Raw genomic sequence first — 62564 nt, forward strand, 5'->3', positions numbered from 1 at the left:
AGATCAGAGCACAGTTAAGGTAACACTCAGGTCATCAGGATGCAGAAAGAAGAAAGCAGCAGAAAGAAGATAGTATATGAAGCTTTCATTTTAAAGCTCAAGCAAAAATGCTAGTGTAGCTATGAGACTTCAGAGTGTCTTGTGCCTGGTGATACAATACACCCTCAAAACTAAACAAAAAAGGGGGGGAAATAAACAGAAAAACATAGCAGCAGTGATGATCAAAGATGAGAGGAGAACAATTAAGAGAAAGAAAAGCTGGAAGACATTTCCCATGAGAGTTGTATTTTTAGGGAAAGAAAGAGGAGGAGAAGAATGATTTTCTTTATAACTAGATCAAACTCTGAGGTTTGAGTAAAGAAATGACCTTGAGCCACAGAAGAGAATAATAAAAGACAATTTCCAGTAAGTATGCTAGCTCAAATTAATGATTTACTTTTTATTTTTAAACTCAATTCAGTAGAGATTTACATGCATTAGGTTACAGTGATTAACATTTGAAATTTGACCTTGAAATCATCTTTACATTGTAAATTCTTAATGATCAAAACAATGTTCTCAGTGATTAAAACATATTAGTAATTAATTATTAAAGGAGAATAATTGCAAATACACATTCCTAAAATCTCAAAGCTTTTAAACCATTTGTACAAATGACTGGACATTTTTTACATTTACCAAAAAAACCTCCATCTGATTCTCATTTTCACAGTCAATCCAACTACAACAAAAATGGAATCTCCTTGCTATTGTCTTACAAGTTAGAAATGTGCAAAACTACCTCTGATCCCATCAAAGCCAAAGAAAAAAGAAAAAAGAAAAAAAAATCCGTAACATTAAGAAATAATCCCAAGAACTTTCTTAGGTAAGGTTAATAAAAGGTCAGCACTTTCGATGATCATTTGTCCTTTAAAAAAATCACTCTGTGAAGTTTCCTGGTGGCTCAGTGGGTTAAGGATCTGGCATTGACACTGCTGTGGCTCAGGTTGCTGCTATGGGGTGGGTTGCATCCCTGGCCCAGGAAATTCCACATGCCACAAGCAAGGATAAAAATAAATAAATATATTTTTTAAAATCGCTTTGCAAAACAGTTCAATAATATATAGTCGGACACAATCTTAATGTTACACATAACAACAGCATTGGTGCTCAAACTGGTAATAGGACAAGTGGCACTACCCAGCAAACTAGGTTCTCCGGAACAATTCTTCTTGAGTAATAAAGATTCAAGAAGTAATTATATCTCATTACATGGAGAAAAAAAAAAATTCCACCAGGTATTGGTCCCGTGTATTTTAAGCAATCTTTCCCAATGTCACAGCTTTTCTTAACTTGGACGTTCTCTCCTGGAATGGATTCCCCTCAAAAGAAGGAACCCCAAATGGTTAGGAGTCAGCACTGACTGTGGCTCCCACTGGCCAAGGACTAGAAGAAGGGCTTTTCAGATGCCCTCACCTCCCAAGGACTAGAAGAAGGGCTTTTCAGATGCCCTCACCTCCCAAGGACTGTTCACATCTGGCCAGCTCTCTAGGGGCAGGTACAAAAGCACACCCTAGACTTCCCTCAACCAGCTGCTTGTCCATGGGGTCCCATCAGAAGCAACAGTTTTTAACGGGGCGGGAGGGGGGCACGGAGAAAAGGCAATTTGCTGGGGCATTTTATCCATGTAATGTCCTGAGTTGTCAAACATTACTTTTAGTAATTTACTCTGTGTTGATCATTAATGTGTTTTTCCAATACAAAGGAGTAATATTCAAAATGTTACCTGTATCAATTTTTTACTGCTGAACAGCAAATTACCACAAACTCAGTGGCTTAAGGTAAGACAAATGTATTATTTCACAGTTTCTATAGTCCAAGATCCAGCACATTTTAACGGGTTTCTTTGCTCAGGGTTTCTTCTGTGGACTAAATGTGTGTGTCCTCACCCCCCATATTCATATGCTGAAGCCCTCATTATCAATATGACAGGACCTTTGGGAGGTGGGACTTTTGCAAGGAAATCAGGATTAGACAAGGTTATGAGAGTGGGCCCCCATGATAGGATCAGTGCCTCCTAAGAAAAGGAAGCGACCAGATCACTTTCTCTGTCCTGTGAGCATACAGCAAGAAAGCAGCCGCATGGAAACCAGGAGGAGGGTCCCACCAGACACAGAATCCACCGGCACACTAATTTGGGAGTTCCAAAATCTTGAACAGCAAGAAATAAATGTTTGTTGTTTAAGCCACCCAGTCTACGGTATTTTTGTTTTAGCAGTTTGAGCAAAGACAGTTTCACAAGGCTGAAATCAACTCGACTGCCAGCTGGATTCTCATTTAGAGGTTCAGACCCACTTCTAAGAAGCCTCAAGCTGTTGGCAGAATTCATTGCCTGAAGTCCTCCTTTTCTTCCTGGCTGTTAACTGGGGACCACTCTCAGCTACTCCAGGCTACACTCAAGCCCTTGCCACATGGCCTCCTACATAGGTTCCCTGACACTTCAAATCTAAGACTTAAGAAAGGACTCAGTCCCTTTGAAGGACTTCACTGATTAAGTCAGGCCCACTCAAGATACTCTCTTGATGAATTCAGTTAACTGATATGGAACCTTAACTATATATTGCAAAATCTGTTCACTTTTACCATGCATATAACTTATTCATCGTATTCACAGTCCTGTCCACTCTTAAGAAGAAAGGAGGATTCTACAGAGTGTGGACACCAGGAAGCAGGACTCTGGGGTCATCTCACAATTCTATTGGTTTGGTTTCTCCAGAGAATCCTGACTAATATACAGGGTCACTGTGTGAGTTACAACTAGGGCTCCACTCTATGTCTCTTCAAACCTAGTCTGTAACTTCGTATTACCCACTTTCATGCAAGGGGCAAAAATGAAAAATACTTGAGGGTTTTTCAATGTTCATGACAGCATAAAAAGCCGAGGCAGATCTATATTCCACATAACCTTGAGGCTGTACTTGGTTTGTTTTACACAGAATCCAATGACTGTCTAGGTCCTCTGATGATACCTTTCCACAGGTACAATTTGTGTTCTTTTAGCCTGATAACATAGAAAGCGTAAGAAAATAAATAAATCAGGGAATGCCCCTGTTACAGAGGATACAATACTATCAGATAGATATTTTCAGCTGCAAATAACTGAATACCTAAACAAAGTGGGCTTAAACAATAATAAAGACTGTGTTACTGAGAGAGAGAGAATACAGATTCTTTCCTTCTTTATACCCTGCCATCCTCAGGGTACTGATTTGGGATGACTCCCCTCATACTCCCAAAGAGGCTGCATAGATCCAGGCATCATGCAGAGATGACAGCATATAGAACCACAAAAGAACTATTCCTTCTCACTTGCCTCTTCTAACACTATAGAATGGGGTCTGAAGAGGTCTACATTCTACTGCAAAATACAGTGAAAGACACCAATACTTCACAAACTCTTCCAAAGAAAAGAAGAGGAAACACTTCCAAAATCACTCCATGAGGCTACCATTACCATGATACAAAAATCTGACAAAGATATTACAAGAAAAGAAAACTACAGAGCAAAAGAATGGCTATACTTAATAAGTCTACAAATAACAAATGCTGGAGAGGATGTGGAGAAAAGGGAACCTTCCTACACTGCTGGTGGGAATGTAAATGGTTACAACCACTATGGAAAACAGCATGGAGTTTCCTCAGAAAACTGAATATAGGACTACCATATGATACAGCAATCCCTCTCCTGGGCATCTATCCAGACAAAACTAAAATCCAAAAAGATACGTGCACCCATATGTTCACAGCAGCACTATTCACAATAGCCAAGACATGGAAACAACCTAAATGTCCATCAAGAGCTGACTGAATTAAGAAGATGTGGTACATATACACAATGGAATACAACTCAGCCATAAAAAGAAGGAAATAACACAACTTGCAGCAACTAAAGATTTTTATACTAAGTGAAGTAAGTCAGAGAGAGAAAGACAGATATACCATATGATATCACTTATATATGTGGAATCTAAAATGTGGCACAAAAGAACCATTCTACAGATCAGAAGCAGACTCACAGACTTGGAGAACAGACTTGCGGTTGCCGGCCGTGGGCGGGGGGGCGGGGGGCAAGGAGCAGGATAGACTGGGAGTTTGCAGTTAATAGATGCAAACTACTAACATTTAGAATGGATAAGCAATGAGGTCCTATTATACAGCACAGGGAGCTATAGCCAATCTCTTGGTATAGAACATGATGAAAGATAATATGAGAAAAATAATGTATATATGTATGACTGGGTCACTTTGTTGCACAGCAGAAATTGACACAACTTTGTAAATCAACTGTACTTTAAAAAATCGTTAAAATGAAATCCCAAAAAAAAAAACTACAGACCAGTAATCCCACATGAATACAGATACAAAAATTCTCAACAAAATATTAGCAGCAGGAATTCCTGCCATCACACAGTTAAGAACGGCAGGGTTAAGAATCTGACTGCAGTGGCTTGGGTTGCTGCAGAGATGTGGGTTCAACTTTAGACCTGGCACAATGGGTTAAAGGATCCTGCATTGCTGCAGCTACAGCATAGTTCAGCAGCTGTGGCTCACGTTCAGTCCCTGGCCCGGGATCTTCCATGTGCCATGGGTGTGGGCATAAAATTTTAAAAAATATATTAACAACATATAAAAAGGATTATTCTCCACGACTAAGTGGGATTTATCCCAGGAATGCAAGGTTAGTTGATATGAAAATCAATCAACATAATATATCTTATTAAGAAGAAAAAAAGGGGGTGGAATCACATGATTAGACATGGAAAAGATATCTGGAAAATTCCAATATACCTTTCATGATAAAAAAAAAAAAACACTTAATGAATCAGAAATGAAAGGGAAATTTCTCAACCCGGTAAAAGGCATCTGCAAAAACCCATAGCTAACATCATGCTTAATGTTGAAAGACTGAGAACGTATCCCACTAATAGCAAGAACAAGACAAGCATGTCCCCTCTCACCACTTCTATTCAACATTGTACTGGAGATTCTAGTCAAAACGAATAGACAAGAAGGAAGGAAGGAAGGAAGGAAGGAGGAAGGAAGGAAGAAAGAAAGAAAGGAGGGAGGGAGGAAAGAAGGAAGGAAGGAAGGAAGAAAGAGGCATCCAGATTAGAAAGAAATAAGTAAAACTTTCTCTATTTGCAAAGAATATTTTCTCATATAAAGAAAATCTTAAGAAATCCACAAAATCAACTAATAGAGTTAATAAATGAGTTCACCAAAGCTGTAGGATACAAGATCAGTATACAGAAATCAATTGTATTTCTATACAGGGCAATGTACAATCCAAAAATAAAAATAAGAAAACAATTCCATTTATAATAACATCAAAAACAAACAAAAAAGGTAGGAATAAATTTAACAAAATAAGTGCAAGACATGGAGTTCTCACTGTGGCTTGGCAGGTTAAGAACCTGACTAGTATCCATGAGGATGCAGGTTTAATCCTTGGCCTTGTTCAGTGGGTTAAGTATCTGGCAGACTACAAGCTGAGGCTTAGGTCACACAGGCGGCTCGGATCCAGCATTGCTGCGTCTATAGCATAGGCCTGAGTTGCAGCTCTGATTCAACCTCTAGTCCTGGAACTTCCACATGCATAAGTACAGCTCTAAAAACAAAAAGAAAAAAAAAATTGTAAAAAAAAAAAAAAAGAAGTGCAAGACATATACAATCAAAACTACAAAGCATCATTGAAAGAAAGTTTAAAAGATCTAAACAAATGGTAATATATTCAAGTTTATGGATTGGAAGACTTATTATAGTCAAGATAACCATGATAGTTTTATGTGTCAGCTTGGCCAGGCTACAGTCCCCAGATATTCAATCAAACACTAAGCAGGTGTTTCTGTGAAGGTCTTTTGTAGATATGATTATTATGTACAGTTAGTTGACTTTAGGAGTTCCCATTGTGGCTCAGCAGGTTATGAACCCAACTAGTATCCATGAAGATGCGTGTTCAATCCCTGGCCTCAATCAGTAAGTTAAAGATCCGGCATTGCCGTGAGCTGTGGTTATAGGTTGCAGACTCAGCTCAGAGCCTACACTGCTATGGCTGTGATGTAGGCCAGCAGTTGCATCTCCAATTCAGCCCCTAGCCTGGGAACTTCCAAATGCCGTGGGTGCAGCCCTAAAATGACCAAATAAAAAAAAGTTGACTTTAAGTAAAGGAGATTATTTTAAATAATTTGGATGGGCCCAACTCAATCATTTGAAAGTCCTAAGAATAGAACTGAGGTTTCTAAGTAGAAGGTATTCCACCTGTGGACTGCAATTTCTGTTCATGTCCCAGAGTTCTAGCCTGCCCTTTAGACACCCTGCCCTAGAGGTTTCAGACTTGCCTAGCCAGTCCCTACAATTTCATGAGCCAAACAAGTGCTATGTGAGGGGTGTGTGTGTGCCCTACCAGTTCTTTTTTCAGTGATAGAACCCTAACAGATATTATGGTTGTATTCCTCAAATGATCTACAGATTCAATATTTCCCTTTCAAAATCCTTGCTGAGTTTTTTTGCAGGAATTGAAATTGATCCAAAAAATTACATGGAAATTCAATAGACTCAGAAATCTTGAAAAATAAATACAAATTTTGAGGACTCACATTTTCCAATTTCAAAATATACTACAAAGCTATAGTAATCAAGATAGTGTGGTGTTGGCATAAGAGTAGATATATAGGTCAGTGGAAAAGAATTAAGTCCATGATAGTTTTATATGTCATGAGTGTAAGTAGACACTTACACTCATGAGCAAGTGACTCCCAACAGGATACCATGACAATTCAATGGGGAAAGAATAGTCTTTCCAATAAATAGTGCTGAGACAATTAGATATTCATACACAAAAGAATGAAGTGGGACTTTTGCTTCATACTATATACAAAAATTAGTCCAAAACAAATCAAAGACCTAAATGTACAAACTAAAACTATAAAACTCTTGGAAGAAAACAGAGGTGTAAATCTTTGTGAGCTTCAATTACACAATGGTTTCTTGGATATGACACCAAAAGCACAAGCAATTAAAGGAAAAAAAATCAGAATTCATCAAAATCAAAAACTTTTGTGTTTCAAAGGACACTCTCAGGAAAGTAAAAAGATAACACAGAGAATGGGAGAAGATATTTGCAAAGGGTCTAGTATAGAGAATATATAAAGAACTCTAACAACTAAATCATAAAAAGGCAAATCATCCAATTTAAAAATGGGCAAAGGGGAGTTCTCTTGTGGCACAGTGAGTTAAGGATCAGGTATCGTCACAGCAGCAGCTTGCTGCTGTGGCACAGGTCCCATCCCTGGCCTCTGAAATTCCATGTCTCATGGGCATGGCCAAAAAAGAATTTTGAGAAAAACATGAGCAAATGACTTGAATAGATATTTCTCCAAAGAAGATACCCAAGGGTCCATAAAAAGCTTGAAAATATGCTCTGCATCATTCGTCAACAAGGAATGCAAACCAAAAGCACAATTAGACACTATTTCATATTCACCCAGATAGCCATAATCAAAAAGATAGACAAAACAAAGTGTCAGTGAGTATGCAGAGAAGTTAGAACCTTCACACACTGATGTTGGGAATGTAAAAGAACACAGTTCCTCAAAATTCCACTCCTACATACACCCCAAAGAGAACGGAAAACCCACGTTCACATAAAACTTCGAAGAAATGTTCGTGGCAGCAATATTCGTAATAGCCCCCAAATTAAAGTAACCCACATGTCCAGCTGATGAAGGAAAAAACAAAATATGGCATATCCCTATAATGGAACGTTCTTCCACATAAAAAGTTAATGAAATACCAATACATGTTAAAACATGGGTGAACTTGGAAAACACTATTCTAAATGAAAAAAGCCAGTCACAAAAGGCTTGTATGATTCCACTTATATGACATGTCCAGAATAGGCAAATCTATAGAAACAGAGACTAGATTAGCGGTTACCAAGAGCTGAAGGGAAGGGAAGTGGAGAGTAAGAGCTAATGGACAAGGTGTTTCTTTGGAGGGTGATGAAATTGTTCTGGGATTATATAGTAGTGATAGTTACACTGCTTTGTGAATATGGCTAAATGTGATTGAATTGGGTACTCTTAAAGGGTGAGTTTTATATCTGAATTATATCTCAACTTTCGAAAGCACAGTGAGAATTTGGAGTTCCCAAGAGTGTTGCCCAAAGGATGTGGAAGGGGGAGGAAAAGGAGGAGTCAAGAGGGTGACAGGATAGGAAGCACAGGCTTCTGTGGGGGTGAGGGTGCCATGAGACTGGAAAGTCTATTTTGCAGGAGAATTAATGGAAAGGAACCAGGAATCAAAGACAGAAGTCTAGGAGGAATCAGAAGTGGCCTCAAGGAAGGAAGGAGGAGAGAAGAGGTTTAAGAGGAAATGGGAGCTCTGTGGGAAGGAAAAAGGAAGAGAAAAGCACTCCATGGATGGGACAGGAAACTGGGGAGGGATTTGGTGTCCCAAGAGACACAGAATGGACATAAAGACAAGTCTGAGAAAGAATCTTCTTAGGACCCACCAGGAAGTAGATTCTGGGACCCATTTAAGATTCTTCCAAAAATGCTAGTAAAGATGGAAACTCCTGTTTGGGGCTGTGCTTCCTTAAACAGCAGACCTCAGGCCAGAGAAGTGAAAACACAGCTCCTTGGGGATATACTATACCTAAATGATTGCCAGTGCAAATCGATGGAATTTTACTGCAAAAGTCATTTAGAAACAGATTATTTACTCAACTGCTCTTCTGGAAGGTGATAAAATCCATCTCACTTCCTAGATGTGTCAAATTGGCAAAATTATGCAGCATGAAATACAGATGACATGACTCCCTGACAGGCCTGTATGGAAATTCAATCCCCTACTTCTTGATCCTAAATGCATTTTGTTTCAATCCACTGTATCTTTTAAATTGCTCAGTAAAATGATAGACAGAATTCCCCTAAGTCTTCAAGCCCTGCACATTCAACATTGTAAAAAGATGTAAGATACTGGCTTTTTAAGTTTTACTGAAGTATGTAGTTGATTTACAAGGCTGTGATCATTTCTGCTGTACAACAAAGTGACCCCGTCATACGTATACACATATCCATTCTCTCTCAGATTCTTTTCCCACGTAGCTTATCACAGAATACTGGGTAGAATTCTCTGAGTTATACAACAGGTCCTCACTGGCCAATCATTCCATATACTGCAGTGTGTATATGCCAACCCCCACCTGTGCCCTTTGGTAACCATAAGTTTTTCAAAGTCTGTGAGTCTGTTTCTGCTCTACAAATAAGTTCATTTGTATCCTTTTTTTAATATTCCACATATAGGTGATAGCATATGGAGTCTGTCTTTCACTGTCTGACTAACTTCACTTAGTATGATAGTTTCTAGGTTCATCCATGTTGCTGCAAATGGCACTATTTCATTCTTTTCATGGCTGAGTAATATTCCACTGTATATAGGTACCACATATTCTTTATCCATCCCTCTATTGATGGGGATTTAGCTTACTTCCATGTCTTGGCTATTGTAAATAGGGCTGCAATGAACAGTGGGGTGAATATATCTTTTCAAGTTACTATTTCACTGGAGAGATGCCTAGGAGTGGGATTGGTGGGTCACATGGTAGTTCTCTTTTTAGTTTTTTGAGGAACGTCCATACTGTTTTCCATGGTGGTTGCATGAATATACATTCTCATCCACAGTGTAGGAGGGGATCAGAACTACACCTCCAGCACTTATTATTTTTAGACTTTTGGATGATGGCCCTTCTGGCTGGATAAGGTGGTACCTCATAGTAGATTTGATTTGCATTTCTCTAATAATAAGTGATGTTGAGCATCTTTTCATGTTTTTTTGGCCATCTGTATGTCTTCTTTGGAGAACTATCTATTTACATCTTCCACCTATTTTTTTATTAGGTTGCTTTTTTTTGATATTGAGCTACAGGAGGTGTTTGTAAATTTGGAGATTAATCCCTTGCTTCATTTGCAAATATATTCTCCCATTCTGTGGGTTGTCTCTTTGTTTTGTTTATGGTTTCCTCTGCTGTACAAAAACTTTCAAGTTTAATTGTCTCATTTGTTTATTTTTGTTTCTATTGTCATTACTCTAGAGGGTGGATCTGAGAGAATATTGCTGCAGTTTATGTCAGAGAGTGTTAGCCCTATTTTTTCCTGTAAGAGTTTTATAGTATCTTGTCTTACATTTAGGTCTTCAATCCATTTTGAGCTTATTTTTGGTGTTAGGGATTATTTTAATTTCATTCTTTTGCATATTGCTGTTGAGTTTTTCCCAGCACCACTTATCGAAGAGACTGTATTTTATCCATTGTACATTCTTGCTTCCTTTTTCATAGATTAATTGACCATAGGTGCTTGGGTTTATTTCTGGGCTTTCCATCCTGTTGTATTGATCTATAGTTCTGTTTTTGTTCTAGTACCATGCTGTTTTGATGAGTGTAGCTTTGTAGTAGGGTCTGAAGTCAGGGATCCTGATTCCTCCAGCTCCACTTTTCTTTCTCAAGATTTTTTTGGCTACTTGGGGTCTTAAAATATGAGATTTGTACTCTTTTAATTAGAGGATGTAAAATACTCACAATGCTATCCTGTAGTCATGGAATCAATCATGAGAATTCACAATTTTGTGTGGGGGGACTTCTCATAGTTGGCAAATGACTTCATTATTGTGTACTGCTGGTTATTTGCTTCTTCCATTACATTGCAATTGTTGGAAACATCCATTAGTCAGTATTTGGGGTGGGTGGGTGGGCAGGAGGGGCACCTATGGCATGCAGAAGTTCCCAGGCCATGGATCAAACTTATACCACAGCAGTGACCTGAGCCACAGCACTCACAATGCAGGAGCCTTAACCTGCTGAGCCACCAGGGAACTCCTACATCTTAATTTTTTAATTGGGGTCAGCCAACTTTCTATTTATTCAAGGTAAGTACTTTCAGCTTTGCAGGTCTTTGTTATAGCTATTCCACTTAGCCTTTGTAAGAACAAAGCAGCCATGGGCAATATATAAATGGACAGGTATAGCTGTGTTCTCATGAAACATTTACCAAAAAGTGAGCCTCAGGCCAAATTCGGCCCATGGGCCCTAAACCCTTGAGTTACAAAGAGTCATGTTCAGAATCAAAAGTCATGATTTATGCTTTACAATTGATATAGCTGTTGCTATGAATTGATTTTATTTCTTATTTCTCCTACTTCAGCAAACATTTACCTTCTCTTCTCTTTTTACTTTGCCAAATTACATGGCAATGTTATGCCACAGATTTAAAGGTGCCACATTTTAACAGGAAGGGAACATGGTGATATGGAGACAGATACACATCACTCCAAGTCTCCCCAGCTCCATATTATGGCCTTTCTCCATCTCTGCATGCTGCAGACACACAGCTGAGTCCCCATGGAAACGAGTTGATTGGGCAAGAGTAGAACAACTCTTGGGTAGAAGATGTGAGTTGATTATAAAGACTCTCTGATTCTCTCCCACAGCCCTTAACTTTCTTCATTCCTCCCCTTCTGGAGTAAGATTTTTCATGTTAAGATTTAAGGAAGCATGTTTTGAAACCTAAAACTGTGCTGGAGTTCCCACTGCGGCTCAGAGTTAAGAACCCGACATAGTATGGGTGAGGATGCAGGTTGGATCCCTGCCCTCCATCAGTGGGTTAAGGTTCCAGCATGGCTACAACCTGCGGCATAGTTTATAGATGTAGCAAGAATCCAGCGTTGTTGTGACTGTGGCATAGCCTGCAGTTGCAGCTCCAAATCCACTGCTAGCCCCAGAACCTCCATGTACCACAGGTGAGACCATAAAAAGGAAAAAAGAAAGAAAGAGAAAGAGGAAAGAAGGAAAGAAGGAGGGAGGGAGGGAGGGAGGAAGGGGGGAAGGAAGGGAGAAAGGAAAGTAAAAAAGAAAGAAAGGAAGGAAGGAAGGAAGGAAGGAAGGAAGGAAGGAAGGAAGGAAGGAAGGAAGGAAGAGGGAGAGAGAAAGGAGGGAGGAAGGAAAGAAATTAGATGCGCTTTTGAGTGGGAGCAATCCCTGTGGGCGTAAAGCGGAGGGCTGGCTAACTCGGGTTTGGCAGCAGGTGGCAGGCCCCTCCCTCTCTGCAATGCCCTTGGGCGTTTGCTCACCACGCCTCCCCGGAGAGGCTGCTTGCTTCCTCCGCGTCTTCTTATTTATATTCATTGTAACACGGTCTCTATTTCTCCACAATCACTCCAAAAGGCTCACCTCAAAGGATCAGTACAGCAGATTGGGGCTTGAATTGCGCCAGGCACCCCCCGCCCCCCGTTCCAACCCGGGCAGCTGTAGACACCCCCAAGAACTCCTGATGCGCTTCCGACTTTTGGTCTAAGAGGCCCCCTCTGCTTTGTCCTGCTCTCTCATCTCCCCAGAAAATGGAGCTACGACTCCCATTTCCACCGCCGTGTATCACTGCGGTGCTCTTACGGGAGAAGCCTCTAACTTTTCAACAGGAAAATGACCTTGCAAGTTAAGATCAACCTTGAAGTTGTCCCAGGCAGCCCGAGATGTGCAAAAAGGATTTGTAATTAATAAAAACTTAACGGCTTTGATATAAAATGATTCTTTCAATAATTTAGAGCAGATGTAATGTGACCCCTGAAATAATGTCTTTTTTTTTTTAATCAAGAAACAGTGAGGGAGTTCCTATTGTGGCCTCAGCAGTAAGCAACCCTACTAGTATCCATGAGCACGTGGGCTCAATTCCTGGCCTCCCTCAGTGGGTTAAGGATCCAGCGTTGCCATGAGCTGTGGTGTAGGTCACAGATGAGGCTTGGATCCTGCGTTGCTGTGGCTATGACTTAGCCTGGGAAATTCCATATGCTTCGAGTGCAGCCCTAAAAAGAAAAAGAAAGGAAGGTAGGAAGGAAGAGAGAAGCACTTTCTCAATTAAAAAAAAAAAAAAAAAAAGGATGGGTTAAAATAAAGGATAAAGAGACAGGAATTCCAGTTGCAGCTCAGCGGGTTAAGAATACAGCTAGTATCCATGAGGTTGTGGGTTCCATCCCTGGCCTCACTCAGTGGGTTAAAGGATCCCACGTTGCCGTGAGCTGTGGTGTAGGTCACAGTTGCAGCTTGGATCTGGCATTGCTGTGGCTGTGGTGCAGGCCAGCAGCTGCAGCTCCAATTCAACCCCTAGCCCGGGAACTTCCATATGCCATATGTGTAGCCCTAAAAAAAAGACTATATAAATAAAGGAGAGATAGTTAACCTTGTGTCCCAACACTCACAACCAAAAGCCCACCATACAGCTGGTGGGTGTGGGAACTACAAGTTACAAGTAGCGGGGTTTTCTGGGGGTGGGGGGGTTGTTTTGGTTTGTTTTCTTTTTCTTTTCTTTCTTTTTTTTTTTTTTTCAGGGCCGCACCTGTGGCATATGGAGGTTCCCAGGCTAGGGGTCAAATTGGAACTGCAGCTGGCAGCCTATACCACAGCCACAGCCGCAGCCACACAGGATCCGAACGTCTGTGACCTAGACCACAGCTCAGGGCAATGCTGGATCCTTAACCCACTGAGTGAGGCCAGGGATCGAACCCAAACTCCAATGGATACCCGTCGAGATTGTTACAACTGAGCCAACACGGGAACTCCTGTTTTTGTTTGTTTCGATTGTTGGTTTTTTGGGCTACACCCATGGCACGAGGAAGTTTCTGGGCCAGGGATTGAATCCACACCACAGCAGCGACCTGCGAGCCCCTGCAGTAAAAACACTGGATCTCTAACTTTCTGTGCCACAAGGGAACTCTGTGAGGCGTGGTTTTATAGTTTGTTTTTCTCTCTTAAACTTCACTCTGGAATATATTTTCTTTTTTTTTTTTTTTGTCTTTTTGTCTTTTGTCTGTTGTTGTTGTTGTTGTTGTTGTTGCTATTTCTTGGGCCGCTCCCTCGGCATATGGAGGTTCCCAGGCTAGGGGTCGAATCGGAGCCGCAGCCACCGGCCTACGCCAGAGCCACAGCAACGCAGGATCCGAGCCGCGTCTGCGACCTACACCACAGCTCATGGCAACGCCGGATCGTTAACCCACTGAGCAAGGGCAGGGACCGAACCCGCAACCTCATGGTTCCTAGTCGGATTCGTTAACCACTGCGCCACGACGGGAACTCCTGGAATATATTTTCAATGAAGGAAACATCAAAGACAAGCAAGTCATGTGTCAGCAGACCCCACATCACCAATGAACAGACTGCTACCATACCAGTCCTCGGAGCTAGTCAGCATGCTGGAGAAATCTGCAAACCAGCTGTTTTCATTATTTGTTTTCCAATATGATTATTTCAAATTTTACAGGCATGTATCACCAAAATAAAATCAGACAGCTTGAAGAGCTCCCTGGTGACTCAGTGGGTTAAGGATCCAGTGTTACCACGTGATTCTGGTTACAGCTGTGGCACCGGTTTTATCCCTGGAGCGGGAACTTCCATGTGCCGCAGGCACAGTCAAAAAAAAATTGAATATAACTGTGTCCCTGATTAGCAGGACAAGCCACTTGCACAGCTTCACGCCCACATCACGGGATCTCTCTTTACTAATAACATGTAAAAATTTGTGGGGAAAAAAATCAATGTATTTATTATAGTACATGCCTGCTAAATTATCTGCAGAATATAGAAGAACAAAATCAATACTCAATTTTTTAAATATCCGTACCATGAAATATATTTCAAAAATAATTTCCAGTATCTACATTAGCAATATTAATTTTTTACCTGTAAAGTGGCTAGTTTTTGAGAACTTCACATGGCTGCTTTACTCACCGTGTGGATAAATGTATTTGTAAAAGTCACCCCAAAAAAGCACGGCATCAGGTGCCTTATTTCCCTACAAGATTTTTTTATATTTTCCCAAAATCTGAGCCCATTCATGGGATGTTCGTTGTGTCAGATATATACACATCTCTGCAGCCTGGATGTGAATGTCACCCATTACGTGATGAAAAGGATCCGAATATGCCACCCTAAAATATACCACTCTGGCATAAGGACTCTTTTGAGCTAAAGGCAATTGAGAAACAGCAGATGCAGAAGGAACCCTCTGCCCACCTCCTTTTTGCCTAAACTCAGAGCATAAATTTCCATTTGTAAGGGAATCCCTCCCCTATCCCATACCTGGAAGAGGAAAACAACTCCTCATCTTCAGACTTCTGTAATTAGAGATTGCCTCTTAGCCTTCATAAGAAACTTTGCTAACTAGCCCTTATCTTTCATGAGTTTCTCCATACTTTACATTCCCACAATTTACCCTGCCCCAACAAGCTCAAAACCCTTATATTTTGTCAAGTCACTCCTCTCCAATTTATCACCTTTTTAAAAAATGGTATAGGAGTTCCCGTTGTGGTGCAGTGGTTAACGAATCCGACTAGGAACCATGAGGTTGCAGGTTCGATCCCTGCCCTTGCTCAGTGGGTTAACGATCCTGCGTTGCTGTGGCTCTGGCGTAGGCCCGTGGCTACAGCTCCGATTCGACCCCTAGCCTGGGAACCTCCATATGCTGCGGGAGCGGCCCAAGAAATGGCAAAAAGACAAAAAAATAAAATAAAACAAAAATTTAAAAATGGTATGTATATAAACTCTGAAACCTAACTCTTTCTTGGGGTTTTCATTTCTTTTCTGTGTATCAAGCCCTTATATGGATACAAAATAAATCTTTTCTCCTGTTGATCTGCCAGTTAATTTGCAAGCTCCAGGCACTGAACCTAAGAGAGTAGAGGAAAAGATTTTCCTCCCCTGCAGTGTCTTTCCCCTACTGCCAACAAAAGAAATGTCCATGTCCTAAGTTTTGGTAACTTTGAACATGACCTTATTTGGGAATAGGGTTTTTTTTACAGTTTTAATTAAGTGAAGGATCTCAAGCTGAGTTCATCCAGTTCATTTTCGTTTAACCAGGTGTATCCTAAATCCAATGGCAAGTCCTTATATGGGAAAAGAAGCAGAAGTACATGCACAGAATGACACAGGGAGAAGGAGATGTGATGCAAGAGACAGAGATTAAGATGATGTTACTACAAGCCAAGGAACCCCAAGGATGGCCGGCAACCACCAGAAGCTGGAGGGAGAGGAATGGAACTCATTCTCCGCTAGTCTCCAAAAGAAACCAATTCTGCTGACACATTGATTTCAGACTTCTAGCCTCCAGGATTGTGTGAAAATAGAATTCTAGTGTTTCGAGCCACCCAGTTGGTGGTAATTTGTTACAGCAGCTACAGAAAACGAATACGCATGTGTTGGGGCAAGAGAGTACAGGTCGTGCTTGGTCTAGGTGTTAAGGGAGGGAAAGAATAGGATCTCATTGTTAGTCCAGGCCCTGGGAGGAGAGCAGACATACTAGGACCAGAGTTTGCCTGTGCTTGGAGCATGCCCAGTGTGATCACTCTGTGGATATCAAACCCCAGGTAAATAACTAAGCCTTATTCAAAACCGGTAACCTAGAGGAGGAACTCTCCAACAGAATCACTAAAGAAAGTATGTATTTGATTATATCTAGAGCAGGAGTCAGCAAATTTTTCTGTAGAGGGCCAGATAGTAAATATTTTCAGCTTTTGTGAACCATCGGGCTCTGTGACAATGACTCAACTCTGCTGTTGTAAACCCTTCCATAGAAAATTAACAATAGAGATGGCCATGTTCCATAAATCGTCATTAACACACTCCTGGGTATATACAAGCAGAGGTTCAAACAGATATTTGCACATCCATGTTCACGGCAGTATTGTCCACAATAGCCAAGAGGTAAAAGCACCCCAAGTGTCTATTAACCAATTAATAAATAAATGAAGTGTAGTATACACATACCGTGGAATATTACTTAGCCATAAAAAAGAGGAAGTCCTGTCACATACTATAATGTAGGTGAATCTTAAGGACACAATGACAAGTGAAATAAGCCAGACGCCAAAGGACAAATACTGCCTTCCAATTATATGAGCTGTCTAAAGGAGTCAGACTCTTGGAAACAAAAAGTAGAATGATGGTTCCAGGGGCAGAGGGGAGAAAGAAAAGGGGAGGTGGTATTCAGTGGATATAGAGTTTCAGTTCGCAAGATGAGAATGTTCTAGAAATTTGTTGCACAACACTGTGACTGGAGTTAATACTATTGACCTTGCTTTTTTTAAATGGTGAAGATGGTAAATTTTATGTTATGTTTTGACCATAAATAGACAAAAAGCAATGATGCAAGGTAAGTAACTTCCGAAGATATAATATATATAGCACTGTGACCACAGCTAAAAATACTGTCTGGTATTCTTGAAATTTGCTAAGAGGGTAGATCTTAAGTGTCCTCACCACCAAAAAAAAAAAAAAAAAAGTAACTACGTGAGATGATGGATATGTTAATTAGCCTAATTGTGGTGATTCTTTCATAATGAATACAAGATCAAGTCGTATACCTTAAATACATACAATGTTTGATTGTCAATCATACCTCAATTAAGCAGGGGGGAGCAAAGAAGTACTAACACATGCTATAACAGATGAACCCAAAAACAGGCTAAGTGAAATAAATCAGACACAAAAGGACACTGTTCTTGGGAATGCAAATGGGTGCCACCACTATGGAGAACAGTATGGAGTTTCCTTAAAAAAACTAAAAATAGAACTACCATATGATCCAGCAATTCCACTCCTGGGTGTATATCCAGAGAAAACTATAATTTGATAAGATATATCCACCCCAATGTTCACTGCATCACTATTTACAAGAGCCAAGACATGGAAGCAACCTAAATGTCCATCAATGAAGATACGGTATATTTATACAATGCAATATTACTCAGTCATAAAAAGAATGTAATATCACACCATTTGCAGCAACACGGATAGACCTAGAGATTATCATACTAAGTGAAGTAAGCCAGAGAAAGACAAATATAATACTCACATAATATAGCTTACACATGAAATCTAAAAAAAATGATATAAATGAACTTGTATACAAAACAAAGACCCACAGACATACCAAAGGGGAAAGGGGGGGGGGGGACAAATTAAGAGGCTGGGATTAGCAGATACACACTACTATGTACAAACAGATAACCAACAAGGACATACTGTACAGCACAGAGAACCATCCTCACTCAATGTTTTGAAAATACCTATAAGGGAAAACAATCTGAAAAAATATATATGTATGCATAACTGAATCACTTTGCTGCACCCCCTGAAACTAACACAGCATTGCAAATCAACTATACTTCAATTTTAAAAAGACATGTGAATTGTTAACTATACATAAATTTCCAGTGAAAAGGCTGTTGAGTTAAATAAACACATTGAGTCTAATGAACTAGGGGGAAAATGTCTAGAATAGATAAGTTACAGAGACGTAAAGTAGAGTAAAGGTTACCGTGTGTTGGCAGTCATGGGGAGGATAGGAAGGTATTGTTTCATGTACAGAATCTCTGTTTGGGGTGAGAGAAAAGTTTTGGAAATAAATGATGGTGATGGTTACACAACGCTGTGCTCAGAGTCACTGAACTAGGTACTTAGGAAGGGTTACATGACAAATTTTATGTTGTACCTATCTTACCACAATTTTTTAAAGTTTTATTGACGCATCGCTGATTTACAGGCTTGTGGTCATTTCTGCTACACAACAAAGTGATTCAGTGATACCTGTACACACATTCATTCTCTTTCAGATTCTTTTCCCACATAAGATTATCACAGAATATTGGTAGAGTTCTCTGCGCTATACCTTTAGGGAAAAAAAATTCATTTACAGAAGCTGACGCCCCATCTAGAGTTCTCTGTAACATGTGTTCTGTAACGTGTGTGTATTACTCCAGAATTATCCGGTGTAGCAGATACGAGGTGCTCAGTCACTGGGCTGTGCCATTTCCTTCTAGGCATAAACGCATACGCATGTGGGATGTGGAGAAAGGCCTGTTTGTGTTGGGCTGTAGGACCTGAAACAGCCCCCTAACTCTGTCCTTGACACTCTGGGAGGCCTTCCCGCAGTAACAGAACAACCAACGGTCTGGGAGACCAGCCGGCATTCGCCTCGTGTTCCTCAGGTGCATCCTTCCGCGCTCTGAGGCTCAGCGAGATCAGACGATCCTCATTGGCTGGTTCCATGATATCCTCCTGCACCAGAAAGGAGACCCGGGGGAGAAAGTCCGAGCATCCTGCCGAGGGCTGCCCCCATCCTGAAACATATTTTCATTCCGAAGAGTAAACATCCTAGTAGAAAGAGACATGAAATGCGAAGCTCGAAGTCCTGATTCAATGTCTACCAACCTGCAAACCGGCGCAGGTTTATTAGACGGCTAATAAAAATAAATCACGGTTGGGATTTTAAAAATGACTTCTCCTGTGTTGTGGTTACTTCTGGGGCAACTGTAAATTAGCTGTGAAGGACCACTTCCTGCCAGGACTTTTTTTTTTCCCCTCAAATATAAAGGGTTATAAAGCTAAAGAATGCAGACACGCATCATGTCTGCAGAAATCATTAAAAAAAAAAAGATCAAATGTAATATTTTCTTTCAACGTGGACCGCTGCTTTGAGATTTTCCATTCAAGCAGCCTTGAACACAGCCTCCAGCGTTTGCCAATTACTCCTGACAAATAGCATTTGGGCCTGAGTGATGCTGTAAGTGAAATAAAACAGGGGGAGGAAAAAAACCAGAACATGATAAAAGGCATTTTTCTTGGTCTGCTGAGAACTTACTGTAAGTTATACATTCACAAGGGAAGGCCTCGCTTCCTGCCAGTGACGGGCCCCATGTGATCAAGAGTTCTAAGGTGACTTTTGTTTGACAGTAAGAGGAAGAGAAGACAAAACTCAGTTTTCATGTCCCTTAAAAGGGAGTCAAGCTCTTTTTTTTCCCCACAGAGAAAAACATGTCTATAAACAAAGGGAAGGACCCCGGGCGCACCACCCCCTCCCCCCTCCCCATCCCCCACCATTCTGCATAACATGAGCTAATGGGTGAGAATGATGCCCAGAAATCCCAGGCTGCCAACAGCCCCATCGGCTGGGATCTAAGCGTGGGGCATGTCAGGACCCATGGGGAACCCAAGCCCCAAGGAAGAAAAGGCACAGCCAGCACTCAGGGCACAGCAGTCTGGTCTTCCCCCCGCCCCAGCTCTCCTGAAATTTCCTCCGCTTCTGAGGTCTTTCTGTCCCAGAACCCACCAGGCCTAAGACAAGCAAAGACAAAGTCTGTGCCCACCCCCACCGCCGCCTCTACCTGGGTACTGTGGAGAATCAGAAAGTGGCTTGTGGCAATAGCCAGAAGGAAGTTGTATGGGGAGTTCCCTTGCGGTGTAGTGGGTTAAGGAGCCAGTACTGCCACTGCAGTGGCTTGGGTTGCTGCTATGACACAGGTTCAACCCCTGGCCCCAGGAACTTCCACATGCCCCGGGCATCACAAAAAAAAAAAAAAAGTCGTATGGGTACAAAGGCTACCAGGACTGTGTCCAGCCCTGTCTGTTGTTGAGCACAGAAGTGACATGGCCCACTGTCCCACTGAGCTGGGCCTTCCCTATGTCCCCGGAGAACAGTACACGGGGGGGGGGATAAAATCTATTCATGCATGGCACCCACTGCGCTGGCCCTGAGGAATGGCTGTTAACACTGTGGTGCCCTCTGAAAGACCCCAAATCTCCCAGTCTAGGTCAACCCCAAAGCACCCATGGCCGCCCGGTGAATTCATAATCAGACGACTGCACTGGGATCTATCTCCTCCCCGTGAATGCGAATCTCAGAAATGGGTGTCAGGGAGTTCAGGGCTCTGTCACCGACAGCCCAGCAGTCCCCAGCATGGGATGGGGGTGAAGACCCAGGTGGCTTCTGCTGGGCCACCTGCCCTGGCACTTCAGAGGACTTGACAACAGCCAGCCACCAAAGTAAAAGGGTAAAACGATGATAATTGCTGAGAATCCGGTTTCATGGCTTCTCCCAGCAGAGACCCAGGTCTCCGCCTCTCTCTTTGCAGGCCATCGGTTCCAGCGGCACCTTTGGGTCAGGGCTGGGGGTCCCTCAACCATGTCGAATGGTGTGCTGTTGGTCAGACTGGTCCAGGAGACTGGGAATTCTCTACCAACATGGCTTAAAGCCTGGAGCCAGCCACACTCTGGAGGCACGGCTTCTCAGACTTGCAAATTCTGATTCAGTAGGTCCAGGGCGGGGTTTGAGACTCTGCATTTCTCACGAGCTCCCAGGTGTGGCTGACACCTTTGGTCTGCAGATCACCCTTTAAGGATCGGGGGTTCTAAGGCACGTGACCCCGGCTCCCCCCCACCCCCGCAAAAGATGATGACAGCACTTATTTACCTTCTTGAGGGACATGTTTTGATGGCAGTGACTTCTCCTATAGATTCCTGTCACTAGTCAACTATAAAAGAAAGAGGAGAGAATTCCCTTTGTGGCTCAGCAGGTTATGAACCTGACTAGTAACCATGAGGATATGGGTCCGATCCCTGGCCCTGCTCAGTGGGTTAAGGATCTGACATTGCCATGAGCTGTGTAGGTCAAAGATGCAGCTTATATCCCACATTCCTATAGCCGTGGTATAGACTGGCAGCTACAGCTCCGATTCAACCCCTAGTCTGGGATCTTCCCTATGCCACAGGTGCAGCCCTAAAAAGCAAAAGAAATTGAGTTAAGTGAAATTAAAACATAAAAGAAAGTTGATGGATTCTTTTTTTTTTTTGGCCTTGCCCACAGCATAGGGAAGTTCCCAGCCAAGGATCAAATCCACATCACAGCCATGACAACACCAGGTCCTTAACCACTAGGCCACCAGGGAACATCCAGAAATACCATGGATTCTTTTTTCTTTTCTTGTTATGGCCGCACCTGCAGCATATGGAAGTTTCCAGGCCAGAGGTTGAATCAGACAGAGCTGCAGCTGCTGGCCACAGCCACAGCCACAGCAACACCAGATCTGAGCCACATTTGAGAAATACACCACAGCTTGTGGCAATGCAGGATCCTTAACCCACTGAGTGATACCAGGGATGGAACCCATCCTCATAGAGACAATACCAGATCCTTAACCACTAGGCCACCAGGGAACTCCTAGAAAGATGACAGATTCTGACAGTTGCCCTGTGCCAGTATTTTGCTCCTATTAGTACTAGAGACACTACCTCCTAAATATAGACAGAAAATATCCTCTTTCACACAATTTCTCATAACATCTGTGCCCGGGTGAGCCCTGGCTCCCAATCCAGGCTACGTGTGGCTACCTGGCCTGACTACTGAAGCAGGACAGAGACAAATCACCCATTATACACGTCCCAGGATCTGTTTCCCACACAGCTAGCCAGCTGTCTGCAGTGTTCTCTACTCTTCCAATGAAGCAGGAAAACGTCAAGGCCATAGTAAGGGCCTTGTCCAGGCCTTGCCAGCCAAAGGAAACACACCCACTCAAGGCAATGCCAGGATGTATATAAGCAGCGAGAGGTGTGGAAGGTACAGAGAGTGAGAAGGGAGACACTGTGATGGAAGCTTCCTGATCTGCAAAGTGAATTAGTCTGGATGGAAGGACAGCTCACCAAGGCACTGGGAAAGCCCAGAAGACCAAAGGAATCATTTCAGAGGAGGCCCCCCACACGGTCACCACAGGACGCTGTGCCGGGTCACTGCACCTCCCCAGCCGTTTGGGATCTGGAGCCTGTCAGTCACCTGCAGACGGAGCAGCCCAAGGTCGCCCCGGTGTTGTTTTCGCTCTCCTTTGAAGCTCTGTCCTCAGATCAAACGCATGCCTCTAACAACAGACAGGCAGCCCTCCCCCTGGGCAGTCGGAGAGAAATGGCCCCCTTCCAGCTCTGCACAAAATGGACCACTTTCTAATTCTGGAAGCATCTAGCAGAAGAGGAGTCATGGGAGTAGACTCTTCTTGGGTGGGTGGTCAACTTAAACTTAAAAGTGACCCTTGCTTGTCGGCCTGCGTGTCAGGCCTGGCTGCCAATAAGGAGAGAAATTAAAACCTGCTACCCGGTGTGAAAAGGGATTTAAAACCTGCCGCCTGGTGTGAAAAATTCTCCCCTTCTCAAAACAAAGTGCTGAATATCAACATTTGTCTATGGTTTGTCTGTAGGCAAAGACAGGGCAGCGCCTGCATCTTATCACTCACCCCTCCTCTCACCTCCGAGCCCACCACACCTGGCCAGGCCTCTTCTCTAGCAGCATCACCTTGAACTAATGTGTTTCTCACCCAAGGAGATCCAACGGCCCACAAAAGAATATGAACTCTGCATTTCATTCCAGTTGCAATACACCAAGTTCTTTACCTTGTCTGGATCCTGCATCTGAAAAACATGAGACTCCAGTTCCCTGATTTTGATGGCAGCCACAGAGCCCAGTCATCCTCCTCAGCTGGGCAGTCCTTTTGTGCCATCTAGTGGATAAAGATGGAAGTGTCTCAAACTCATTGCGAAATCCCACAGGTTCAGAGATCCCTTTGGTATGTTTCAAGCATCCACCATAGCACTGGACACTTACAAGTCTAGCTTGTTTTTAAAGGAGACTTGTGAAAAGAAATGAATGTATTGAGCACGAGTTTTGGTCTGGCCACTCACAGTTAACTGTACTGGCTGAACTGAATATTAAAGCATTTGAGCTTTGAATTAATTGGTACACAACATGGATTGGTACTACTTTAAAAATTATTTAGGCATGGAGTTCCCATTGTGGCTCAGCAGAAACGAACCCAACTAGTATCCCTGGCCTCACTCAGTGGGTTAAGGATCCAGCATTGCCATGAGCTGTGGTGTAGGTTGGCAGCGGTAGCTCCAATTTGACTTCCATGTGCCACAAGTGCAGCCATAAAAAATAAAAATTATTTAGGCAGCATCCATTTGCATGGGGGTATAAGAGTTGCTGCTCTCTATCCTGCCTCCCAAAACTACTGTAATTGTAGGCTTGAAAATCCAGAATGTTCCAGCAGGGGGAAGCTAAAGGAGTTTGTTTCTACAGTCCAGAGACTCCAAAAGGAAACATCAAAGCCGCCAGGGATCTTTAAGACCCCCAGGATCCTGGAACACCCCCAGACCAAGTAAATCTGACCATCTGGGGTGGGACCCCAGCCTCAGTAGTTTTTAAAGCTCTGAAAGTGACAGGGAGCTGACGTCAGCAAGGTGGAGGGCTAGGAGGTCCCAACATTCATCTCACAGAAAAAATAACCAACCACGAACCAACAAAAAGAGCTCAGGGAAAGCTCTAAGACTACAATAAAGAAGGACCAAAACCCTGCAGAGCTCAAAGACTGAGGACGGCCACATAGAAGAATACAGGAAGTGTTTTACCTACATCACTCCATCCTCAAGTCAAGAGAAGCTAAGTGCCGGGGGCGGGGTGGGGGATCCCCCACAGAAATTCTACCTCCCAAGGAAAAGGAGAGAAGACGAATCCGGGTAAGCCTCGCCTCTGCAGCCTCTGCTCCTGAGGTCTCCTCCAGTCTACACCAATGCTGATCCCTGCAGATGGAGCTGCCGGAGTCTCCACCACCATGACACCTCCCTAGGGATGGAGCTATTGCAGTAGGAGCGGCCCTCAGAGTGCCCCACTCTTGCGATCAGGACTTCACAGTGCATCACCATGTACACAACGGGATCCACTACTGCCCGGGGCCCTGCCCTCAGTCTCAGTCACAGCTTTGTGCCTCCACTTACAGGGCAGCCTTTGATGACCTGACCCCCCACCCTCTGGGCCCCAGGTCACCCTTTGACCATTACCAGTACCACCCCGCTGCTTCCCTGAGCCCCACCCCTCTTGACCCAGGTCCCTACTTTGAACCATCATCGCTGAGCCATACTCCCAATGCTCTGAGCCCTACCCCTGGGTACCAGGCCAAAGCTCTTAACTATCATTGCCAGAGGCACCGCCACTGCCCTGAGCCATGTTCCCTGGATCCAAACACAAGATTTTAACAGGTCACCACCAGGCATGTGCTGCTACTGTCCTTAACTGCCCACTGGGGCCAAAGTGCTGCTCTCTATCCTGCCTCCCAAAACTACTGTAATTGTAGGCTTGAAAATCCAGAATGTTCCAGCAGGGGGAAGCTAAAGGAGTTTGTTTCTACAGTCCAGAGACTCCAAAAGGAAACATCAAAGCCGCCAAGGATCTTTAAGACCCCCAGGATCCTGGAACACCCCCAGACCAATTAAATCTGACCATCTGGGGTGGGACCCCAGCCTCAATTGTTTCTAAAGCTCTGCACATGACAGGGAGCAAGGTGGAGGGCTACTGGGATGTTGGGATGTTGACCTATTATCCACAGGCTGTGCTGCTACTGCACCCTGCCCTTGGGCCCTGGGACCAAGCCACCGATGCATCTTGTCATCCCAGGGCCTGTTCAACTGCTCTGTCACCCCTGCCCCCATGGATAGAGTCAATGGTGAGACCCAGAGAGCTGACCTGGGTTCCACAGGTGACCTGCACATGCCCACACCTTAGACACAGTGCCACGGCCTTAGCTTGTGGTTCCGAGACCCCAACTCCACCTCTACTGTTTGCCCACATGCCAGACCACAACAGAGAGGGATCCCACTGGTTAGAACTTACTCCCATGGGAAAAACAGAACAGAAGACCCCAGAAACCTTCACCCTTGCAGCCACTTTATGTGAAAATCTTTTCCCACTGAAGCCAGTCCAGAAGGTGAATGCACCTTCAAAGGCACAGATATCAATGTAAAGCCATCAGAAACATGAAAAAACAAGGAAACATGACATCACCAAAGAGGCATAATGATTTTCCAGGAACCAATTCCAAAGAAATGGAAATCTATGAGTTTCCTAAAAAAAAAAAAATTCAAGATAACTACTTTAAGAAGCTCAGCAAGATTTAAGAGAACACAATTTAAATTCAAGAGAGCAATACATTAAAAAAATAAGAAGTTCAATAAAAAGACAAATAATTTTTCAAAAGAACAGAAGTTCCCACCATGGCACAGCAGGTTAAGACTCCAACTGCAGCAGCTAGGGTCCCTGCAAAGGTGTGGGTTCAATCTCTGGCCCAGCATAATGGATTAAAGGATCTGGCACTGCTGCAGCTGTGGTGTAGGTCACAGCTGTGGCTCGGATTCAATCCCTGGCCCAGGAACATCCATATGCCATGAGTGTGGCCATAAAATTGAAAAAAATAAAAATAGAAAATAAAAGAACAAAACAGAAACTCTGGAGCTGAGACTACAGTGAATGAAATGAAAAAAGTATAATAAAGAGCTTCCGCAAGAGGCTCAAACATGTAGAAGAAAAAAACCCTGTGAACTTGAAGACTAATTTACTGATATAATATGCAGATGGAGGAGAAAAGAAATTAGATTGAAAAAAGAGTGAAAAAAAATATGTGAACTATGGGATACCATCAAACAAAACAATATTTTCATTATGGGTGTCCCAGAAAAGCAGGGAGAGAGAGGAGAGAGAGAAGAAAGAAGGGGGACAGAAAACATATTCAAAGAAATAATAGCTGAAAACTTCCCAAATCTTGGGCTAGATATGGCCATCTGGGTACATAAAACCCAAAGGTGTCCAAATAGATACAACCCGAAGATATCTTCACCAAGACACATTTTAATCAACCTCTCACAAGTCAGAAACAAAGAGAATTCTTAAAACAGAAAGATGAAAGAGACACATCACATTCTCAATCACCAGAGGGTGAACACAGATGCAAAAATCCTCACCAAGATACTGGCACACGGAACTCAAGAACTCATTAAAATGATCACACACCATGATTAAGTGGGATTCATCTTTGGGAGGCAAGGATGTTCGAACACATGCAAATCAATAAATGTGATGCATCACATTAACAGGATGGAAGATAATCATATGATTGTTTCAAAGAGATGCGGAAAAAGCACTTGACAAAATTTAACATCCTTGCATGATAAAAACTCCCAGCAAACCAGGCATCAAAGAAATGTTTCTCAGCATGATAAGTGTGGTCTATGGAAAACCCACAGCTACATCTTCCTCAATGGTAAAATGTAAATGATTCTCCTCTAAGATCAGGAACAAGTTGAGAGAGGAAAAAAAAAAAGAAGCAGCAGCTGCATGTAGGACTCCCGTGAACAGCTAAGGCTGTAAACTGCTGGTCCCACCTTTGCCATCTGAGGCTCAGAGGTCAGTCACCCAGTATACGGGGCCCCAGAGATAACCTGAGAATCAAAGGTCTGTGCTGCCCGCCTTGAGCATACCCTACACTGGACCTATTTCCTCAATGACATCCTGAATGCCCTTTTCTCTTAGTCTCGTAGAGTTTCCCTCTGTGAAAAGGGCACAGTTAGAACGGCAATTATGTATGGTCCTAATAACTGCTAAGCAGCTGCTGTGCAGTCCCCAGCTGTGCCTCACCCTCTGATCCTAGGCACCAGAAGGCGTCCAAATGCTCATGGCCAGGGTGGCGCAGCTGGCCATGGACCCTTGTGGTTGACAGGGAGCCCAGCCAGGAGGTGCCTCTAGAGTGGGAGGAGCCTGCCTTGAGGGACCACTTTCCCCTAGTAACACCTGTGGCCCTTTATGGGATGTGGTCTTCGTGGTGAACTGGGGGGGCTGTTAGACTGAAATCTGACTTCAAGAGGTGAGGCTTCGGGAGGGGGTTTAACCCACAGGGACTTCGGGGCGGGGCGTCTTTCTCCTCCAAGCTCTGTGGTGCCTGGTTCCCTGTGGTCAGTGAGGTTGCCCATTGTTAACACAAAAACAAAACAAACTCCTGTGAGGTGCCGGTCCCCACCCTATTCCCCAGGCTACTCATCTCTGGAGGCAGAAACAGGTGCAACTGACAAGCGATGGACTTGAACTCAGACACTCCTGGGGTCAAACCCCTACTGTATGATGTAGGACAAGTCCCTGTCCCCTCCCGGCCTCCGCTTCTTCATCTCTGATAAAGACATAACACAGGTGTCCTGGAGCAACCATGAGATCAGATGAGGGATGAAACAAAAACAGAGGCAGGACCCAGGGATCCCCTTCTGCACCCCTTCTTGGGCTGCGGCCACCGATCCCCTTTCTCCTCCAATCACCTCACTCTCGCTTTCTGATCCATTCCTGGAAGAACACAGCTGGGGGTGTTCATTCAGGACGGTGTCTGGATCTTACCCTCTGGAAGGAGAAAGGTAGAAGCAGCAAGGGAACGTGGGTTCTGATGCCACGTCCACAGCCCAGAGGCAGCTTCACCCACAAATAAGGGGTCAGAGTAGATCACCCCGAGGTCATATTCCACCCCAACCCTCTGAGCCACATGTGTTAGAGGCTCCATGTCAGAGTCGCAAGACCGAGGGGCAGGACTGCCTCATACTTCACCTCCAGAGCCCTGGGACCAGCACCAGAGTGAGGCGCCTCCCCTCCTTTGGGGTCTCTAGGTCACTGAGGGGCTCACTGCAAACACACATTCCTGGCCCCACCTCCCAACCCCTGAGATTCTGATTGAACGGGTTTGGGCTAGGTTCATGCAGCCTCGCTGTTGCTTTTTTTTTTTTCCCTTTTCTTTTTAGGGCCGCACCCGTGGCATATAGAGGTTCCCAGGCTAGGGGTTGAATCGGAGCTGAAGCTGCTGGCCTATACCACAGTCACAGCAACACCGGATCCAAGTCACATCTGCAACCTACAGCACAGCTCACGGTAACACCAGATGCTCAACCGACTGAGCAAGACCAGGGATCAAACCTATGTTCTCATGGACACTAGTCAGGTTCTTACCCCACTGAGCCACCACAGGAACTCCCAACCTGGCTGTTTCTGATGCCAGAGGCAGGGGATCCCATTTTGACAAGCATGCTCTTAATACGGCTCCACCTGCCTGTGATAGAAGGCAACCCCACTCCACATCAGTCCACCCTCACCTGCCGAATACCCCGGACCCCGTTACTTCCCTCCTTGGAGCCCCTTCCTCTGCTATCCAATGTGGCTAATAACACGCCCTTTCAGGGTCAGTCTGAAGACAGCTCCCTGGGCACTGAGCCTGCTCTTCATGTATTAAGGAGTCACTGCCTGTCAAGAGCCAGCGGGGGTCCAGCCAGGAAGGAGAGGGTTTAAACAGCAGGATCGCAGTATACCAGCCCTCTGATGTTCTTCCAAGGACAACAGCCCCTTGGCCTTGGGCTACACTTCGATTTTGCACAGTCCTAATCACGTGAGGTCAGGTGCCCTCCTAAGCCTGGCTGGGTCTTTCACAAACACAGGCATGGGTGCATCAATCTTGAGGATTTGTGGGGTCTGGAAGGTGTCCAAGGTCTGAATCCCAGCTGTACGACCTCAGCAGCAACGTAACCCTTCTGAACTTTTGTTTCCACATTTACAAAATCAAGGAAGTATTACCTCACAGATGGTTGTCAGGATTAAGCAAGCTGATAACTGGGGCAGAGGGCCTGACACCGTCAGGGCTTTACGCTCGCCATCAGATTAAACTAGACCTGCTGGGGAAACAGTGTTAGCTGAGCATGAGAAGAGGGATAGACTTCTCCAGTAGGCACTAACCTGCTTTAAAAATTTTTTTAAATAAAAATAAAAAAAACTCACTGCATGCAGAAATCCCTAGTCTAAGGATCACACTCTAGCCCCAGCAGTAACACCATCAAATCCAGCCAGGCTACCAGGGAACTCCAAAAAATAGCTTTATTGAAAGAGAACTCACATGCTGTACCAGTCACCCTTTTAAAGTATGTAATTAAGAGTTCCCGGGAGTTCCCATTGTGGCTCAGTGGTTAACGAATCTGACTAGGAACCATGAGGGTACGAGTTCGATCCCTGGCCTTGCTCAGTGGGTTAAAGGATCTGGCATTGCGGTGAGCTGTGGTGTGGGTCACAGACGCGGCTCGTATCCTGTGTTGTATGGCTCTGGCGTAAGCCAGTGGCTACAGCTTCAATTAGACCCCTAGCCTGGGAACCTCCATATGCCGAGGGTGCAGCCCTAGAAAAGACAAAAAAAAAAAAAAAAAAGAGTTCCCAGGGTGGCTCAGCGGTAACGAACCCAACTAGTATCCATGAGGATACAGGTTCAATCCCTGGCCTCGCTCAGTGGGTTAAGGATTTGGCATTGCCTTGAGCTATGGTATAGGTCACAGATGAAGCTGGGATCTGGCACTCCTTGGCTGTGACATAGGCTGGCATCTGTAGCTCCAATTCAACCCCTATCCTGGGAACTTCCATATGCCATGGGTGCAGCCCTTAAAAAAAAATGTTTTTTTAAGTACATGGAAGAGAAGAAAATGAAACAAGAAAATACCCCCTCAAGGAAAGGTTACAACAGAATGATAAAGACCTAGAGTGCCCTCAGCAGCCCTGGAGGTGAGAAGCAGCAGCCCTGGAGCGAGCAGATGGCACACTGCTATGTGTACGGCTTTGGCAGGGATGCAGAAAAGTGCATCAGGCCTCCTTTTTCCCTTCTCATCTTCCTGCTCCCTGTAACTCACACATGACCTCCTAGATCTGTAAAACGAGACTCGCTTCCAAGTAAACCAACATGGTGGTACTCCTGCCAAAGCTCTATGTTCAAAGTCAGCTGACAAATCAAAATAGGTTTTGTCATACTTTCCTCCTCGGGACAAAACTTACTGCCGAACACTAACCCATCACACAGATTGTAGTTGCTGTTTGCCCACTGGGGTGCTAAAATAAATTCCCCATTTCTGTACCCTGATGGCCCCTCTCAGTGGGGAGGGATCCAGGTGCTTCAGTGAAAGCCATTTTCACAGAATTACAGCTCTGATTTCCTAAAAGGTCATCATTACCAGTCTCCACTTTCAGGCAGAAAAGCACTTAAAAGTGCCTCAGTCCGAGGAGGGCCTCCTCTCCTTCTAGCTTGAAAGAGGTGAGGAATGCCTCAGATCACCCTTGAACATCTTGCTGTCTGTCCCCTCAGGCCAAGTCAGCAGTTGAGGTCTTACCACCCACAAACTCCCAGTACCAGAGACCAACAAGGGTGATGGGTTTGGAACCTCAGGCATGCCCAAAGCCTAGTAAAAAGAAAATTTAAAAAAAAAAAAAAAAAAAAACCAAGGATGGCAGCGGGGAGAGGCTGGTAAATTAAAGAAGTGAATAGTGAGGCGGGTAAAAGACAGCACAGGCTTCCCCCCGTGTGGACAGACAGAGGGTGCTGGCCGTCACCAAGACAACCCAAGGGAGGTGGTGACTGGCCTGCCTGGGGTGTACTCTGTGGGCCAGACTGTCCCACACGGAGCAGCGTGTTGCTGGCAAGGAGTCTGAATGCATTCATACACCAAGCACTGTCTGCAAACTGAAAGTCTTATGGTATTGTTTTCAAATCAGGGTAGATCTGTTATGAATAACTGTTCTCATTTGTAAATGAGTAGTGGCTTCTTAATACCATCCATTTTTAAAAACCCATGGACCACTAAAGCACAACACTTACCACATGGGTCTGCAAAGATTTCCATGTTAAAGAGGGGCTTTAGTTTCAAAAGATGTAAAGCTGCTTCAAGTAAGAATCAGCATATTTAGGTCCTAAATATCCACCAATAGGGGACAGAAAAAATAAATGATGGAGTAGCCCAGGGTTAGCACCCCATGGCCCGTGGCCTGTCTGGGTAAATAAAGTTGTACAGGAACACAGCCCCAGACGTCTGCAGACCATCTATGGCTGCTGTGCAGTACAAGAGGGACAAAGACCATAGGGCCCAGAAAGCTTAAAATATTTACTATTAGGTCCTTTACAGGAAAAAGTTGGTGGATGCCTGGTATAGTACATCATCAAATACACTACAGCTATTAAAAAATAAAGTCAGAGTTCCTGTCGCGGCGCAGCGGAAACGGACCCGACTAGGAACCATGAGGTTGTGGGTTGGATCCCTGGCCTCACTCAGTGGGTTAAGGGTTCATCGTTGCGGTGAGCTGTGTTGTAGGCTGCAGCTCTAGCTTCGACTGGACCCCTCATCTGGGAACCTCCATATACTGCAGGTGCAGCCCTAAAAAGCAAAAAATAAAAATAAAAAATAAAGTCAGCACCAACGATATATGTGAACAGAGAAAGATATTCAAAATACAGTAGTGAAGATGTTTTCATTTTTAACTCTGGCTCCAAGGTGAGTGGGTCCGTCCCTTGGCCTGCTCCTGTTGGACTCCACAAGGAATTCGCGTTCTGGGTAAGGATGAATACCCGGAGGGGGAAACAGGGGCTCTGTGCAACAGAAACATCGGGGCTGGGCCACCTGGCACAGTGGGGGTCAGCCCATCCCCAAAATGAGATCCCTGGCCTCCCTGTAACCTCCCCGCCCCCGCTCTCCCCGCCACGCCATGACGTATCCAGAGGCGGGGGAGGGGGCCCCCACCCAGGCTAAAGATTTTGAGGTCCAAGGAGGATTTATTTCCCCTCCCGCCCCAGTTCTGAAAATAGAAAACACTCTTTATTAAAGATGGAGATCAAAATATGACCATGGCCTTCAGCCCATGTCCCTACACGGAGCCCCAGAATCCTGCAGCCTTCCAGGGTGAGTCCGGGTGTGCAGGGGTGGGGCCAGACGCCGGGCAGAGGCCTGTCCAGGAACCCCAGGAGCAGAGCGGAAACGCCGCGCTGGGCCCGTCCTTCCTCCTAAATCAGCAGCTGGGTCTGGATGCCAGCGGCCAGGACCACACCGAGGGGCCCCCCTCCACCTGGAACCCCGAGGAAGGCTTCTCCCACACACACCTCCCGGAGTCCACACCAGGAAGACACCTGGGCCGAGAGGCCCGCCCCTCGCTTAGAGAGCTGGACCCTTTTCTCCCCCAGGAGCAGCTGAACCTGCAACTGCGCACTCCCGCCGGCCTCGGGGAGGGGCAGCAAAAGGACCAGTTGCCACCCGGGTCGCTGGAGAAAAGAAGGGCAAGAAGCACAAGATGTTTCTCATCAAGATTCTTCCATTACATGGCAGAGAGAGCGAGGCCAGCCCTGCCGCAGTCGCCGCAACACAGCCTGCCTTGAAGCTTCTCTCCCTCGGGCGGAGGCGAGAAGCCTTGCCCTCTACACACGTGCTGACGCCAGCCAAGGCTGGAGGGCACAGGCATGTCCCCCCAGCCAAGACAGTGCAGGGACTCTGGCCACAAACACACCAGTGATGCGGGCCGCATCCCTCTGAAGGTCGGTGAGGGGACACTGTCACTCTACCACATGCTACATGTGTGATCTCGGGCTGTTTCTTCACTTTATGTGTGAAATGTGAGGCTTCTATAAAACACTGCACATCAAGGCCTGAGCAAAGTACCTCACACCCAGTAACACTAACATTCATAAATGTTACTGTCATATGTTTCCACAATGTTCAGGTTTTATAATAAGCTCATATATGCTTATATGATATGTAACACCTGCTCACCAAGCCCCTCACAGTTGTTAACTGACAGGAAAATGCTGTGAAAAGTATAAATCCAGAGCCAAGATCTAAAAAGTACTCATTAGAGTACACTTTATATAAAAACCATACTCAGAGTAAAGTCAACAGCCTAAATAAAGTGCTTTTATTATTGAAAAAAAAAAAAAAAAAGACAGGCAAAGCCTTTTTTTTTTTTTTTTGTTTTGCCATGCCATGCCGAAGTTCCCAGGCCAGAGATCAAACCCATGCCTCAGCTGTAACCAGGGCCACAGCAGTGACGACACCAGATCTTTAATCCACTGAGCCACCAGGGAACTCTCAGGCAAAGACTCTTCATTCAAAATGATCAACCGAGCACAAAACTTTATCTCCTACTCTCCCAATACCCCCATTAAAATGGAGAGAAACAGGAGTTCCTGCTGTGGTGCAGCAGAAACAAATCCAACTAGTGTCCATGAGGATGCAGGTTTGAACCCTGGCCTGGCTCAGTGAGTCAGGGCGTTGCCATGCACTATGATGTAGGTTGCAGACATGGCTCGGGCCCAAGCTGCTGTGGCTGTGGTGTAGGCCGGCAGCTCCAATTCAACCTCTAGCCTGGGAACTTCCATGGGCCACAGGTGCACCCCTAAAAAGAAAAAAAGAAAAAAATGGAGAGAAGCCACAGAATGAAAGAGATAAACACCCACCACAAAAAGAATGGTACAGCTGACAGGAGATTTAGACAGATTCTGGAAAACAGGCAGGACTGGTGAGGCTCCACGTGTCCCCTATTTGACCAAGACAACTCACTTCCCATGCACAGAATTCACGGTGAGCTCGGGATGGTCCCTCCCTTGGTCTAACCCCTGGACCTCAGAGAGCAGTGAGGCAGAGGAGGGGAGGGACAGCACCTCCTTGGCCCTGCAGCTGAGTCGGGGGCACTGGGGATGCCCATTCCAGCCAATAATCTCATTTTCAGAGGGGAAATCAAGGATGATAAATGTGGAAAAAAAAAAGTGAGTGTGAGTTGCTCTAGCTCAGGGTAGCTGGGGTGGAGTCAGGCTGGCACCCAGGACTGCTATGCACTCCCCCTTGTAAAGCTACCCACCACCACCTATCCCTAAACCCCAAACCCCAAGGCATTAGCACAGCAGCACAACTTCCTGCCCTTTCCGAGGTGCTGTGTCAGATACAAAGCAAGACACATACAGAGCTGCAGGGTGACTCCTGGCTCCCTCTCTCGTTACAGTTCATACTTCCTTCAGATTTCTTCCCCCAGGACTGTTTACTCTGGAGCATCAGAAATGCCACTGGAACCAGCCATCCATCATCACTGACAGCTCCAGAGTCCCCAGAACCTGCTATGCCCCTGCAGGTACCCTTCGGCATCCTGGGGCAGCCATCCCATCAACAAAGAAAGGAGGAGAGCGACTCAGCAGATAATTGTTTAATAGAAACCAATCACTGAGTGTTAATGATTCTATATAAAATAAACCTTAGTTTAAAAATGTTTAAGAAGGGACACCCACCACAGGAGGTGATCACACACACTGAAGTTACATAAAAGCTGTTTGCAAACCAGCTAGGATCTCAGCCGAGGCCTGGAGAATCTTCAGCTCTTCTGTCCGCAGTGTTTCTACCAAAGTTAGTTGGCTTATCAAAGCCACGTCTTCATCTTTCATATGAGAGATCTGGAAGACATTTTTAAATTATTTTTTGAGTATGGTAAAATACACACAAACCTATAATTTAACACTGACTATTTTTAAATGCATCGTACCGTGGCACTAAGTATACTCACGGTCATGTGCAACTATAACCACCAACCAACCATCTTCTCAACTTTCTCAGCATCCCCAACAGAAACGCTGTACCCATTAAACATTAACGTCCCACTCCCCCTCCCCAAACCCCTGGTACCCTCTATTCTACTCCCTCTATATATAAATTTGCCTATTCCAGATATCTCACATAAATGGAATCGTGCAATATTTGCCTATTTGTGTTCTGGTTTATTTCACTAAACACAATCTCTTCAATGTTCATTAAAATTACAGTTTTAATCCCAGTGATGTTTTCATTCAAATAAGCTGATTCCTCATTTAATAAGGAAAGAAATGAAACATTCACTAAATGAAAGGGAAAGAGGACCTTAAAAACTTATTACCAAGAACCCATGCAGTAACTTTACTTATTAAAAGGTATAGACACATGTTAACAGTCAAAAAACACAGAGAGGGAGTTCCTGTCATGGCTCAGTGGTTAACAAATCCGACTAGGAGCCGTGAGGTTGAGGGTTTGATCCCTGGCCTCACTCAGTGGGTTAAGGATCCGGTGTTGCCGTGAGCTGTGGTGTAGGTCGCAGACACAGCTCAGATCCCACGTTGCTGTGGCTGTGGCGTAGGCTACAGCTCTGATTAGACCCCTAGCCTGAGAACCTCCATATGCTGCAGGAGTGACCCTAGAAAAGACCAAAAAAAAAAAAAAGCCAAAAACCAGAGATTACATCAGCATTCATTTATTAAAGCATTACCAACACCCTAATAAGGTGTACTATTCCCAAACAACAAGTACAACACGACTTCTTCATCAAAACACTTCTGTAACAAAGAGAAGCCAATATTCTAGAAACATACCTTCTGAAGCATAGCATTAGTCTCCTCTATGAAATAATGGCATATTTTCTGGGCTATGTCCAAACTTGTCTTTTCATGTGCATCTGAAATTATTTCCCCAAGAAGTACTTTTTTCCAACAGGTGCTAGAACCAAAATGGTCAACACAGTCATTTCAGCAGGTTCTCAGAAAGACAAGAAGGCGTTGATACTTCAACACAAAGCACACACTCTTCTCCGACCTTCCCAGGAGCATTAATAAAACTCATTCCATCAGCACAGTCCCTCCAACCTCGCACCACACACAGGTCAGGGGTTGAAGGAGACAAAGTCATTAAGAAGAAGGAACCCTGAGAATAAGATGTGAGGGGGTTGGCGGTGTTTGTAGGGAGGGATGAAGTTTTATTAGCATCTCGGGGAGCTCCCAGTGGTCTAGTGGTTAGGACTCCGCGCTTTCACTGCTGTGGCCCAGGTTCAATCCCTAGGCTGGGAACTGAGCTCCCACACCAAGTTGCTGCAGGCCACAGCCAAAATACATATATATATTTGTTACATTTACATATATTACATATATTTATTTATATACAATATATATTATACTTATTTATATATATAACATATGTACACTTATATACACACGTGTGTATATAATTATATATGCGTATATGTGTGTATATAACTATATACACATACATTTATAGATAAATATATGCATGTATCTTATATATGTATATATAAAGCATCGCAATCCTGTGTCTGGCACAAAAGAAGCAGAGTCACATCTACTAGTCACGGGAAAAGAACAGGGGACAGTCGAGAAGGTGAGTCCACAGCCAGAGGACTGAGGAGCAAAGACGGCAGTTTTTCTTTTCTTCAAGTGACAGTCTCTCCTAAAAATGGCAAACTGAACAAGACATGTTTCACAAAGTAAAACATTCTACAGATGGAAAGAGGACTCCACGGGGGGCCTTTCTCTACATCCTGGTTACTCCAATTTTACAGCAAGAATGTCTAGGAGATGGGGTCCAGTGGGCTGATGGAGCCACCTTTCTGCAGGCAGAACAGGGTAGGTGCTTCGGGGGCTGGCGGCGGGGGTGGGGAGCGGGGGGAGAGAAAGAGACAGATTCTGGATGCAGAGGAGGAGGTGGCCGTGGCCGTGGCCTAGGAGGGAAAGTGAGGTGACAGCTTCACAGAAGTTGCTTAGAAATTCAAAACAGCCAATAGCCACACAGGAAACAGAGCCTTAGACATCTTTAACTTTTGAGAAGATGGTGGCAACCCCAGGAACAGAGGGGCTCTCGGAAAAGGAGGGAAGGAAGGAAGGACATCACTATGGGCCAGGCACAGGGTCTCATATGTGACCATGATTTGTTTTCAGCTTCACAACTGCCCCGCAAAGAAAGCATTACGGGAGTTCTGGTCATGGCGCACCGGAAACGAATCCGACTGGGAACCATGAGGTTTCGGGTTCAATCCTTGGCCTCGCTCAGTGGGTTAAGGATCCGGCGTTGCCATAAGCTGTGGTGTAGGTCGCAAAAGAGGCTCAGATCTGGCATAGGTTGAAAACTAACTGTAGCTCCGACTAGACCCCTAGCCTGGGAACCTCCATATGCCACAACAACAACAAAAAAAAAAGCAAGCAAGCAAGCAAGCAATACGATCCCCACCCTAGGCAGCTTTTTTAGCTGGGAATCCAGAACAGTAAAGGACTCGCCCTAAGTGACAAAACTAATGAGGCAGAAACAGCACGCAAATACCCAAATGCTTTCTCTGCTGCCCCGCTCTGGGCAGAAAGAAGAAAAGAGGCCTCAGGATGACCTCTGGGAAACACCCAGTTGTTTATTTTATTTAATTTCCAAGGTATGAGTTCTTTGTCAAGAAGGATTTATTTATTTTTTTAAAACCAAACTCCTTCAGATTTTTTTTTTTTTTTTGTCTTTTTAGGGCTACACCCAAGGCATATGGAGGTCCCCAGGCTAGGGGCTGAATCAGAGTTGTAGCCACTGGCCTATGCCACAGCCACAGTCACAGTAACGCCAGATCCGAGCCATGTCTGCAACCTACACCCAGCTCACGGCAATGCCAGATCCTTAACCCAATGCGTGAGGCCAGGGAATCAAACTTTGTCCTCATGGATACTAGTCAGATTCATTTCTGCTGAGCCATGATGGGAATGCCTCCAAGAAGGATTTAAAGAAACTTATGTGGGTACCCATGAGATTTAAAACACAAGATGAATGGACAGGAAAAACAAGACAAAGGAAAGATGAGAGGAAGAGTGATAAGATACATCCAGGAATGAGTCAGTGATGAATTGCAAATTGCATGCCTTAAAGTCCTGCACACTTGGACGGACTTCTAATTTGCCTCTGCATTTTCTAGCAAACAATAAAGAGACAGAAATGGATCAGATACAGAATTCTGTGCCTGTTCAACAAAAACACATCATCTGCTGAGAAGAGACAGCTACTTCTGGCGTTGAGGACAGGTAGCAGTTTTTCTCCCCAAGTCACTACCAAAAAGGAAGTAAGTGGAGTTTCCTAGTGGCAAAACCGGTTAAGGATCTGGCGTTGTCACTGTAGTGGCTCAGGTCACTGCTGTGGCACGGGTTCCATCCCTGCCCTGGGAACTTCCTCATGCCAAGGGCACAGCCAAAACAAAAACAAAAAACAAAAAAGGGGAGTTCCCAATGTGATGGAGGAGAAACAAATCCAACTAGTACCCATGGGGACGTGGATTCAATCCCAGGCCTCGCTCAGTGGGTCAGGGATCTGGCGTTGTGACCTATACCACCATCTGACCTGTGGTACAGGTCACAGCCACGGCTTGGATCCCACATTGCTGTGGATGTGGTTGTGGTTGTGGCTGTGGCCAGCAGCTGTAGCTCCAATTCGACCCCTAACCTTGGGACTTCCACATGCCACAGGTGTGGCCCTAAAAAGCAAAAAAAAAAAAAAAGATAAAAGGAAAGGAAGCAACATCATACCCAGTAAGGTCACAGGCATGACCAGGTAAGCAGCATCCCAGGCACAGGCATGAGCACATGAGCAGCGTCCCAGACGCTGGCAACCAGGTGAGCAGCATCCCAGGCATTGTGCTAAGGGCTCCTTCCAGGCACTTCCTTGCCTAATCCTCCCAACAGCCAGAGATGGGCTTCGCCCTCGTTAGGAAGTCCTCCCCATGGTTCCTCTCGCCTGAGCTTTCGCTGAGTAACAGGCATTACTCCCTGACAAGGACCCAGGGCTGGGGGGTGCCTGGCCACATGCACAGCGGTCCTGTCACACTAAGGTAAGGACCAACCGCCTCTCAGGAATACAGAGCCTGACCCGGATGCTGCCTGCCCGGGGGGCTCCTCTACCTGCCTCCCATGAAACCACCCACGCCTATCCTCGGCCAGGGTCTGGATCTGCCCCTGGGGCAGAATCAGGTGGGACCCGTGGTCAGGAGCCCCATCTGCTCCCAGGAAAGACCCACCTGCTCAGAGCTGCCTCTAAGCAGCGGCCATGCTCACACTTCCTGAAGTGTTTACCCTGAACAGTGAGCTGAAGGTCACCAGGGGAAAAGGTCCAAGCGGAGACCAGTTCTCAGGACCATGTACTCTGATTATGGCTCTAAAACCAGAATTCCAGAAACGCTGAAAACCTCAAAGTGAACAATCACCACATGGGCAAGTTACACGGAGAATAAGCAACCCCAATATGCAATGGCATTCCTTTCCCCTCGGAGGCTGAGCACTTGAACGGAAGCCCAAAAATGCCAAGGTTACATCCAAATTGTAACTACAACTCGTGACCAACACTCATGAAACTTACAAATCTTCAGCTCCCAGACATAACACCTTCAGAGCTGTGAGTAGCCGCCAGGACGGTCCATCCCATCCAAATGTCAGATTTCTGAAGCAGAAACACAGTGACAAATCCATCATTTCGGTACTTCATTACGCCATGGTAAATGCCTAAAACCTTTTTTTAAAGGGGCCACTAAACATCATGCAAACCGCAGTCTCAAGTTACAAAAACAAGAGAGAAAAGTAAGTCTGCAAATACTTAAGAAAAAAGCCTGAGTAACAGAAAAAAAAAATTTTTAGGGCTACACCCACAGCATATGGACGTTCCCTGACTACAGGCTGAATCGGAACTGCGGCAGCAGGCCTACATCACAACCACAGCCACAGCAATACCGGATCCAAACCGTATCTGCAACCCACGCCAGAGCTTGCAGCAACACCAGATCCTTAACCCACTGATCGAGGCCAGGCCAGCGTCCTCATGGATACCATGTTGGGTTCTTAACCCACTGATCCACAATGGGAACTCTGCTGAAAATTCTTTCTGTTACCAAAAAAGTAAATTTTTTGGAGTTGCTACTGTGACTCAGCAGTAACGAACCCAACTAGCATCCATGAGGACACAGGTTCAATCCCTGGCCTCACTCACTGAGTTAAGGATCCAGTGTTGCCATGGGCTGTGGTGTAGGTCGCAGATATGGCTCGGATCTGGTGTTGCTATGGCTGTGGTATAAGCTGGCAGCTGAAGCTCTGATTAGAACCCTCGCCTGGGAACCTCCATATGCCATGGATAAAGCCCTAAAAAAACAAAAGAACATAAAAATAAAAATAAGAACAAAAAAGTCTATTTTTTTATTGGATAAGAAGCTGAACTCGGGGTGAGGGGACCACAGTGAGAGGGCACATGTCACAGGTCACTGTGAGATGAATGAGGAAGAATCTGGATTATCCTAAGGATGAAACAAATGGCAACCATCACAGCTAAGCTGGCCCCTATGCCACTGCTGCATTATTTAGAACTTCATTTTATCTCCAGAAGAATTTGAAAGGGAGTGTCTCAAGCCCTGTTTAGCCATGCATCGTCATGCATCATGAGGCTGGGTGACCCACAGCCAGCCTGGCCACATGTTAGAAATAAACACGCCGGTCTACCCATCAATGCATGTGGGGCCCTCCTGGAGCTATCATTTAACACTTCACGCTTCCATCTTATGTCACCCAAAACGTTTCCTGTCAAGGTACCTTCCACTTCTCATGGGCTCCACGACATCAACAAAATTACTGCACATAGTAAGTGCTCAGTAACCAGCTGTCTGTCACCAGGTGTGAGGCAGGAGGTTCCTCACACCTGCAGATACCCTAACCCTCTGTTTCTTCATCACTGTTTCCTGAAGGATAATTTCACAAAAGAAACACTTACTCTATAAAGTCATGATCCTTTAAAATGGAAATCTTTTTGTTCATCTGTTTATCTGTCGATGGAAGATATTTCACAAGTATATCTGCATTAAAAAAAAAAATCAGGCTGAGATTTAAGGTATAATTCAGACAAAAGAGTGGACGCTTCCTTCTCAGCTCACTTTCCTCCCCATCAGAATCAAGACGCATGAACAGGAGTTCCCGTCGTGGCTCAGCAGTTAACAAACCCGACTAGCATCCATGAAGATGCAGGTTCAATCCCCGGCCTTGCTCAGTGGATTAAGGATCCAGCATCGCTGTGAGCTGTGTGTAGGTCGCAGACACGGCTCAGATCCTGCATTGCTGTGGCTGTGGCATGGACCAGCAGCCGTAGCTCCAATATGACCCCTGGCCTGGGAACTTCCATATGCCACAGGTGTGGCCCTAAAAGTCAGAAGGAAAAAAAAAAAAAAAAGACACGTAAACATCTTTACCTTTCACACCAAAAAAATCTAGGCTTCAAGTCCAACTCAATGACATCATGATTTAGCCCTTGAAAAGCTACAAGAATTCCGAGGCAGGGGACAAAACATCACCACCGGAGCCCCTGCTCCCACAGAGCAAATCAACCAACAAAACTGGGTAATGAAAGCATCAGCAGGACCGATGGGAAGGTACACCCACCAAAAGTACAGGCTTTGTACAAACTGAGGAAATGTTTCCAAGATTCGGGTGTTCAAAGCTCAAATTCAAAACCGGCTGCATCTGCATATGAGTGATTGTAATCACCAACAATTGAAGGTGAATATGCAAAAATTAACAAAGCTATTTGGGGTGGTAGCATAACGAGGGATTTTTTTTTTCCATTTTAAAATTTCTTTTTATGTGTCTTTTTATTATTATATGCAAAAGTAACTGAAGGATCAATTTTGTTCAAATTATTTGGCAAATCAGTACTTCAGAGTCATCAGTCTCAAAGTGACTCTGACAATATGAGGCTAAGCTCAAAGCTACCCCTTTCTCAGAGCCCCAGCAAGGCCCTGGTTTTGCTTTTCTATCTCATTTTGAGAAAGAGCATCATCATTCTGCCTACACGATGGAGTAGGTATCACCTTGACCAGGTTTCTCTCTCCACAAGAACTTGGAACTCCCTCAAATTATACCCTCGGTAAACCTCTGGCATTTCTTCAGTGCCTAGAACACTTTTTCTCTGATGCTTCAAGGGAAGGGAGGGGGGAAAAAATCAGCCCTCAATGTACTATTTTTAATACTCTGTTTAGAATTTTTACAGCATAAATTTAATAGATAAATTATTATTTAAAAAACAGTAATGCCAATGATGATGGTAGGTAACAGAATAATATAAACGAAAGAGTTCCCACTGTGGCTCAGTGGGTTTACAAACCCGACTAGTATCGTGAAGATGTGGGTACAATCCCAGGCCTCGCTCACTGGATTAAGGATCCCGCATTGTCATGAGCTGCCATGTAGATTACAAACCTGGCTCGGATCTGGAGTTGCTGTGGCTGTGGTATAGGCTTGCAGCTGCAGCTGTGACTTGACCCCTAGCCTGGGAACTTCCATGCCTCAGGTATGGCCCTAAAAAAAAAAAAAGAGAGAATATAAGTGAATTCCTATTTTATCACTGCATTAAACTGCCAAAGCAAGAACTGTATAACATGTTTGTTTATCCTGTGATTGGTACAGTGCCTGACACACAGTGGGTTCTTCATAAGTATTTTTTACTTGTTGCTCTCTAATCCTACTCTTCAGTGACAATGTCTCAGGACAAAAATGTCCATATCTTACCATCTCTTTATACCCCATTTATATCCCTAGTAGTTTTCCTTTACTTTCCTTCTACTGTCTGACCTAATGCAACAAAAATTCTCTCAGTTTTCTTCAATATCCTCAATATTGATCAAAGCTTTGGTTTTTTGTTTTTGTTTTTTTTCTTTTCTTTTTATGGCTGCAACTGTGGTACATGGAACTTCCTAGGCTAGGGGTTGAATCAGAGCTGCAGCTACCGGCCTACACCACAGCCACAACAACACTGGATCAGAGCCACATCTGTGACCTGTGCTGCAGTTTGCAGCAACGCCGGATACTTAACCCACTGTGCAAGGCCAGGGATCAAACCTGTCTCCTCATGGATACTAGTCGGGGTCGTAAACCACTGAGCCACAATGGAAACTCCAGCTTTGTTGTTTTGACTTAACACTGAAGTTACGTGGTCAATAGAAGTAGGTTAGTCCTACCAAGGAGAAAATAAATGATAGCCATTTTACAGTTTTGCCATTTTTATAAAAACTTAAAATAACCACAGATAGGGGAAAAATTATATCATCTTAATGATCGGAACCGAAGTTAATTCCCACCTTTTGGGACATAAACACAAGCGTGTGGATTACGGGGGGAAACAAATCCGTATTCCAGGAGCAGACGGTGGTTACCATGAGGGCCGTAGCAGATGAATACCTCTTCGTGTTTTCTACAGCTGGTAGCCGTTCTAATTTCGTAACAACGGCTTTCCTCATTGAACGCAGCTTTCACCTAGAAAGGAAAATTGTAAAAGAAGTTTTCAAAGCAAAGCAGGAAAGCAATAAAAAGATTAAGTGATTGTATTCATTTAAGCTGGATGCAGCTTTCAAGCACTCATGGCTGAATTTATCCACAGGTGGAAAAAAATGCCACCTCTGCACTTTAGCCTCTTTTTTTGGCCTCAACATCACCCCACTGAGGATCAAGGAAGTCCCACCCAAGGGCTCTGAGGCTGGGCTAACACAGGACACCTGCCAACAGATAGATGACTGACAGCAGCTTAGTCACACGTGCAGTCTGGGGGAGGAGCCAGCACGCCGGCCAGGGCCACAGGGGGACTGCGCTCTGGAGCAGAGGGACAGCAGAGACCGTGGAAGCAGGCTTGCAGGGACAACAGGTGACCCCCTGGTTCCCATGGGTCACCTGTGATTTGCTTGTTTGCGTAATTTTGAGGGCTGGCAGGGAGGTGACACTCATTAGGCTGAGGACCAGGTAGGGTACAGCTAGTCCAGCTGACAGGACAAATGGCCAGGTGGGAAGCCTTGCCTGCTGGGTGGGAAATATCCGTAAGAACAGAGGAGTTCATGGTCAGGCCTTTGGGGCCCTGCAAGGCCCAGAAATGTCAAGGCCACACATGAAATTTCAAGTCTTAGACACACAGCCTTTGAGCAGCATGACACTGGTTGATACTATCATGGGATTTGGTCAGTTTTATTAGCTAATAGGTATAGAGGAGAGAGAGAACTAACTGCTCCCACAACAAGGAGTGGGGGCAAGCACCAAGGACTCCTTACCAAGCAGCAAATCCCAGCAAGATGAGGATGAGGAACAGGGGTTGATGCCACCTTGTGGCACCAACAAGAGATCAGGGCCATGGTTTGCAGGGTCCTATCAAAAGCCAGCTGGAGCATACTTTCAACCTGGGGGGGTGAGGGGTGGGAATCTTTTCCCATAAAGGGCCAGATAGTAAACATTTTAAGCTTCTCCAGGTTCCGGCGACCACACGCCCACAGGCTGTGGTCTGTGAAGCCCCTAGGCACACGTGTAAAATCACCAACTGGGACCATAAATGCACTAACAGCCCAATAAAAAAGTCATGCCAAAGGGGATTTACTGGGTCCCTGTGGCCAGCGTCCTGTTGCCCTACAACCTCTGACTTTGTTTCATCAACATCCAGCATAGAAACACCCACCTAACCTCGATCTCCTTTGCTTAATTTTGTTAGAATGCATCTTTCTACAGAAACACCAGACAGACAGGCAGGGAGGTGGCCAAGGCCTAGAAAGCACAGGGGGCCTCCCCCTCCCCTCAGACACGTGGACCAAGTGGGCAGCACCGATCTTCTCAGGGTGGCATGGGACCCGCCAGTGGCCCTCCAGCGCTCCCTGAATGGGGCCCAGGTTAGCTGACACACAGACATTCTTTGCCCTCAAAACCAGGCCTTTGACTTCCCTTGTGGATCGGGGGGGTTAAGGATCCAGTGTTGTCACTGCTGTGGCGCAAGTTCAATCCCTAGCCCAGGAACTTCTGCACGCCTCAGACATGGCCAAAAAGAAAAAAAAAAAAGACAGGCCCTCACCCCAGTGGGCCCTGCAGATGTAATCGCCTCCTTTATGCGCCAGAGGGGAGAAGCCTGGAGTAGAAGAAAGCTCTGATGCCCAAAGCAGAATTCCTGGACTGTTTCCCACAAACATCTATCCACCCATTCAGAAAAATATTACTGAACACCTACTATGTGCCAGGTCATGTACTGAGCACTGGGTTAGGGGGGAAAAAAAAAAAAAAAAGGAAAGGCAAAAGTCCCTGTCCTCTAAGACTGCAGAGCTCCAATGGGGAAAGAACAAGTCCCTTGATGATGACAGCAAAATAGATGCTGACAGCGATGTCCCCAAGAGACGAAAGCAAGGGAGCCTGGTCCCAGGTCTGGAAGGAGGGAGGAGGATGCTGTACCATGCCAGTGGGTTGCTGGTTCAGAAGATCCAGGGGACAGAGCACCAAACTTCTAGGGCCTGGAGAGCAGAGTCAGGGAGCAGGCTTCCAGGAGGGAAATGGGGTCAGGAGCAGAGCGGAGGCTACCTGACAGCAGGTAGTCTGACCAGTGGCACCTTGCCCTGTGGTTTCGCTCACTGTTCTAAGTCACAGGTTCTTCCTGTTAGAGGCTTTCCAGTTGAAACAGAACACGTGTTCTGTGGTTGACATCTCACCTGGACGGCGGGGCTGTGGTTCAGCAGATCCAGGTAGGGGGCGAGTGCACAGGTGTCGGGCTCTGTGGAAAAGCACTGCCTGGGCCGGTGCTTCATGTACACAGCCCGGGTGTTTACGGTGCACCAAGCCCACAGCAGGGCACTATAGCTAAAGATGCTCTCAACAGCCTCGGGAAACAGAGGCTGCAGAGAAGAGAAGAAGTCTCTGGAGGAAGAAAAGAACTCCCACACGCGGGTTCTCTGCTCTCTGGCCTTTGATTTCAATGGTCCGGGAAGGAGATTCACCACTTCCGGTTCCAAACAAACAGGGCAGGTGTAGGTCTTCGGCAAAACCTCCAGGTACGGCTTCCAGGGAGACTGATCCCCAGCATGCTTTTCTGAAACTAAAAAGGTGCACAGAGCCAGCAGCGGGGATGGAGGAGGCTGCCACCTGTTAAAATGAAAAGCCAGATTCAAAGAATTACGTTCCTTCAAAATATGGAGTAAGCAAGAGATGCAGACATCCTAGTGCTTAGTTTTGCTCCCAGAAGGACTGTGGCCCAACCATCACCACACTCCAAGTTCACCTAATGCACCCAAAGAGGGTCTCTCTCCCTCAAGCCTTTCCTCCCTGGATCGCGCCCTGATACAAGTGCCATGAACCAGTCATACCAGCACAAAAACCACCTCACTAACCCGTGTTCCAGTGTTTGCAAGAGATTCCTTTTGGTCAAAACCTGTTTGCTTCCAACCTGGTTCTCCAGCTTTAGAGCTTTTGCTGAGATTCCATTTGTTTCACTTGGTTAAGGATACAAAACTTGGGGGCGGGGGCGGGGGCGGGGGGGACAGCAAATGGTGGAAAGAACCTAGAAATGTCCCATCCAAAGCAGTAACCACTGGGTACACAGTGCTATTGCCATTTTAATTTTTTATTACATAACACTAAAAATTCAATTCCTCAGTCATACAAGCCATATTTCTAGTGCTCATCAGCCACATGTGGGTAGCAGCTACCATACTGATAACACAAAGTAAAACACTGAGAAAGTTCTATTGTAACAATATTAACCCAGACAGAAAACAGACTATGCTCATTATAGGCTTGTCATACTTCTAAAGCTCTTGTCTTAAATTTACCTATTCTATTGCAAATTGAACACTGCAGTATTTTTGTTAGCGATAAAGTGATCACAAGTTGTATGAATGCACTCAAAAAAGTTTTCATTAATCCTTCAAAGTCCAGAGTCCTATATTACCACACATTCTACTCAAAATTTCAGAAGGAACACAAAATGTTAATACTAAAAGCATCCCGTTGTGGCTCATCAGGTTACAAACCCAACTAGTATCCATGAAAACATAGGTTCGATCCCTGGCCTTGCTCAGTGGGTTAAGGATCTGACGCTGAAGTGAGCTGTGGTGTACGTCACAGATGCAGCTTGGATCCCGCATTGCTGTGGCTGTGGTGCAGGCTGGCAGCTACAGTTCCCATTCAGCTGCTGGCCTGGGAACTTCCATATGCCACAGGGGTGGCCCTAAAAGGAAAAAAATAAATAAATAAAAATAAAAAAATAAAAGCATCCCTGCCACTACTCAGGCCAAGGAAAATACATTGGCCCTCTTACAAACATAAACTGGGGGAAAAGTCCAGAACTTTCCCTGAGTTAAGAAACAATACAGGAGTTCCCATCGTGGCTCAGTGGTTAACGAATCCAACTAGGAACCATGAGGACGTGGGTTCAATCCCTGGCTGTGCTCAGTGGGTTAAGGATCTGGCGTTGCCGTGAGCTGTGGTGTAGGTTGCAGACGCGGCTCGGATCCCGCGTTGCTGTGGCTCTGGCGTAGGCCGGTGGCTACAGCTCCGATTAGACCCATATGCCGCGGGAGCGGCCCAAAGAAATAGCAAAAAAAGACAAAAAAGAGCTCTTCAAACCTGAAGGAGCATTCAAGCAAGTACAATAAGTGTAAAAATAAAAGAGAGTAAGTATCATTTGTCAAAACCTTAAAAACGCAGTTTACAATGAATTAAGAACCAACTTCATAGAACAGAGGAAACCTTTCAAATCATTTCAGATATTTACCGGCTACACAAAGGGGCTGGGTCCTCATGTGCTATGTTTTAGATGAGATCCTTGCCAGTGATACAGGCTTAAAAGGAAAAGCATCTGCACCAGTATATACACCAGCAGGTGTGCGGGCACTTACTTAGCAACGTACGGCCCTAAGTAGCTCCGAAGCACCGTGTCCGTGGTGAGCAGGCAGCTCTCAGGCAACGCGATAACCAGCTGTCCCTCCTTTGCCAAAAAGAAGGGAAGGTTTAGAACCCCTGGGTTTTGAGAAGGACCTACGTGAATCTCTTAAAGCCCCTGAGTCCACAACCAAAGACTAAGCACCCAGGGGAGCCCAACCACAGGCCACCGAAGAGACCACCACTGGACCGGCTCCCAGGCCCTGAGTCAGCAGGCAAGGCTGCTCCCGTGCCAGCCCTCCAACCCCAGCAAGAATTAAGGGTTAACCATGTGACTGGAACCGACCAACAAATAACCCTCCACCAGAAACGAAGGGAGAAACACTCTGACGACGCAAATCATACTGTTCCTTCATGTTCTTAGGCCAGGAAATACTGCTACCCACAGGCCACAGAAAGAAATCACTGGCGTTCCCGTCATGGCTCAGTGGTTTACAAACCCGACCAATATCCAGGAGGATGCAGGTTCGATCCCTGGCCTCGATCAGTGAGTTAAGGATCTGACATTGCCATGAGCTGTGGTGTAGGCTTGCAGACACAGCTCAGATCCTGTGTTACTGTGGCTGTGGTGTAGGCCTTCAACCCCTGGCCTGGAAACCTCCATATGCCCAGGGTGTGGCCCTAAAAAGACAGACAGACAGAAAGAAAGACAGACAGACAGACAGAAAGAAATTACCCTAAAAAATTCTTCCAGTATAGTCTGTGTGTCCAGTGACCACTCCCCGCAAGGGCCTACTCTCCACAAGTAGCTGAAGAAAAGGCAACCTATCCAGCACAAGGGTCCCCTTTGACCAAAAAAGGTAGTTTTCAGTTTCTCCCACACAGAGAGAAACATAGAAAGAGAAATTCAGATGTCAAGGAATAGATATGAGAAACCAATAAAGCACAAAGAAGCACAAAGAACCTGCTTTCATCTTAACTAGCACCTGAGCTGGTTAAACATCTCAGCCAAAAATCTCCTGGGTTCAATACCTTGTTTCATCTGTAAACCAAGACTGAGGTGGGGTGGTACCCTGCTCTGACATCCCATGACTTCCTGATTTTAAAAAAGCCACTTAACAGAATGTTCTGTATCTTGACTAGGGTATATTTCTTCATCATCAAAACTCACCAAACTGGACACAAAATCTACACATTTCACTGTGGGTAAAACACATTTCAATTTTCAAAAAGTTTTAACAAAAAAATCACATTTGAAAGTAGATGTAAAGCAACTGCCAATTATCATTTCATGACCTAAAAAAAAACCCACCTATAGGCACTGCTATATTCATGAGGTATGTTTGTCTCCCCTAAATTCTGCTTCAGAATAAAGTCATCTATCTCCTCAAAAACAAAAATAATGCACAACAAGATGAATGCATTTAATACTATTGAACTGCACATCTAAAAGCAGTTTAAATTTTATGTTACTTTTTTTTTTTTTGGTCTTTTAGGATCTTTTAGGGCCGCACCCATGGCATATGGAGGTTCCCAGGCTAGGGGTCCAATTGGAGATGTAGCTGCCGGCCTACACCATAAGCCACAGCAACGCAGGATCCGAGCCGCATCTGTGACGTACGAGACAGTTCACAGCAACGCCAGATCCTTAACCCACTGAGTGAGGCCAGGGATGGAACTCACATCCTCACGGGTATAGGAGGGTTCATTAACCACTGAGCCACAGCGGGAATGCCCTAAATTTCATATATTTTACCACAATTGAAAATGTTTAATAGAAAATTAAAATAATGTAACAGAATTACATTAAAAGCTACCATTCTTTAAGCTAAACATGTGTACACAGCTGGGTTTTATAGAAATTAAATTAAGGAACTAAAATAACTTTTCGATATGAAATTGAAATATGAACAAATTACGGAATTAATTTCTAGCTTTACAGAAAAGTGTGCAATAGATGTCCTTTAAGCAGTACAGAAGAACCAAAACAGACCCTAAAATGAGCTATACAGAACTAAAATGAGCACGACCCCACTGATCTCCTCACTCACCAGGTGAGAAGACCGAGGTCGAGAGGGTTCAGAGCCGTTGTCTGGTGGAAGGCAGTCCCGAGACAGGCTCCCAGGCCTCCTCCCTCCACTCGCAGTGTGGCCACGTTCTCTGTACTCTATGATGCCCAGATGAGAGCAGCTCCCCCTCCACCCTCGCCTCCCCTGGCACATTTAAAATATGACCAGACTTATAAAACCTGCTGCTGTGGACACTGCTAGGAGCCCAGCCCTACAGGCCCTCTCCCCTGCTGCGGTCCCGCCTGAAGGGGGCAGTGTCCCTTCAGCCAGCAAAGGAGCGGGGTTGGAGTTTCCTGGATGAGAGGAGGTCTGCCCTTCCTCACTCTTGGCTCCAGCCTGCAGCACGCGCTGCGGGAGCTACGCCCTGGAGCTGAGGGGCTGGGGCTCGTTCTAAGGACGCAGACATGGATGAGGGCTGGATGGCTTCCACTGGGCCACCCTGGCGGCCCAGGTCTGCCTATCCAGGGCAGAAGAAGCTTCCGCTCTGTTACTTTGGGCTTATCCTCATACACAGCAAACTTAAGTCTGACAGAACTGTATTCAAACCTATCTGTTAGGGAAGGAGAAAAAAAAAAGCCTGTATGTCTAAGATATTTTTAATTCATTTGGTTTTAACCACAAACGCTAAGCAGCAAAATCTACTTTGGGTTTCAATAGAAGAAAGAAATTCTCACCTGTAGGGATGTTTTGCTCATCAGCCCCCTTCCTGTACCTAAGAACAAACACAAAGACAGAAAAAATGGTAAATCCTACTAAATCTTCAAGGTCTTAGCGATACTATTTTGAAGAAAAGATGTGGGTAAACTTCAGAATTACGCGAAGCTGAGGCTAGGCGGCATCCTTGACTCCCAACGGAAAGAGGATCAAAACGTTATTCAGGAAATTGTTCCGACTTCCTCTTGGGTTTATAATCCTTGAAGGGCAAAGTTGGCTTCAGAGCGGACGCTTGAAGATCGCTGACTTTACACTGATGTGCGGCTGGGTCTGCTACAGGAAACTTGACACTGGCCCCTCTCCCCTGTGGCCTACCAGCTGGGGTGGGGTCTACTCCTAATGCACACCTCACCTCAGAGGAGGGACCCTCAGACCTCTTCTGTCCACTACCCCAGCCTTCCCCAGTAATTATCAAGAGTCTCCGACTGACTGACCAGTAAAGCCCACTCAGGTCCCACAAGCCTGAAGCCTACACCCTCCCCTTCCCAACAAGGCAGCCCATTCACCACACTCTCCTTGACTGGACAAGGGCCGGGGGGGACACCTAGGGCCAGCTGCTCCCCACCAGCCAAGGCCTGGGCCAGAGCACAGTCACAACAGTTAACTTCCCCAGCGGCCCTGCCAACACCGCCAACATCCACTTCGCCCCTCCGTGCCCAGGCTCCCCTCCTGCAACACAGTCAGATAGATGGCAGCCTTTCCGCCAGACAGAGGTACCATATGACCCATAGTTATACGGAGTCTCTCCAGTCATCTTCTCAAATTCACTGTTCTTGACTTTCTTCGCTCAGCTGGGAGGGAATATGATTCAGGAAAGATCAATGTCTGCAGGACTGATGGGAGCTCCTGGTTCAGAGGGGACTCGCCTTGAGTCCTCAGTCAGATGTCTGGCACGTTTGACTTGATGCGTCATCTCCCCACCCAGAAGCATACAGTCAGCTCAAACACATGGTTTTGATTTCAAGCACTTATTTAAGGAGTTCCTGTTGTGGCTCAGCGATTACAAACCCAACATAGTGTCCATGTCCTTGAGGATGCTGGTTCAATCCCTGGCCTCACTCAGGGATTAAGGATCCACTGTTGCTGTGGCTGTGGTGTAGGCTGGCAGCTGCAGCTCTGATTCAACCCCTGGCCTGGGAACTTCCACATGCCACAGGTGTGGCCGTAAAATGAAAAGAAGAAAAAACAAAAAACAGAACATACTTAATTGCTTCTGTGTATTCCACAGTGGAGCTGTGGACAGAGCTGGGTGGCCTTGTACACAGCCACAACCCACAGCAAGCTGCCCCAACTGTTATAAGAGAATGTTCTGGAAGAGAATGCTAACCCAAACTCCATCACAAGTTCCTCAATTTTCAGAAAACAATGTTCTCTTTGCTTGTTTATCTTTTCAGGGCCACACCAGTGCCATATGGAGGTTCCCAGGTTAGGGGGTGAATAGGAACTGCAGCTGCCAGTCTACGCCACAGCCACAGCAATGCCAGATTCGAGCCTCATCTGCGACCTACACCGCAGCTTGCAGTAACGCCAGATCCTTAACACACTGAGCGAAGACAGGGATCGAACCCGAATCCTCAGGGATTCTTAACTTAGTCGGATTTTTAGAATTCTTAACTCGATGGGCCACAACGGGAACTCCTCAGAAAACAATGTTAATCCAACCTCTACAGCAAGCTCCTTAACGTCTTGAAGAAAATGTTAACCTACCCTGTTCAGGTGACCATGGTCTCCTCCAAAACTTGGGGGGCACAGCCCCAGACCAGCTGAGACTGCTCACAGACGGCTGAGGTCTCCCTAAGGGCTCCTCTCCTGGAACCACCCACCAGGGAACTAGCAGCTCCTCTGGATGTTCGGAACAGCTTCCCCTTAGAAAACTGCAGCCTGCATGCCTTGAAAATCCCACGAAATCACCCTAAGTATGTGGGTGGGGACATTACAAATCATCTTCCTTATAAAAACACAGTGAAGCAGTTCCCTGGTGGCCTAAGGGTTAAGGATCAGCTGTTGTCACTGAGATGGCCTGAGTTCATCCCTGGCCTGGGAACTTCCTCACGCCGTGGGCTTGGCCAAAAAAATAAATAAATACATTTTTAACATATATAAAAACATCTAGTGAAGACATTTCCCTCAGGTCTAAGTACCAGAAATACCTGCACTTCTGATGAGTGAAGTTAATTTAGTTTTGTTTACAGAACACAAAGATTCGGCTAACTGATCACATCACATTGCGCTGCTGGAAAGATGAATCGAATGTGTAGTTCACCTGTCACAGGGGTACAAGATTTCATAATCATGCCTTTTGTGTTATCCTTATCCCTGCCTCCATCTTACTTTTCAATTCTCATTTCCATTTTACCTTTTTTTTTTTTTCCTTTTTTTCAGCTACACCTGCGGCATATGGAAGTATCCAGGCCAGGGGCTGAATCAGCTACAGCTGAGGCCCACGCCACAACCACAGCAACACTAGACCCAAGCCACATCTGCAACCTACGCCGCAGCTTGTGGCCATGCCAGATCCTTAACCCACTGAGCAGGGCCCGGGATTGAACCCACATCCTCACAGCGACAATATCAGGTCCTTAATCCTCTGAGCCACAACAGCAACTCATTTCCATTTTTAACTCTTCACTTTATTTCACCATTTTGCAATTTCTATCCATAAGCCACTTCAGTGTATTTTCAGAATAAGGTAAAGTACAAATAAATATTATAATACAAGGTAAGAAGCCTGCCACACAGTAGAAGGTGTGCTCCTAGAGAGAACCGAGCCCACCTGCAAGAATCAGCTCTACCTTCCTCTCACCTGGGCCCACATGGCTCTCCTGTGAGAGGGACATGCCAGACTTACCTGGAAAACGAGCAGGTATTAAGTTTGTATCTTCAAAGTTCCTATCTTTCAGCCACTTCTTCAGCTCTATAAATTCAGGCTTGTAGCTCTCATTCACTAACCAAGAGAAGGAAGAGAAAAAATGATGATTAAAATCACTCTATAGGAGTTCCCATCATGGCACAGCAGAAACAAAACAAATCCGACCAGGAACCATGAAGTTGCGGGTTCGATCTCTGGCCTCTGATCCAACATTGCCGTGAGCGGTGGTGGAGGTCACAGATGTGGCTCGGTTCTGGTGTTGCTGGGGCTGGGGTGTAGGCCGGCAGCTACTGCTCCGACCCCTAGCCTGGGAACTTTCATGTGCTGCAAAAGAAGCCCTAAAAACAAACAAACAAACAAACAAAAATCACTCTATATTAGACCACCGTTTAAAAAGTAAATCTCTGATGCACTGTCTCGCTCTTAAGAGGGAATACGTTTTAAAACATGAGCAAGTAATGCAAGCTAAAATAGAAAAACCATATGGTCATCTCAAAAATGCAGGAAAAGCATCTGATAAAATCTAACATTCATTCCTGATAAATACTCCCAGCAAACAAGGATAGAAGGGAACTTCCTCAACCCAACAAAAAAAATCTAACAAAAAAGCCAGAGCTGATATACTTAAGGATGAAAAGCTATGTGCCTTCCCCTAAGATCAGGAACAAGACGAAGATGTCTCTTCTCTCTACTTATACTCAACACTGCACTGGTGGTTCTAGCCAGTGCAATAAGGAAAGAATAATAAATAAAAGGTATCTATTATAGGTTGAACTGTATACCCCAAGATTCATACGCTGAAATTCTAACCCTCGGTACCTTAGCATATGACCTAATTTAGAGATCAGGTCTTTACAGCGGGAACCAAGTTAAAATGAGGTCATCAGAATAGACCCTGATCCAGTATGACTGGTGTTCCTCATAAAAAGGGAAAATCTGCACAGACATAGAGGGAAGATGATAAAAGAAGCATAGGGAGAAGACAGACATCTACAAAGCCAGAGAGAGAGAGACCTAGGACAGACCCTTCTCTCACAGCTCTCAGCAGGAACCAATCCAGATGCCACACGCTTCATAGATGAATCCTCAGAGCATTAATGAAAGTGAAGTAAGCCATTCACAAAAAGAATAATACTGCATGATTCCACTTACATGAGATATCTGGGACAGTCAAGTTCAGGGAAACAAAAAGTAGGACGGTGGCTGCCAGGGGCTCAGGGGAGAGGGCAATGAGGAGTTATTATTCAATGGTATAGAGTTCCAGTTTTGCAAGATGAAAAGAATCCTGGAGATGGGTTGCACGGCAATGTAAATGTACTGAACTACACTTAAAAACGGTTAAAATGGAGCAGGAGTTCCCTTGCGGTGCAGCAGGGTAAGGATCCAGCATTGTCACTGCTGTGGGTCAGGTCACTGCTGTAGCGCAGGTTCGATCCCTGGCCTGGAAAATTCCTCCTGCCACAGGCATGGCCAAAAAAGAAAAAAGAAAGGGAGTTGATGTTGGGCAGGAGTTTGAATATCACACAAAATGGAATGAGCATCCCTGGAGTTTCCTAAACCAAAAAGACTAACTGACGATGGTCCCTTGGGAAAGTTGGGCTGACGGTGATAAACGGAACCACCAGAAGGGAGCAGGGAAGAAAAACAAGGATGTGGTAAACCAGCAAAGAGCATTACATCAGCTGAAATCATCTCTGGCCAGGACAAGGAGGGAGAAGTTAACGTAAGAAAGGCCAGGCAAGAGTGAGTAGGACATGGGCTACGGCGGGCAACGAAGGATAAACAGCCGGAGGTGTTGGCATGAACATGCTGGAGGCCCTCTAGGAGCAGTGTGATTCATTTTTACCAAAAATAACAAAGTTGCTCCATATGACACAAGGCAGCCCAAAGAGAAAATAATAATCATAACCGCATTTATGTAGTACTCTCCAGCTGGCCAAGCACTTTCACATATAGTATCTCATTCAGACTGGGTTACATTGAACTTGAAATGACAAATTTATACCCAAATATTGATATCTGTATTCCCACAAGAGTTTAAAAATATATAATGGCACTACTAAAAAGAATATTATTTAAGAAACATTCTCTATGAACGCTGCCCACTGTGCCTTTGAGAAAAGCTTTGTGTGTCCACTAATACCAAACAACCAAGGATTCCTTTTATCATCACTGGCATCAAAAGAAGCAAAACTGGGGAATTCCCATCGTGGCTCAGTGGTAATGAACCCGACTAGTATCCATGAGGATGTGGGTTTGACCCCTGGCCTCGCTCAGTGGGTTAAGGATCCAGCGTTGCCATGAACTGTGGTGTAGGTCACATATAAGCCTCGGATCCAGTGTTGCTGGGGCTGTGGCGCAGGCCAGCAGCTGCAGGTCCAATTCAACCCCTAGCCTGGGAACCTCCATATGTCATGGGTATGACCCTAAAAAGACCAAAAAGAAAGAAAGAAAAAAAGATCCAAAATTATACCTCCTCTTGATTCAGAATTCCCAAAGAGTTTTCGTCTTCTGATCCGGCTTGTTCTTCCCCCTCCCTTCTTCATACTATAATTTGCAGTTTCTGCTTAATTGCCCAATTGAAAATGAAAAGGATTTTCTTTGCCTTTCTTGCTCTTCGTATGATAATTACTGTTCTCTGTACCTATAAGGATTTAAACATACAAATATAAATTATTTGGTAAATCGTTTCCCTAAAGTGTTTTTGCACACAAATTGTTCACACTATGAGATAGACCATGAACCCTGGTACACTAGTGGAATGCTCATTACATCAGCCCCTCTAAAACAGATTTATCTTGAAGCAGGTCCTACTGTATGTTGACTAACGATGGAAATCCTCAGAACTGATTCACAAGTGTGTGCTTTGGTACTTACACATCTCAATGCCAATTACCAGTTACTAAGTACCAACCTAACTGTACTCTGAATAAACAGTACCCATGAAATCCCATCTGCTATGAAGTCTTAGAAAAAAAAAACAAAAAACAAAAAAACCTCTTTTGGTGGGAAGTAAATAATGGTTTGTTCTTAAAACCAGAATCCTGAAATAAGTATAATTAAATATGGGTTTGCCATAAATTAGGGGGAAAATGAGAGCTACACTGCAGACAAAACAAAGAGATGATTATAAAATCTAAAATGACTACTACAGGAGTTCCCTTGCGGTGCAGCAGGTGAAGGACCTGGTGGTATCACTGCAGCAGCTTGGATGGCTGCTGTGGTGAGGGTTCAACCCCTGTCCTGGGATCTTCCACATGCCCAGGCAAAGCCAAACAAATAAATGACTACTACAATTTCTACATTTTAATTCCTAGGAAGTATAAAAATGAAATCCAGGAGTTCCCATTATAGCTCAGTGGGTTAATGACCCAATGCTGTCTCCATGAGGATGTAGGTTTGATCCCTGGCCTTGCTCAGTGGGTTGAGGATCCAGCTGTTGTCAGAAGCTACGGTGTAGGTTAGAGATTCGGCTCAGATCCAGTGTTGCTGTGGCTGTGATGTAGACCTACAGCTGCAGCTACAATTCAACCCCTGGAGAGGGAACTTCCATATGCCGCAGGTGTGGCAGTGAAAAGGAAAAAAAAAAATGAAATCTATTAAACACACCAGCATTATACAGGGAGTGGAGTATCACAAAGCTATTAATAGGAAGTATGAGTTAAGATGTAAAAATGTCCAAGATAAATTACAGGAAAAATAAAGGTGCTGCTTGTTCCTGCTGCGGCACAACAGGATATACAGCACCTCTGTGCAGGTTGGATCCCAGGCTGGCTACAATGGGTTAAGGATCTAGCATTGCCACAGCTGTTTCATAGGTCACAACTGCAGCTAGGACCAGATCCCTGGCCCAGGAACTCCACATGCCACAAGGCAGCCAAAAAGGAAAATAATAATAATAATAATAATAAAGGTGCAGAACAAATTCAATAACCCCTTATGGGTTTGCTTTTCTGTACATTTTGTTTATAACACAAGATTTGAAGGACATTCGAAAATGCGTAAGGGGAGGGGGCTTTTACTATTACTTTTGTATCCACTATTCTGCGACTTATGTAAGCACCTAAGTGACATAATACGAATATTACAGTATGTGCATATATGTGCATTTTAACCACACAACTATTGTTAAAAACTACTGGACAGAAATGAATAATGAGACACTGACCCCAGGCCCTATCACTATTCTACTCCAGCACAGGAAGGTTCACTGAGCTACCAAAAGTTGGCGAGTCGGGTCCCAGGGCCAACCGCGGCTCGTCCCCTCTGGGTCCCCAGCGTTCAGCCTGCGTCCCCGACCTGCCTGCGCACGGGTCCCCGGTGTCCTGAGAGCGAGCGGTGCACATGACGCCAGGGTGACAGCACGGCTGGCGGCACTGTCCTAGCCCCCCAGTCCTCAGACCCCAGACGCTGGGACACACAGGGCACCTCCGCAGCCCCCGCCGTTTTCCAGCCGCTGGGGAAGAGGCGAGAGGGGTCCTCAGGCCCCAGCTGGTTACAAACTCGCGGCCTCAGGATCGGCTTCTCGAGTCGATATTCGCTAAATGAGCGATTTCGAGATACGGGGAGGGGAGTTCTGTAAAGTGCGTTCTAAGTATGATGGGGGTAGGCGATTCAATCTTTTACACTGAAAAATTAAAACGTGGAGAGCTTAGGCACCTGCCGGCTCCCGTTACCCGGGCAACGGGAGGCCCCGCCCCGGAAGTCTTCCCAGAAGTCGTTCCGGAAGTCGCCCCAGAAGTCGTTCCGGAAGTCGCCCCAGAAGTCGTTCCGGAAGTCGCCCCGGCTGGCCTCAGCCGCACTCCAAAATGGCGGTGAGAGGTAGCGTGGAAACACAAAACAGCATGCTAGCTGCTCCCCAGTTAAAGAAGGGAGCCGAAGCTGCAGGGGGTCCGGCGGAGCGCCGCCAGGCCCGCCTTGAGGGCGCACTCACCCACGTCTTCAGTCGCTCGCGGAGCCCTCTTCCCGCCACGGGACGCCGGGTCCGCGGAAGACTCCACCTCCTAGCGTGCGCCTGCGCATTATTTACCGGAAGCCAACAAAAACAGCAAACAAAAACAAAAAACTCAGGCCTAGTAGTTAAGAAAAGGCAGTGGCTGTGGGTGCAGAATTTGCGCTCTGAAATGCTGACCTGCAGAGTCTTTACTTCCTTAGTTCTAGGGGTGGAATCGCTAAGTACGAGCGTCCCAGGACAGATCCCACCCTGCGCCTTATTAGGCCAACTTCCTCCTCGCCCTGGGGGCTTGCCAGCTGGGGCCACCTTTCCTTGGCCAACTTCGCTTCGACCCCGCCCTTCCTCGAGCCAACGCCTCACCGTTGCTAGGCAGCCCAGCCGCCCTTCACCTTGCCAGCTCTGTTGGTAAAGCTGGCCAGGATCACCCTTACAGGAAAATTAAAATCGTTTATGTAAATACTCTTCCTTACAGGAGATAAGCTCAGTTTCTGCCCCCACCCCCACCTTGCTTATTGACTTGCTTCCAAGAAAGTCCAGTATGGAAAAGAGGGGAAAATAACTTTATAGTGGACCCATGATTCAGTGTTATCATTAAAAAAGCTCTTTCTAATGTTCCGCAGTGCCATCCTTGGGAAATTGGCTATTCATCTCTTAGTTTATTTCCTCACAATCTCAAGATAGTTGCTGCCACTCCAGGCATCATATTCTCACACAAATACATTCAAGACAGGAAGAAAACGTGCAGATAAAAGAGGTATTTTCCTTTATGCCAAGTGATCAAGGTTAACATAATCAGTAATGAGTCATGGTGATTGCATGTTTCCCAGAGATAGGAAAGGTACTTCGCTTCTGTGGTATTACTCTCCAAAACCCATACCCCAGTTCAGTAACAGAAAACTATTTGATCTACTTTCAGCTATAACATTTGTGCTGTTGCCTATGCTTAGTCATGCTGGCTCTGCATCTTTGCGTCCTCAAGCAGTGAAAGAGTGTGTTCTGTAGCCTAGAATATATATAATGGCCTTTTCTCAAGGCCCTGACTCCCAGGTTTGAACTTTAAACACATAACACTTTTTATTCATATAGAGACAAAAAGTTGCAGGACAGAAAATAACATTTTTCTTGTTGAAGGTTTACAGGAACGTCATGACCAGATCTGTGACCAAACTCAACTCCATGTGCCCTACGCAGTGAGGCCCCAAACGTGGGAGTTGGGAGCAGATGAAGATTTATTGCAGGATCATGCAAGGAGACAGGTGGTTAATGCCTTAAAAAACCCTAACTCCTTGAAGTTTTTCAACAAAGCCCTTTTAAAAAGCAAAGTGAAGGACGTAATGACAGTAAAAACAAAAATAAACAAATGGGACGTAATTAAAAGTTTCCGCAGAGCAAAGGAAATCCTAAAGAAAATGAAAAGACAACCCACAGAATGGGAGAAAATCATTGCAAATGAAGCAACTGACAAGGGATTAATCTCCAAAATTTAGAAACACCTCCTACAGCTCAATACCAAAAAAAAAAAAAAAAAAAAAAGCCCCATCAAAAAATGTGCAGAAGATCTAAACAGACAATTCTCCAAAGAAGACATATGGATGGCCAAAGAACACATGAAAAGATGTTCAACATCACTCATTATTAGAGGAAGGCAAATCAAAACCATTATGAGGTACCACCTTACACCAGCCAGAATGGCCATCATCAAAAAGTCTACAAACAATAATAAGTGTTGGAGAGGGTGTGGAGAAAAAGGAACCCTAGTACACTGTCGGTGGGAATGTAAATTGGGGCAACCATTGTGGAAAACAGTATGACGATTCCTCAGAAAACTAAAAATAGAACTATCATTTGATCCAGCAATCTCACTTCTGGGCATCTATCCAGAGAAAACCATGACTTGCAAAGACACATGTACTCCAATGTTCATTGCAGCACTATTTGCAATAGCCAAGACATGGAAACAACCTAAATGTCCATTGACAGAGGAGTGGATCAAGAAGAGGTGGTACATATACACAATGGAATACTACTCAGCCAATAAAAGGGATGAAATAATGGCATTTTTAGCCACATGGATGGTCCTAGAAATTATCATGCTAAGTGAAGTCAGCCATAAAATGAGACACCAACATCAAATGCTTTCACTGACATGTGGAATCTGAAAAAAGGACACAATGAACTTCTTTGTAGAACAGATACTGACTCAACAGAATTTGAAAAAATTATGGTCTCCAGAGGAGACAGTTTGGGGGGTGGGGGGATGTGCTGGGGGTGTGGGTTGGAAATCCTGTAAAATTGGATTGTGATGATCATTGTACAACTATAAATGTAATAAATTCATTGAGTAATAAAAAAATAATAAGAGCAAAGTGAAGGAGAAGGCTGGTTATCTTTGTTCTTGCAGCTATCCATGTAGGTCAAGTCATGACCAGGTCATGATGGTCTTGTAAACCTCCAACAAGGCAAATGTTATTCTCTGTTCAGGTCAGGTCAAAGTCAATTCACATTCCTATATATTTCAAGCAATAGGCAGCATTCTTTTATAAAAAGCGAAGAGTCAGCATAACTAAGCACAGGCAACAGAGCACAAACGTTAAAATAAGGTTAAAGTAAAAGCAACAGATCAAATATGGAGTCAGATTTGTTCTTACCTATTACAGACCCATGTGGACATCTGCAAGAACAAAGGATTATCACATCCCCTCTCTGGGTCTGGCCAGTACCAAGATGCCTGCAACAACCAGTTTATTGAAAAGAAAAGGGGGTCTGGAAATAGGTTGTTCCAGATTTGGACCCATGATTCAGTGTTATCATTAAAAATTAAAGCTCTTTCTAATGTTCCACAGTGCCATCCTTGGGAAATTGGCTATTCATCTCTTAGTTTATTTCCTCACAATCTCAAGGTAGTTGCTGCCACTCCAGGCATCATATTCTCACACAAATACATTCAAGACAGGAAGAAAATGTGCAGATGAAACAGGTATTTCCTTTTATGAGGGAAAAAAATAATGTACACTCCCATTTTTCTAGATGGGAATTGACAAAGATTCTCTTCTTGAACAAACTTTAGCCAGTTTTTTTGTTTGTTTGTTTGTTTGTTTTAGGGCGAGGCTCCCAGGCTAGGGGTCAAATCAGACCTACAACTGCCAGCCCACGCCATAGCCACAGCAACACAGGATCCAAGCTGTGTCTGTAACCTACACCACAGCTCACGGCAATGCCAGATCCCTAACCCACTGAGCAAGGCCAGGGATCGAACCCATACCCTCATGGTTCCTAGTTGGACTCGCCTCTGCTGTGCCATGACAAGAACTCCTAGGCCTCCATCTCAACTAGGCCTCAGCCTAGCCCTATAAAATCTACTGACTCAGCACAAATGATTTCATCCCCTCCCCTCCCCCCACATTAAAAGACTTAAACACTAACATAGTTTCTGCCTCCCTAGGGTGACACTAACTCCCCCTTAACCAGCTCCAGACTGTCAATAAACTTACTGTTGTTCTGGCTAACACCTGACAATAATAGATCTTCTACTTCCCTTTCCTAGAGCATTTACTAAAAAGGACTTAAAATTTGTGAATTCTTCCTCTATACATTTGAAATATATATGTGTCTCCTACAACTTGAGACCTGAGTCTTTCTCATGGATATAAAAGCCATAGTCATTTTGTTACTGAGCCCAAGCTTATTCTGCTCACCTCACAACAGGCTAATAAATCAGAAGAGGGGTTGTTGAGATAAGGAATAATGACTTTAATCAGAAAGCCAGCAAACCAAGATAATAGCAGACCAGTGTGTCAAAGAATCATCTCTTAGAATTCAGATTTCTTTTATACAATAAAAAGGAGCAGGAGCACGCAGGGGTGTGCTTTGCTGCCAACTCCTTGGCGCAGATATCCTTTGTTCTTGCAGCTGTCTATGGTAGGTCAGGTTCATGATGTTATGGTCAACCTCCAACAAAACA

The 62564-nt window shown here is 45.0% G+C and overlaps 1 protein-coding gene across 5 annotated transcripts; it reads right to left on the reverse strand.

Annotated features, from left to right (window-relative positions):
* Positions 1-34718: 34718 nt before the first annotated feature.
* SETD4 (SET domain containing 4) lies at positions 34719-58865 on the reverse strand. Of its 5 annotated transcripts, none has more exons than XM_047796096.1 (11): positions 58583-58865; positions 56123-56293; positions 53629-53724; positions 50741-50778; positions 48015-48103; positions 45831-46260; positions 43539-43638; positions 41108-41189; positions 39713-39793; positions 35923-36046; positions 34719-34977 (listed from the first exon to the last, which is right to left on the reverse strand). In XM_047796096.1, exons 2-11 carry the CDS (start codon positions 56193-56195, stop codon positions 34843-34845), a joined length of 1248 nt encoding a protein of 415 aa, XP_047652052.1. In that variant the 5' UTR covers positions 56196-56293; positions 58583-58865; the 3' UTR covers positions 34719-34842. The 5 variants fall into 5 exon arrangements, with proteins under 5 accessions (XP_047652052.1, XP_047652020.1, XP_047652045.1 ...); XM_047796064.1 differs by having other exon boundaries at positions 43464-43638; positions 58583-58864; XM_047796089.1 differs by having other exon boundaries at positions 43464-43638; positions 58781-58852.
* Positions 58866-62564: the final 3699 nt, after the last annotated feature.

The sequence above is a fragment of the Phacochoerus africanus genome, chromosome 1, assembly GCF_016906955.1.
Source record: "Phacochoerus africanus isolate WHEZ1 chromosome 1, ROS_Pafr_v1, whole genome shotgun sequence".
Classification (NCBI taxonomy): domain Eukaryota; kingdom Metazoa; phylum Chordata; class Mammalia; order Artiodactyla; family Suidae; genus Phacochoerus; species Phacochoerus africanus.

Bases quoted from the DNA above. Each gene is read 5' to 3' on its own strand.
- SETD4 (XM_047796064.1), bottom strand. From the start codon at position 56,195: ATGAAGAAGGGAGGGGGAAGAACAAGCCGGATCAGAAGACGAAAACTC. The intron at 46,261-48,014 runs GTAAGTGCCCGC...TCATTTTAACAG, and splicing joins TTAGGGCCGTACGTTGCTAA to GTGGCAGCCTCCTCCATCCC. The intron at 39,794-41,107 runs GTAAGTGTTTCT...TTTCTGCTTCAG, and splicing joins AAGGATCATGACTTTATAGA to AAATCTGACATTTGGATGGG.